Source organism: Erinaceus europaeus, chromosome 12, assembly GCF_950295315.1.
Source record: "Erinaceus europaeus chromosome 12, mEriEur2.1, whole genome shotgun sequence".
Classification (NCBI taxonomy): domain Eukaryota; kingdom Metazoa; phylum Chordata; class Mammalia; order Eulipotyphla; family Erinaceidae; genus Erinaceus; species Erinaceus europaeus.
In genome coordinates this window covers 101200574-101269327 of record NC_080173.1, presented here as the reverse complement: position 1 = coordinate 101269327, position 68754 = coordinate 101200574, and the positions used below count along the sequence as shown (strand labels likewise).

Here is a 68754-nt window from a genome sequence, read left to right as displayed (position 1 = left end):
CGGCCCTCACAACAGTCGTCTTGGAAGAGCAAAGTCTGTAAGGGCCAGGGGCCTCAACACTCCGCTCCCGCCTGACTTACAGACGGTGCCAGGCTGCATAAGCAGAGCACTAAGGAGTCAGTCGGTCTGCCACAGCACCGGCAGAGAGGACACGACTAGCTCCTTTCCAATGGGCCTCCCGGTCGCCCATGCTGTCACTTCTCTGCACTGACTTTCTAGGAAGACCTGCGCAAAGGCAACAGGACATGGCTGGTCTCGTCAGCCCGCTCGGCAGTGAGCGGTGTGATCTCTCGACACCAGCCTGCCTTCTGCCCCGTGCCGGGCTGGGTCCCCAGACGGGCAGGCATCCTGTGCGGCTGTTGCCAGAGCGCGGGGCCCAGCCCCTTCCTCCTCCAGCAACTTCCACCACGTTGCCAGGCACTGGGCTGTGTGCGGACACACCTCCTGCTCTTGGCCCTCACATCTCCTGTCCCGTGGCGCTGTCGACACCCAGCTTAGCTTCTCAGCCCCGGGTAGGGAAGGAAACTGAGCCATGGAGAGCTGCAGTTCACACTTCTAGGAAACTGGAGAGGGGAGACAATGCCAAGCCCTCTCTGCCTCCAAAGGTACGTCCAAGTACTCACTCTGACCGTGACTTCTGCCCAACAATCAGCAGACACGGGGCGCCAGGGGACTGTGGTTCCCACCCTCGGCCTCGACCTCGCTTAACTTACCGCTGGGCGCCGGCACGTGCATTGTTACGGACAGGCGGCAACGCTGGGAGGGCCGCACGCAGCGCTGTTCACGGGCCGGAACTTAAGCATCTGGACGCACAGGCGGCGCCCTGCCTGAGCTCCTGCCAGCACTCAGGCCAGTCCTGCCCTAACCTAGGAAGCGGGAGGGCTGAGCAGCAGCGGCCGGGTGAGTCACCCCAACACTGAGTCCCCCATCTGCTGAGGAGCGTTTCTGGTGGGGCCGACCTACGTCACTCTGCTTGTTTTCCCCTAAGAGCAAGCCCACCCATACTAGGCTGAGTCCAAGCAGCACAAGTTCCCACCCAGGGGTGTGGAGAAGACACCCGTCCCCACATTGTGCCATGTGCTGACAGGCAGCTACTGTGACATCACCCAAACTGGAGCACTGCTTTTTTTTTTTTTTGGGGGGGGGAGCAGGGGTGAGGGGTGAAGGGGAAGGCTAGAAGCAAAAATGCTGGCAGGGATCTGGAAGAACCGTGGGAGAGGAAGGCAGCAGCCGCTACTGCGACTGTGCCAGGCTTTATGGGGGGGGGGGGGGCACAGACCAGTCAGCTCTCGGGTCTGCGCTGGCCCCACTCGTGGGCGGCACTGTCTGGGGCCTGGACGAGCAGAGCCCGGAGGCAGCCGGGCCTGAGGAGACAGGCAGGAGCCTGCCCCCCCAAGACCACCACCAGCTATGGCATCTGTCTGGGGGCTGGAGACAGGCGAGAGGCTCCTTCCTACTAACTGAAGAAAAGGCTGGCCGTGCAGTCAGGAGGTCAGGATTCCATTCCGAGTGGTGGCCATGGCTTCCCCTCTCTCGCACTCAGTTTTCTCATCTGTGTGGCAGAGGGAGGGAAGACTGAGCTGCTTTACAACTCTTCAAGGAATGAAATCATGGCATCTGTCCTTAGGAACCAATTTGATTTGGTTGCTTAATTTCTTGGATTTTGGTTTCGTTCTTTTGTCAAATGAATGCCTAAGTTTCCTTTCTCCTTTTTAATATTCAAAAGGAAAGCCATCAATAGCTGTTAGCAATTTCCTGAGCAAAGTTATCAAGCGTGGCATATTATTACCATACTCCCTTTATTTTTTGTTTAGTTATCTTTATTGGATAGAGACAAGTCAGAAATTGAGAGGGAAGGAGGAGAGAGAGAGAGACACCTGCAGCTCTGCTTCACCACTTATGAAGCTTTCACCCTGCAGGTGGGGACCGGAGGCCTGAACCCGGGTCCTTGCGCACTGTAATGTGTGCGCTTAACCAGGTGCGCCACCACCCGGCCCTTCCCTTTTGTTCATTAATTTTTCTTCAGATGATCAAAATACATCAAATACTACAATGTAGTAAGAGAAAGGTTTTAAAATCCGAAGTCAAATATGACCATTTTTCCATGTTTAAATATGTGTATATCCAGGATGCCTTCTAAGTCTTACAACCTAGTAATATCTTACCCTCCAGGGTAAAATGAAGCCTACAGAGTTTAACTGAGGGGGGAGGGAGGAAAAATATTTTGAGAGAGAAAGAGTTTAATTGACTTGCTCAAAGTCACAAAACTAAGTTGGTGGCAAAGCCCAGTTTACTGGATTAGACACCTAGAAGCCTTACCACCAGAATCTTAACCTTCCTGCCCAACCTGCCTTCTCAGTCAGCTCTTCCTCCCTCCCTTCCTTCCTCCCTCTTCTTTTTCATCACCAGAGCTTTACTGCTCTGGGAATACTTTTTCAAATACAGACAGACAGACAGAGGGAGAGAAGAGTACCAGAGCACCAAAGCTTCCTGCCGTGTGCGGGAGTGGGGGGGGGGGGGTCCTGCTTTGAGCCTGGCTTGTGCTTGTGGCCAAGCATGCACCGTCCGGGCAAGCTATCCTGCCACCCCCTCCCCATTCTTCTTCTTAGTTCACAGACATCCATGCACACAGCAGCATCAAAACTTGTTGCAACATTACTACAGCCAGAACTATACCCGTCTCGGCCTCATTTTCCTGAGGTGAGAAATGGACCCACCCAGAGGCACTTCCTCACTGGGCCTGAAGAGCAGCAAAGCCAGAGTCAGCAGCAGCCAGCTCCCTACAGACCAGGATGCGCACCTGGGCGGGCTCTACAGGCGAACACGGTGCTCTGGTCTGCTTGAACAGCTGGACTCGACACGGCGTGAGGCCGTCTGCAGGCTTAGTTTCATCTCTGCAGCTGTGAACCGGGAATGACTTATCCATTTATCTCTGGAGATGTGCTTCCGGAGAGGAAGACAAATGACCGGGAAATGCAAAAACAGCAACGAAAGGCAGTAAAGCACTACTGCCTGAGGGTTAGGATTTTTACTCGGGATTCGGCCCGTTTCTGGGGCTGTCACGGTGTGCATATGCACACAGATGTCTCCAGATGGGCGAATCGGTCTACACGAGCCCGTCTGTCAACATGCCCTGATGCGACAGACACTGCAAGCTCCTTGACTCTTTCAAAGGTCACCCATGACGACCCTTACTGAGTGGGATTGCGTTTTACTCGTGTTTCCCATCAGACTAACCCTAAGTTATAATTTCCACTTAAAATGTTTTATGTATATTGAGGTAGAGACAGAGGGAGAGAGAAAGTGGGACACCTGCAGCCCTGTTTCATAGTTCGTGAAGCTTCTCTCCTGCGGGTGGGCACCGGAGGCTCCTTGCACGTGGAAGCGTGAATGCCCCCCAGGTGTGCCACTGCCCAGCCCCAGCCAAGTTGTAGCTTCTCTGCAGCACAGAGATCTGCAGGCCTGACTATAACAGTTTATTATTTTTTTTAGTTATCTTTATTTATTTACTGCATAGAGGCAGCCAGAAATCAAGGGAAGAGGGAGCTAGAGGAGAGAGACAGAGACACCTGCAGCCCTGCTTCACCACTCATGAAGCTTTCCTCCTGCAGGTGGGGACCAGGGGCTCGAACCCGGGTCCTTGCGCATTGTGACATGTGCGCTCAACCAGGTTTGCCACCACCTAGCCCCTGACAGTTTATTTTTTAAATTTTATTTTATTTTGAATTTTTAGATAGATAGAGGGAGGCTGAGAGGCAGTGAGTGAAAGAGACGACAGCACAGAGGTCCCTTCAATGTGGTGGGGCCCAGATTCACACCTGGGTGACAGGCCTGGCAAAGCAAACAGAGCACTCTCAAAAACTACTAGTGATTCACAACACCATAGAGCTCCACGCTGCGCCCACCACCACCGCTCTGTGATGCCATCTCCCCTCCACATAGAGGAGCTAGATGCAAAGTGTTTCTACAGAAAACAGAAGGGGGGGGGGCACACTCCGCTTTCCTGGGATGCTAGGTTAGTTGTGGACACTCAGAGGAAAAGTCTAAAGGCTGGGGCCCTTGGTTTAAGCCTGGCAGTGAAGTGTTTCCTGCCTAAGCTTTTTTTTTTTTTTAACTTTTTAAAAAATATTTATTTACTCCCTTTTGTTGCCCTTGTTGTTTTATTGCTGTAGTTATTATTGTTATTGATGTTGGCGTTCTTGGATAGGACAGAGAAATGGAGAGAGGAGGGGAAGACAGAGAGGAGGAGAGAAAGATAGACACCTGCAGACCTGCTTCACCGCCTGTGAAGCGACTCCCCTGCAGGTGGAGAGCCGGGGCTTGAACCGGGATCCTTACGCCGGTCCTTGCACTTTGCCCCACGTGCGCTTAACCCGCTGCGCTACCGTCCGGCTCCCCCTGCCTAAACTTTTAAGAGCTCGGGCAACCTGAGCACTGCCGGGACTGAATACTGCCCGCAGCACTAACACCTTTCACTGCTGTAATTAACCAGAGCCCGGCATTTGTTATTGTTCCACTTTCCCTCTGCCCTGGACAATTAGCACCTCACTGTGGGCTGCTCTTCTTTGATTTACCATGTCTCTCAATTGAGCATTTGACTTGATTGTCTTCTCCTACACTAGTTCAAGGGCCTGGGCTACCCCACTACAATAAAGCTGCTCAGCTTTTCGGTGACTCACAGGCACACAGAGGCACTTCCTGGCTGTTTAAGAGCGTGTAGGTGTTTACTCTGGCAGTCAGGCCCCTGGGCGGATCTTGGCTTCCACGACACGCCTGACTCAATCTGCGTATGGGACCTGTGGATCTTCTCTACTCTTGAAGGCTCAGCTACTCCTTGAGTTAAGGTCTACTTGGTCGGTGTCGTCACTTTCCCTCTTCTCTAAGAGGGTGGCCTGGATGGGAGGAAATTCCACCGTGTTTCTTATTCCTCCCGACTTTAGCTTGGACAAATTCCGGGCTTGGGAACCGAAACTTACAGGACGGTAATCCATTCCACCCACAGCAGACATGCCTCCTTCACTACTCTACAAACAGAACGGAGTGGCGTGTGTGCTTGTGTGCGCCTGAGATGACAGCAGCACAGAGAAGGGAAAGGGACTTAGTGCGCGTGGACTCAAAGTTTGGCTCTGTGACTTGCTAGTTCCATGGCCTTGCTCAAAGTCAAGTAGTCAGCCAATCCATACCTTAGTTTCCTAATCTGGAAAATACCTGTGTCAAAGGGCCTCTGTGAGGTTGGAGCCAACTCATCTTTGTAAAGTGCTTAGAACACACATTAAGCTGTGTGAATCAGTAGTAGGTGAAACTGATAGAGATCTGGAACAGACAGACCTACAGACAGTATGCCTGGGGCCTGGGAGGCGGCACCGTGAGCAGAGCACTGATGCTGGCAACACGAGGACCCAGGTTGGAACCCTGGCATCTCATGCACTAGAGTGGTATTCTGGTCCCCTTCTTCCTCTGACCCTTCCATCTTGTGTTAAACACACACACACACACACACACACACACACACACACACACACACACACCCCTTTCCCAGAGAATCTGTCCTGGATAAACAAGCTGGCTTCTAGAACAATATGGCATCCTGGGCCTGATCGTCTGGCTATCATAATTCTCCTAACTGCTTAAGTAGGCCAACAGCGTTGACTTCATGTTTCCACAACGTCTGAAGGAGTACACTTGGTGAAGGCATCGCTGCTTTTCTTCTGAACTCTTTCAGCACACACACCTCCATCTTACAGGTGCCGTTGCTTTAATAGGGACAGAAAATGAAGATGCTACTGTGAGCAGCTCACACTGAGCTATGCTAACAGGGTGGATGCTGCTCGAACTGTTTAGCAAATACGGCCAACTCTTCCAGCAAAGAAATTTTACCCAGCCGTGCCAGAGAATTAGCTCAAATACCTGTCCGAGGTGATTATTAGTGTTGCTGGGGTCTTGAGCTTGTGTGACTTCACCACTCCCACTGAGGAAGAGGCAGAGACACAGAGAGAGGGTCGCGGTGCTTCCATGTGATGTCAGGGCTTGGACTCAGGGCCTCAGGCAAGGTCGGGTACGTGCTTTACCTGCTGAGTGTCTCCTGGACCACACTCACAAAGGGCACACGGGAAGCCGTTTTAGTTTGCTTTCAGCATAAAGGTTTTTATATAAAGATGATTCTGTGATATCCAGAGTCGGACTTCTATTTCACGTAAGCAGCTCTGGCATGGGGATTGACCAGGCACGGTCCTGACTTGTACCAGCTGAACTCTTTCCCCACTACTCAGACTAGTCCTCCTGGGTCTTCTCTGGCCTGTCCATTTGTATCCACTTTCACTTTTGAAGCCAATTCCTCTAGACTCCACGGGCAGGATGGCTTCCTTCTGAGTAACCCCCAGCGCTTCCCTGGTGTCTCGGGCACACCGCACCCCGCCCGGACTCAGGGGCCTCATCCATGTGCCCCAACCGGGAACAGCACGAGTGCTTCCATGGAGGAAGAAGCCCTTCCGGCCTCACGTACCTCTCCCCGGCTTTTTTTTTTTTTTTTTTTTGGTGGGGCAAAGTCTAGCCCCACACGGTGTCTTCCTTGCAGCAGCACCTACAGAGAACTATGCCAAGACCCAAGAGACAACTAACCGCGCAGTCTACAACCGAAGTGACTAGCTCAGCAGTTTAAAGCGTAAGAACGAGAGTGGGGGAGGTAGGACAACGGTTCTGCAAATGACTTTCATGCCTGAGGCTCCCAAGTCCCGGGTTCAATTCCTTCCCCAACCCCCCTACCATAAGCCAGAGCTGAGCAGAGCTCAGGCCAAAACAAAACACGTGGGCAAGTACTTCTCTGCATCCTTTTTCTGATCCTCTTTCCACCCCAACGCGGCTAGTAGTGTCATTGTCATCAAAGTTTTAAAAATACTTATTTTTCCTGAGCGCGAGAGACCAGAGCGCGGCTCAGTCGCCGCACAGGCCTGCCCGAAGGCTGAGGGCTGAGGCCGTGAGCTCTGCGGTGCCAGACACCGAGGCCTTCAGGTTCCGTTTTCTCCCGGAGCCACCACCTCAGCTCCCAGCCGCCGCGCTGTGCGGTCAAGGCAGCCCCGGTGCCTTGCCTCTGCCCAAGGAGCGTCTGCGGGCAGAAGCCGTTTCACAGAACCCGTCTCAACACTTCAAAGTGGGCACAAAGGCCACTCGGGAAGCGCACTGGAGCTATGGTCTGCGGAAGGTCTGGGGCAGCAAACCGCCACGAGTTTGACTTGAGAGAACAGGAAGCGCCCCCGAAGGCGAGGCGTTAGGATGCCCTGCCCGGCGCGGCTGAACTTTGCTGTTTCTGCACATGGCCGCTTTACAGCTTTACCCTTTGCACCGGGCCCTTCGGTGACCGCCGTCCACCTTGCAGCTGACGGTCACACTCCTGTGACCCAGGGCGGCGGGCGAGAGGCAGAGGCCGCACCGGGTCCCCGGGCGCAGGGGGCGCTGGACACCGGGACCCCCGCGCTCTCCTCCTCGGGACGGAGTGTCTGCAGGCTCCCGGCTCCGCGACCCGCCAGCCCGGGCCGGATTCCGATGAGGCCGAGGGAGGGAGGGACCCGCGGACCCCCGAGGGGCACCTGCCTCGCCGCTTCTCCCCTGCAGCCAGCCCACCCAGGGGGCGGGGAGTCGGCGCCCCCACCCCGCCAGTCACGACGTCCAGCGCCTCCCGGCCGGCGTGTCTCCGTGTCTCTCGCGCGCCCCGCTACTCCGGCTCCGAGCCGCCTCCCACACAAGCCCCCGGCCCGGCGGCGGCCCCCGCGCCCCCCGCCCAGCCCTCAGGTTCCCTCTCCCAACTGACCGTGAAGCCGAGGCAGTTTCCCAGTCCCAGGCCCCCGGCGGGGCTCCCGTCAGCGCAGCCGGGGCCTCCCCCTGCAGTCCCCGACCTGGGGCCCGGCCTCGGGCTGCAGCGATGTCCCCCGGGCTCAGCCAGACACGCGGCGGCGCACAGGAGAAGCCCATGGAGCTCCCGGCACCTGCGGCGGCGGCGGCTGCAGGAGCGGCCACCGCGCGGGCTGATGACGCGCGGGCTGCTGACGCGCCGGCGGCTGACGCGCGGCGCCGGGGGGCGGAGCCTCTGGGGACGCCGGCGGATGACGTGTTGTGCGTGCGCGCGCGACGGCCGGGCGGCATGGCGTCCGTGGTGCTGAGCGAGGCGGAGAAGGTGTACATAGTGCACGGCGTCCAGGTAGCCAGAGCGGCCAGCTCGGCGGGCCTTTTCTGGGCCCCACGGGTCACGGCCGGTCTCCGGGGCGGGCCGGGGTGGGGCAGGGCTGCCACGGGGCACGGTGTCTCGTGGACTCCGCGGCCAACACCTGCGAGGGGCCGAGTGCGCTCGGTCACCCTTTGCTTCTAAGTTCTGCATCCGGGAAGGAGGCGACAGGCCTTTCCTTTTTCTTCCATCCATCCTTCCTCTCTCTCTCTCTCTCTCTCTCTCTCTTATTAATGATTTAATTCTTCTTCTAGCGTTTGTCCTTCTTCCGTAGCCAGTCAGCAGCATCAGGTTGAGCCTGATGTCAAGTTTCGAGACCTCCTTTGAATCTGGAGAGGTGGCAGTCGTTGACTATGTGGGTCATAGTCTGTCTGGAGCCGCAGGGGCAGTTCGGGTCGTCTCTGGCTCCCCAGCGATGGAACATAGCGGCGCACCGGCCATGGCCTGTTCGACAGCGATTGAGGAGGGCCCGATCATAAAGTGCCAGGTCAAAGCCGGGTTGACGCTCGCAGGGGTCTGTGATGAGGTGTTTGTTCTTGACCTCAGCTGACTGCCAACTCTGTTTCCAAGAGTCTGGAACAGAGAAGTTCAGTGTAGGCGTAGGGGACCAGATTGGGTGACGAGACATCAAGCGTTGGACAGGGTGGGCGAAGATATCCGCGTAGATTGGCAGGTCCGGTCGAGTGTAGACGTGGGAAATGAACTTAGATGATGCCGCATCCCGACGAGTATCTGGCGGGGCGATGTTGCTGAGAACTGGCAGCCATGGAACCGGGGTGGAACGGATGGTTCCAGAAATGATCCTCATGGAGGAATATAATTAGGAATCGACCAAGTGGACATGGGGGCTACGGAACCATCCTGGGGCACAGTATTCTGCAGTGGAATAGCATAATGCCAGAGAGGATGATCGCAGTGTGGAAGCGCTCGCGCCCCATGAGGAGCTGGCCAGTCTTGCAATGATGTGATTCACAAGACTGTAAAATAGCAGGGGGCACAGTTCCACACAGTTCCCACCACCAGAGTTCCCTGCCCCATCCCTTCCATTGGAAGCTTCCCTGTTCTTTATCCCTCTGGGACCCAGTATGGACCCAGGATCATTATGAGGTGCAGAAGGTGGGAGTTCTGGCTTCTGTCATTGCTTCTCCACTTGACATGGACATTAGCAGGTGGATCCACACCCCCAGCCTGTGTCTGTCTGTCCCTAGTGGGGCAGGGCTCTGGGGAGGGGAGGTTCCAGGACACATGGGTGAGGGCGTCTGCCCAGGGGAGTCAGGATGGTGTCATGGTAGCATCTGCAACTTGGTGTCTGAAAGGCGATAAGATATAAAGCAGGACAAATTGTTAATAAACAGGAGCCTAAAGGTAGGAGTAGAGCAGGTGAAACTAAGGGTCTTCATGTGGGAAGAAGCTAGGAAGTCTGTTTTAGGTATGTTCTAAGGGGCCCATGGCTTGACTAAATTTTTTTTTTTGTATGTGATAGCAGTTCATTATTATTATTGGTCACAAAATTCAAGCCTAGATACATAATTAGGAACACCTTTAGATGCCTCTCTTGAAAGAATGTTTTGGTCTTTTATAACTGAGTTTAAAAAAAACTGAGGGGGGCCAGGTGGCGCACCTGGTTGAGCACACGTTACAATGTGCAAGGACCTGGCTTCGAGCCCCCACTCCCTACCTGCAGGGGGAAGCTTTGCTAGTGTTGAAGCAAGGTTGCAGGTGTCTGTCTCTCTGCCTCCCTGTCTCCCCCTTCCCTCTTGATTTCTGGCTGTCTATATCCAATAAATAAAGTTTAAAATTATTTTTTAAAAGCTGCAGTTTTCCAACACTGCCTTGGCTGCCTTGAAAACTTAAAACTGCAGCAGTGTTCTTTGTCTCTCTCTCTCTCTCTCCTTTTTTTTTTTTTTTTTTTTTTTACAAACGGTGCAATTCCAATTTCAAACTAATGTGGTTACAATAAATTGAATCAAGTAAATGTACACATATGCCTGCACTACTTGATGCTATTGTTTACTTGTTAGTCTGCTTTTAAAATACAAGAGGGAATAGGAATCAGCACAGTAGAGGACTAGTTTAACCTCAGTGTACACAAAATTTGAAAGATGACTCTCAGTAAGTATGGAGAGTCCAGAAGAAATTAAATTGGAAGGGGTACAATTCACAGTATCAAGAAGATTTGGACTTTTAAGAGTTTCACTGAAGTTTGTGACCTTAATCACGTTGGCTGATAGTCCTCGTTTGTGAACACCATGCAGTTTCAAAAATTTAAGACTACAGTGTCTCCCATCCAAGTACTAACCAGGCCTGGCCCTGCTTAGCTTCCAGGATCAGACGAGATCGGGTGTGTTCAGCGTGGTGTGGCCGTAGACAGACTACAGTTTCTGAACAGGATGCAGCTACCATATAGGACGCTTTAACTCAAAAATTGACTTTACTAATTTTTGCCTGAGCCAGATAGCTAACATGCAGGTAGGTGGGCTAAAAGTATTTTCTGGGAAGATGGTGACAGAGTTGAGAATAGGCCTGGAAAGCTGGGTTAGGGCAGAGAGTAGCTCCCAAATATGAGGAAGGAATATAAATACCATTAACTGCTTACCCCATCGATTTGACCTAAGGCTCCTATCTATTCCTATTTAGCACAGGAGCCTGTGGGACCTCTGCGTCCCTGTCAGTCTGAGCTTGCAGTCCATGGTCACACATGGGATCCTTCTAGGCTGCGCTCATTTCAGGACCCACAGGCCTTTTCTTAGCTGAGAGCACCGCCCCCAGATGCCTTTCAGTCACCTTTGCTTCCTAGTGGGTGGCGCCGGCTTCTCACCTGGCAGTTGGGAGGAGGAGAGGGAAGGCGCCTTGCTGAAAATACAAGAGAGTCGGGGGCTTTGTGGCTTGGTAGAGAGCTGCCAAGAGAAGCTGACCAACTTCTCTAGACGAGACGTCTCTCCCAGACGTCGCTCCAGAGTCCCAGAGCCCTGTTCCTGTCCATACAAACCCAATGACCGTGTTTCACTTTTCACCTTGGGTTCCACAGGGCCAGTTTAGGTTTTCTGTAGTCCCTTTTTGTCAGTATTTGACTCCTGCATCTCAAAAGTGAATAAAGTAAAGGCATATAAAATATATTCTACGGGATGGGATACATCAAAGGAACTGAAGAAGACAGAAAGCTCTAGTGCTCTAAAACCAGAATTGTTCCCCTAAGTTCATGTTCAGTGTATCATAGGACTCAGTATTCATTCATCCACCCATTTGGAAACTAAAGGAAATGTCGGAGGCGGACATTTCTGATCTATTTGTGTGTTTGCATATAAATCTGTACTTACTGCTGTGACAGAGAAGTAAGGGACCTGAATTAGATTGGGAGGTGAGGAAATGGGGCTTGGGCTGAGCTCTCAGCCTGACCAGAAATTAAACAAGTTTAAGCTTCCCAGAAAGAAGGGATTGATAGTACTACAGACTCTCAAACGAAGGAGGCATGGAGCTGAAGAGGCGGTTGGGGGTAACAGTTGAAGATCAGATTGTAGAGGTGACCAGGACCTAATCCGCAGGGCCTTAGAGGCTCAGTCATTTCCTCCTCAAAGATGTTGAAGATAATCTAATAACTTGTCTGAGAAGTACATTAAGTACATTACGGTCTTGCCGATGGCCGGCACCTGTTAGTACCACCGAGTGAGTAAATTATGTATATTTCTAAAAAGGCTTTATTTATTTTTCATGAATGAGAGAGACCAGAGCACTGTTCAATTGGCCATAAGATAGTCTCAAGAATTGAATGTGGCCTTTGGGACCCCAGGCGTTCAAACTTTATGTCCTAATAGAGCTATCTCCCTGGTCAGTAAGTTAAGTATTTATTTATTTATTTAGTATAGTGACAGAAAAATTGAGAGGGAGGGAGAGATAGGGAGCGAGAGACACCTGCAGCAGTGAGTGCCTCACCACTTCACTTGTGAAGCTTTTCCCCTTCAGGCGGGGACCGCGGGCTTTGAGCTGGGTGGGTCCTTGTGCACTGTCCTGGGTGTCGTGTGTGTGTGTGTGTGTGTGTGTGTGTGTGTGTCCCACCAGGTGCACCCCCACGCGGTCCCTAATAAGTTATCTTAAAGGGGAGGTGACTGTCATTTAATTTCATTAGGCCTCTTTCAGTACCAATAATATCATAGCCACATTATTGGTACATACTCAGCTCTATCACATGGTATGGTGTGACTATTTATTTATTTATTTATATTTTGTAGAGATGGACAGAGAGAAATCTATAGGGGAGGGAGAGAAAGAACCTTGTCCAGGAGGTGGCTCAGTGGATAAAGCCTTGGACTCTCAAGCAGGAGGTCCTGAGTTCAGTCCCTGGCAGCACATATACCAGAGTGATGGCTGGTTATTGCTCTCTCTCCGCCCATGTTTCTCATTAATAAGTAAATAAAAATCTTTATAAAAGAGAGAGAGGAAGAACCTGCAGCACTGCTTCATCTTTCAAAGCTTCCTTCCTGCAGGTGGGGACCAGGGAATTGAACCTGGGTCCTTGCACACTGTAACGTGCCCTCTACCAGGTGTGCACCAGCTGGCCCTGGGGTAACTGAGCTTAAATCTCTTCATGTAACATTGGCCACAAGTAGGCTGCATTTATGGGGGAGTGAAATGCAAGCGTGTGTTTGTGGAGACGCCAGTTAGGAACTACAGCGACGGAATAAAGCAGAATGCAGGCGGGCGCCGTGCCCTGGGTCGCCTTTCTCGCCTGCAGCGTCCCCTGAACCGCGGGCCTCCTAGCACCAGCAGCGCCCCTGCAGAAGCTGCCAAGATCGCGCTCCTTCCCTTCCGGTGCGGCTCTTGTGCTTTGCTTCTCACTTTCGGTTTAGTGGGCCGTTGTCGCTTTCCGGCATCTCTTTCCTGCCGGCCTTGGTTTCTTTCCTGCTTTAGGCGCAGTTCACTTCACTGGTGGTAATCACAGTAGTTCAAATGACCTAAGTGATGTTTGTTAAGGACTCTACTGCTGGCTGTGGTAACTAACAAACTAAAGCAGAGGGGGAGGGGGAGAGGGGAGGGGGGGAGAGGGAGAGAAAAGTGTGTTTTATTGACAGGAGACTTTCAGGGTCTGTGAGCTGGCTTATTGGATAGATGCTGCTTTGCCATGTCTGACTCAGGCTTGGGCGTGGCCCCCACCTGCTCTCTGTCCCTGCCTTGGGGAGGAGAGGGGAGGGGAGGGGAGGGGAGGGCACACTTTGTGTTCCTCTAGAGGCTCAAGGACCCTTAGAGATCTTCAGAGCCCCCTTGCTTTTCTTGGAGGCTCTGTATGCTTTTGTTCTTTTCTTGTCTCTCTTCACAATGACTTGTTTCTGAGTCCATGTGGTAGAAAGAATGAGGTTACCTCCTGGCTTCTAGGGCTATAGCTCATGTTCTGGGGGGGAAAAAAAAAGTCTTGGGTTTACATCGGATTGGGTAAAGGACTGATAGAGATATTAGACTTGGGGGCCAGGCGGTGGCGCACCCACCTGGTTAAGCGCTCATGTTGCCCGGGTTCAAGCCCCCGGTCCCCACCTGCAGGGGGAAAGCTGACAAGTGGTGAAGCAGGGCTGCGGGTGTCTCTCTGTCTCTCTCTGTCTTCCCCTCCCTCTCAATGTCTTCCTTCTCTGTCCAATAATAAAAAGATTAAAAATTAACAAACAAACAAGAACATTATTTAAAAAAAAAAGAGATTAGGCTTAAGCACTGCCACTTGATGGTGAAGCACACTTGAAACAAGGAATTCGTGAAAAGGAAGATGGAGCCTTCTCGGGCCTGGCAGGAAATGCTTTAGGAGTCAAGAGGTTTCAGGACGGGCGTTGTTGCGGCAGGATGGGCGGCTTTCAGGGGCCATCAGGAAAGTGTGAGCAAGGTTGACGGAACGGCAGTTGAGCTGTGTGCTCAGCCCAGGCTTGACCTTGGCCCCTCACTGCACTGCAGGAAGTTTTTAATGATGTGGTGTTTTTTTCTCTGTATATGAAAAAGTTGGTCTGAAGCAGTGAAGTCCTGGCAGTGACAAAAAAGAATGAATGTGGGGGCTGGGTGGTAGCACAGCGGGTTAAGTGCACATGGTGCAAAGCGCACAGATTGGCATAAGGATCCCGGTTCGAGCCCTAGCTCCCCACCTGCAGTGGGGTCGCTTCACAAGCGGTGAAACAGGTCTGCAGGTGTCTTTCTCTCCCCCTGTGTCTTCTCCTCTATCAATTTCTCTTTGTCGTATCCAACAACAATGACAGTAACAACAACAACAATAATAATGATAACAAGGGCAACAAAAGGGAAGAAATAGCTTCCAGGAGTAGTGGACACCGAGCCCCAGTGATAACCCTGGAGGCAAAAAAAAAAAAAAAAGAAAAGAAAAAGAAAGAAAGAAAAAGGAAGAGTGGGGACTGGGTGACCCGGGAGGTGGTGCAGTGGGCAAAGCATTGAACTCACAAGCACAGAGTCCTTGAGTTCAGCCCTTAGTAGCGCATATGCCGGAGTGATGTCTGGCTCTCTCTCTCTCTCTCTCTCTCATCTCTCTAATCAATAACTAACATATTTAAAGGGAGAGGGAGAGAGAGACAGAGCGAATGGGGTCTGGAGTAGGGGAAATGAAAAGAACTTAGAATCCCAACTCCACCGCTCACAGATTGTGACAGGCGCTGTCTCCCCACCCCACCCTCCCCTGTAACCTGAGAGCTCGCGCATCTGGGGCAGACTGGCTCGTGGGAAATGGTGAGACAGGAGGAGGAGATGAGCCTTGGCACGTGGCCAGCCAGCAGAGAGGCGAGCTCCCTTTTCCCGCTTCTTTTTTCCCTGGGAAGTGTGCCTTTGTGGTGAGGGAGCTACAGTTTCCCGTCTTCATCTGACCCTGTCAGGAGTTTGGCCTGTGTCTGTGGCCTTCTAGCTCTTCTGGCTTGGAGAGCGGGCAAGGAGACACTGCACATCCCAAGCAGAAGCGGACGCCAGGCAGTCGCCAGGCAGTTCTGGGCTCTGCCAGTTGTGGTCACATGGTCTGTGCGATTGTGTGTTGGTCTTTATGTCTCTCTGCTGAAGTCTGTCCCCTCTCCACGGCCTATTTATTTATTTATTTTTACCAAAGCACTGCACGGTCCTGGCTTATGGTGGCGTGGGGGGCATTGAACCTGGGACTTCAGAGCCTCATTCCTGAATCTTTTGTAGAACCACTGTTCTCACCCCCCACCCCCCTCCACTTCCCCTTTACCTGAGTGGACTGGAACATGGCCTCTCCAGGGCCCTCCACCTCACGGCCTGCCAACTCCCTGCTAGTCCTTCAAGTATGTCCCAGCTCAGAGGCCGGATTCCAGTGAGAGAATCCATTTCATTACGAAAGAGCTGGTCACTCCCCGGACCGTGTCGGTCTGCCTTTGGGTTAGGTGCGAACCCTTGACCTGAGTGTGAGGTGAACGGTGGTGGCTCAGGTGACATCCTCCGTGGGTCGGCGGGCACAGTGACTTCTCAGCGCGCCCAGCCGCTGCGACGGCCCCGTAGGTTCAGCCGGGGCCCCGGCACTTAGCCCCACGGGAGGCCCCTGCGAGAGCCACGTCTGACTTCCTGCGTGCTGAAGATGCCGGCTGTTTCTTCTGTGTCTCTCACTTCCATCGGCAGCGTGGTCGGAGCGGGGCGGGAGAGAACAGGGCTGAGCCGGCCTCGCTGAAGGGCTGGTGCACAAGCCCCAGGTCGAGCCCTGCAGGGAGAAGCCCCATGAGCGGTGAAGCAGGGACTGCAGGTGTCTGTCTGTCTGTCTGTCTGTCTCCTCCTCCTCCTCCTGTCTCGGTTCTCTCTGTTCTATCAAATCAAGAGGAAAAGGAAAGGAAAGGATGGCTGCCAGAAGCGGTGGACGCGTCGTGCAGACAGCGAGCCCCAGTGGTCACCTGGCGGCAGTAACTCACGCAGGAGAGACATGCCGGTCCCGGCTCTCCTGTGGCCAGTTCTGAGGCGTAGACAGCCGAGAGCGATCCGTGGGGTGGCAGTGAGTCAAGCCTGCGCGGGTCTGGATCCTCTCAGCTGCAGCTTTCTGAGAGCGAGTGTGGCGCTGTGCTCCCACCTGCCGGGAGCGTCCTCACCCACGGCCGGCCCCCTCCTCCCTCCCCCAGGATTGTTCTGAGGACCCTGGACTGGGGGCGAGAGCGTGATCCCAGATGCGGGGGCTGTGCGGTGCTGGGGCTTCCCCTGAAGTGACTCTGGGCTTTTGAATTCTCCTGGAACGCTGCAGGTTTGGGGCTGTTCCTCTTTCCGGCTGAAGCAGGTTCAAGCACTGATCCCCACCTGCGGGGAGGAGGCTTCATGAGCGGTGAGGTAGTATTACAGGTCTCTCTCTTCCTTCCCTCCCCCTGTCAATTTCTCTGTCCTATCAAGTAAAAAGAAAGGAAAAAAGATTTCTAAAAAATCGGTATGTGAAAAAGACGGAGAAAGCAGAAGACCACTCAGCTCTGACTTAGAGCTAGGGCTGAGTCTTGGCCTCCACATAGGCAACTCCTCTGCTGTGCTGTTTCTGACTGGCCTCTCCCGCTGAGAAGCCCCTCGAGGCCGCTGACTATGCCACCAGCTCGGATGTGTGGGTTTTGAAACAGTTCTCCAATAGCACCCGGTAGTTCAAGAGTTTAGTTCGGTCCTGACAGCCTCACCCCAGAGAGGCTTTCCCAGGGGAGGGTTCCACATCAACTGACAGTTATACCAGTCAAGCCCAGCTTGTTACCTTGCTTCTGGCTATGAATCTGAGATTCCCACAGCTCCCTCCACCAGCTCACTCTCCGAGTCATACATATATTACACACAATAGTAAAGGATTTGAGTCAGCAGTGAGATGAGAGATGCGTGGGGAGACGTTCTGAGCAGAAACGCTCGTGCCCCTGTGGCACGTGGGCCTGGCACGGCGGGCGCCATCTGTTCCCTGCTTGGAAGGTGCTGGACTCCCAGGATTCTCTGGAGGCTCCTCCAGACGGATTGGGTCGTTAGCCATGGCCGTCGCTTCAGCCTCCAGCCCTCCTCTGAAGGCAGAGGAGGGGCTGAGGAATTGTAGCCGCTGCCCAGGACTGGCTTTCTGGCAGCTAGGTCCTCTTGTCCTTAAGGAATTTCATCTCAATGGTTTAAACACTGAGGCTGTTAAATGTGAATCATGAAGAAACAAGGTCTCCATTTCTCTGAAACAAGTGTTGTCCACACAGTTTTCCTATTGCTTTTTTTCAAGTTTCATTAATCAACGAGGTGGGCTTCAATCTCGGGACCTCCTGTTGAGAGCCTGGCACCTTACCCACTGCACCACCCACCTGGCTGCCCCTTTTCTCCTATCACTTGAGAAATTCTCGAGGTTTGGGGAGCCTTGAACCAAGAGCCATGGACTGAAAACCAGAGAAGATTACGATTATAGGGGGTAGCGCAGTGGGTTAAGCGCACCTGCATGTGGGGCTGCTTCACAGGCGGTGAAGCAGGTCTGCAGGTGTCTGTCTTTCTCTCCCCCTCTGCCTCCCCCTCCTCTCTCGATTTCTCTCTGTCCTATCCAACAACAACAACAACAATGGAGAAAATTGCCACCAGGAGCAGTGGATTTATAGTGCAGGCACTGAGCCCCAGCGATCACCCTGGAGGCAGGGGAAAAAAAAAAAGATTTTGATTCTAAACCATCTTATTCAATCTCTAGCTTTTACAAGTAGCCAGTAGTCTGCAGAGGGGAGGGGCTTGCTTGTCCTCAGCCAGGTGACTGGTTAGTGGCAGGATGAGGTCTAGACCTCACGCGGAATCCCTTGCAAGTGCTGCCTAGCCAGCCACACCTAGGAGATGAGGAGGAGATCAGAGCTACTTCGCCTGGGGGTCCTCTGGTGGAGGGCGCACTTAAAATATGTGGTTCTGCGGGGAACTCAATCCTCAGGCAAATTCCTTCTCTTAAGATACGTGTCTCCCACCTGTGCTGTCACCGCAGACTGCCTGTAATACGAGTCTCCCACCTGTGCTGTCACCGCAGACTGCCTGTAATACGTGTCTCCCACCTGTGCTGTCACCGCAGACTGCCTGTAATACGTGTCTCCCACCTGTGCTGTCGCCGCCGTCCCTGAGCTGCTGTGCTGCAGACTGCCTGTAATACGAGTCTCCCACCTGTGCTGTCACCGCAGACTGCCTGTAATACGTGTCTCCCACCTGTGCTGTCACCGCAGACTGCCTGTAATACGTGTCTCCCACCTGTGCTGTCGCCGCCGTCCCTGAGCTGCTGTGCTGCAGACTGCCTGTAATACGAGTCTCCCACCTGTGCTGTCACCGCAGACTGCCTGTAATACGTGTCTCCCACCTGTGCTGTCACCGCAGACTGCCTGTAATACGTGTCTCCCACCTGTGCTGTCGCCGCCGTCCCTGAGCTGCTGTGCTGCAGACTGCCTGTAATACGAGTCTCCCACCTGTGCTGTCACCGCAGACTGCCTGTAATACGTGTCTCCCACCTGTGCTGTCACCGCAGACTGCCTGTAATACGTGTCTCCCACCTGTGCTGTCACTGCAGACTGCCTGTAATACGTGTCTCCCACCTGTGCTGTCACCGCAGACTGCCTGTAATACGTGTCTCCCACCTGTGCTGTCACCGCAGACTGCCTGTAATACGTGTCTCCCACCTGTGCTGTCGCCGCCGTCCCTGAGCTGCTGTCCTGCAGACTGCCTTTATATACGTGTCTCCCACCTGTGCTGTCGCCGCCGTCCCTGAGCTGCTGTCCTGCAGACTGCCTTTATATATGTGTCTCCCACCTGTGCTGTCGCCGCAGTCTGCCTTTATATACGTGTCTCCCACCTGTGCTGTCGCCGCCGTCCCTGAGCTGCTGTCCTGCAGACTGCCTTTATATATGTGTCTCCCACCTGTGCTGTCGCCGCAGTCTGCCTTTATATACGTGTCTCCCACCTGTGCTGTCGCCGCCGTCCCTGAGCTGCTGTCCTGCAGACTGCCTTTATATATGTGTCTCCCACCTGTGCTGTCACCGCAGACTGCCTGTAATACGTGTCTCCCACCTGTGCTGTCGCCGCTGTTCCTGAGCGGCTGTGCTGCAGACTGCCTTTCCCACGTGGAGACAGCAGCAGAGGGAGAGCCCATAGCACCAGCGCTTCCGTCAGCGCAGTGCTAGACCTGGGGCCACATGCTTGTCAGAGCAGACGTGCTGTCCAGGTGAGCTGTCCTACAGCACAGCACCCCTCTGCCCCGTCTTAACTTGAGACAGAGTTAAGTGAGGTGAGCAGAAACAGAAGGACAAATACTGGGTGACCTCACTCAGGCGTGGAACTTAAGAAACAAGGGCAGAAAGACAGACACAGAGTGCCAGCCGCCCTGGGGTGGTGTCCTGCACCAAGGCAAAGGACTCTGGGGAAGGAGGGGAGAAGGGAGGGACTGGAGGGGGGTCCGGGTGCATGACGGTGAGAGTGGACCCGAGTTGGGGGCAAGAGTGTTTTGCAGACATCTGTCGTGGGGACTTGAGAGCCTGTACCCGTGTGCTGACAACTAAAATGTAAGCCGTTAAGCCTCAGTGGAATGATTAGAAAAAAGAAGAGGGACTGACTCTGAGGGGAATGAACTGCAAAAGGATATCCACCTGTGACACTTCTTTTTCCTTCCAGTTTATCTGATTATAATGTTAGTTTTCTCTCCTGTAAGCGCTGAAGTGGACCTGACACATGGCTGTTGGTAGTCAGTATCGTGCGGTGGAGTGTTTCCTTTCTTGTACTTGAATTTTTCAAAACAGTCAGTCAAGTATGCAGTTAACCTGGCAGTCTAAAGATACATCCCTGGCAGTTAAATGCTTCCCAACAGTGTTTAACGACATGCTGAACACGAAGCCCTTTAACAGTCTGACGAAACTGTCAAAACTTTTTACGGTTTTGCCCCTTTTTCTGAATAGACTAACGTGTCTCTGGGTTGTCATTTACAAAAGCAGGTGTCCCAGCAGGCCGGGTGTCGGCGGGCGCAGCTCGCGAGGGTCTGGGTGCCCACACTGTCGGGTGGGCCTCAGAGTCGCCCTGGGCTGGAGCCCTAGCTTGGCTCTCACTGGCTTGGGGGCCCTGACGCCACTTGACTTGCCGCCGTCCCCATGTCCCCATCTCCCCATGTCGTACTGAGTCATTTTACTTTGAGTTCCGAGGACAGAAGTTTTGATGGTTCACTAGGAGGAGGGGAGACGATGTCCTCCATGTTTCCTGTGAGAGGAAAGAAAGGACTGAGTGTATCTGAGAGCCTGCCGTCGGTGGGGGACCGGGACTCTAAGACTCGCCTGTCGCATTTAGGAAGACCTCCGCGTGGACGGCCGTGGCTGTGATGACTACCGGTGTGTGGAAGTCGAAACCGACGTTGTGTCCAACACCAGCGGCTCTGCCAGGGTCAAGCTGGTGAGTAGCGTGGCCGCAGCCCCGCTCAGGGAGAGGAACGGGCGGGTCCGAGGAGGCAGCACAGGCCCCTCCAGGCTCCTGGATGCAGGTCATTCCCCGCAAATGCCAGACCCGAGCCAGAGGCGGTGGGAGGCGGTCACTCGGGACCTCCAGGACGCCGTGCTTGCTTGGCGGGCGCTTTCCAGCCCTGCGCTTCTGGCAGTCTCCATGCGTGTCAGACAAGGAGGGTGGGTGGGTGCCTGGGTGCCGGCTCTGAGGGAAGCCTGCTGTCTGTCTCTAGGGCCACACCGACATCTTGGTGGGAGTGAAAGCAGAAGTGGGGACGCCGAAGCTGGAGAAGGCAGATGAAGGCTACTTGGAATTCTTTGTTGACTGGTCAGTACTGCGCACACACTTCAGAGGGGGACAGAGGGACAGAAAGACAGACACCGCAGCCTGCTTTACTCCTTGAGAAGCTTCCCCTGCAGGTGGGGGGCCTCGCTGTGTGTGCTGTGAAGGGGGTGTCCCACTGTCTCCCCGCACTGGCGTCCTCACACCTGGTGTGTGTGCTGTGGAGGGGGTGTCCCACTGTCTCCCCACATTAGGGTCCTCATACCCGGTGTGTGTGCTGTGGAGGGGGTGTCCCCACTGTCTCCCCGCATTGGGGTCCTCACACCTGGTGTCTGTGTGCTGTGGAGGGGGTGTCCCACTGTCTCCCCACATTGGGGTCCTCACACCTGGTGTGTGTGCTGTGGAGGGGGTGTCCACTGTCTCCTCACATTAGGGTCCTCACACCCAGTGTGTGTGCTGTGGAGGGGGTGTCCCCACTGTCTCCCCACATTGGGGTCCTCACAACTGGTGTGTGTGCTGTGGAGGGGGTGTCCCACTGTCTCCCCACATTGGGGTCCTCACACCCGGTGTGTGTGCTGTGGAGGGTTGTCCCACTGTCTCCCCACATTGGGGTCCTCACACCCGGTGTGTGTGCTGTGGAGGGGGTGTCCCACTGTCTCCCCACATTGGGGTCCTCACACCCGGTGTGTGTGCTGTGGAGGGTTGTCCCACTGTCTCCCCGCATTGGGGTCCTCACACCCGGTGTGTGTGCTGTGGAGGGGGTGTCCCACTGTCTCCCCGCATTGGGGTCCTCACACCCGGTGTGTGTGCTGTGGAGGGGGTGTCCCACTGTCTCCCCGCATTGGGGTCCTCACACCCGGTGTGTGTGCTGTGGAGGGTTGTCCCACTGTCTCCCCACATTGGGGTCCTCACACCTGGTGTGTGTGCTGTGAAGGGGGTGTCCCACTGTCTCCCCGCATTGGGGTCCTCACACCTGGTGTGTGTGCTGTGGAGGGGGTGTCCCACTGTCTCCCCACATTGGGGTCCTCACACCCGGTGTGTGTGCTGTGGAGGGTTGTCCCACTGTCTCCCCGCATTGGGGTCCTCACACCCGGTGTGTGTGCTGTGGAGGGGGTGTCCCACTGTCTCCCCGCATTGGGGTCCTCACACCTGGTGTGTGTGCTGTGGAGGGGGTGTCCCACTGTCTCCCCGCATTGGGGTCCTCACACCTGGTGTGTGTGCTGTGGAGGGGGTGTCCCACTGTCTCCCCGCATTGGGGTCCTCACACCCGGTGTGTGTCCTGTGGAGGGGGTGTCCCACTGTCTCCCCGCATTGGGGTCCTCACAACTGGTGTGTGTGCTGTGGAGGGGGTGTCCCACTGTCTCCCCGCATTGGGGTCCTCACACCTGGTGTGTGTGCTGTGGAGGGGGTGTCCTACTGTCTCCCCGCATTGGGGTCCTCACACCTGGTGTGTGTCCTGTGGAGGGGGTGTCCCACTGTCTCCCCGCATTGGGGTCCTCACACCTGGTGTGTGTCCTGTGGAGGGGGTGTCCCACTGTCTCCCCGCATTGGGGTCCATACACCTAGTGTGTGTGCTGTGGAGGGGGTGTCCCACTGTCTCCCCACATTGGTGTCCTCACACCTGGTGTGTGTGCTGTGGAGGGGGTGTCCCATCCCACTGTCTCCCCACATTGGTGTCCTCACACCAGGTGTGTGTGCTGTGGAGGGGGTGTCCCACTGTCTCCCTACATTGTTTTTTTAAATGTCTGTCTTATCTTGAACCTGGGTTGCACACACACTTAAGGAGTGTACTAGCCAATTGACGATATGCAGATTTGAAGAAAAAATTAGTGGAAGTCAAGTGGTAGCACAATAGGTTAAGCACATGTGGCGCAAAGCACATGGATCCTGGTTCGAGCCTCTGGCTCCCCATCTGCATGGGAGTCACTTCACAAGCGGTGAAGCAGGTCTGCAGGTGTCTGTCTTTCTCTCTCCCTCTCTGTCTTCCCCTCCTCTCTCCATTTCTCTCTGTCCTTCCCAACAACGATGACAACAACAACAGCAATAATAACTACAACAATAAAAAATAACAAGGTCAACAAAACGGAAAATAAATATAAAAGAAAAAAAAGATGAAGATTTAGAGAATGAATCTTGTCTACAGCCACACCACCCTGAACGCACCCCACCTCTGATCTCGGAGGCTAGGCGGGGTGGGGCCTGGTTAGTGCTTGGGTGGGAAGAAGCCCCCCGGGTCCCCGTTGTCCTGCTCTTGCTTTGAATTCGTTTGATCACTGCTCGTCCGGCGGGCAGGCAGACAGTCCCCGAGTTCCTCCTATGTACCAGAGCAAACATTTACTTACTTCTTATTTGTCTGTGGTAAATTGTATTATTTATTTTTTGGCTAGAGACAGGAATTGAGAGGGAAGGGAAAGGAAGGCAGTGAGACCCCTGCAGCCCTCTGCACCACTTGGGAAGCTTTCCCCCTGCAGGTGGGGACGGGGGCTTGAACCCGGGTGCTTGCGCAACTTAATACACCTGTGCGCTCAACCAGGTGCGCCACCGCCTGGCCCCTTGCCAGAGCAAATGTTTATGAGGGTCATTTGTTTGAGAATGCCTTTTTCTTTTTCTCCATTACCTCTGCAGCAAGCGTTTCTTGACCGGTTGGCAGAGGAGGGATCAGGGCCACCAAGTCTCCCGCCAGCCCCAGCGAGTAGCAGCCAGGTGCTGGGGGTGCGGCCGGCGCAGCCTCTGCGGACGGCCAGCCTGGCTCCCTTCCTTCTCTGGCCAGCTGTGCGGCCTCAGACTAGGTCCTTGGGCTCCGCGTCTGCATTTCTTTGTCTAAGAACTAAAGGCAGTCTAGCTGTGATGAGCAGGGGGGAAATAGTCAAGACGCCCACCCACAGCAGCTGCTCCCACGAGCTTTCTCTTTCTTCTTTTTTTATTTCTTTATTGGGGGATAAGTGGTTTACAGTTGATAGTAAAATGCAGTAGTTGGTCCATGTGTCACATTTCTCAGCTTTCCATGTAACAAAGCAACCCCCACTAGGTCCTCCTCTGCCATCATGTTCCAGGTCCTGAACCCCCCCCCCCCACACCCCAGAGTCTTTTACTTTGGTGGAATATACCAACTCCAGTCCAAGTTCTGCTGAGTGTTTTCTCTTCTGTTCTTGTTTTTCAACTTTTGTCTCAGTGGGATCATCCCATCATCATCCTTCTGTTTCTGGCTGATCTCACTTCACATGATTCATTCAAGCTCCATCCAAGGTGAGGTGAAGAAGGCGACTTCATCATTGTTCATAGCTAAGTAGTATTCCATTGTGTATCTAGGCCACAACTTGCTCAGCCACTCATCTGTTGTTGGACACCTGGGTGGCTTCCAGGTTTTGGCTATTACACTTTGTGCTGCTATGAACACAGGTGTACACAGATCTCTTTGGATGGGTGTGTTGGATTCCTTAGGATATATCCGTAGGAGAGGAATTGCAGGGTCACAGGGCAGGTCCACTTCTAGCCTTCTGACAGTTCTCCAGACTGTTCTCCACAGGGGCTGGACCCACTGACTTTCCCACCTGCACGGCAGGAGGGTTCCTTTGTTTCCACAGCCTCTCCAGCATTTGTTGTTGCCACAAGGTGTGTGTGTGTGTGTGTGTGTGTGTGTGTTTAAGGAACAAATGATTTATGAGGCAGTTGTCACATTGGATTTTCCTTAAATGATATTTCTTTCTCTCTAGTTACCTCCTTCTAGAGGTTTGTGGTTTGTCTGGTTTAGCGTTTTTATTTTTGCCACTAGGATTATTGCTGGGACTCAGTGTCTGCACATTGGATCCACTGTTCCTGGCCTCCATTTTTTCCTTTCTGTTTTATCTGATAGAACAAAGAAAAATTGAGAGGAGAGAGAAAGACACCTGCAGGCCTGTTTTACTGCTCTTGAAGCTTACACCAGCAAGTAGGGAGCAGGGGCCTTGAACCCTGGTCCTCGCACATGGTACTATGTGCTCAATGGGCTGCACCACCACCTGGCCCTGGAGTTGGTGCTTTTTGGTGGGTTGCTTGTCCAGACTTCTCTTTACACATCATTTCTTGCTGAGTGGTGACATCAGACTTTCAAGGTGTACAGGTCTCTGTGAGTTGTGGTAGGTTGCTGCTGTACTGAAGGCCCCGAGACTAACCCCCTACTTAAAGAGGGGCTGCGAGTTCTCACAGGACATGGCAGAGCTGGACTGCTGACCACGGTTATTACGGAAGCAGTGAATGTAGCAAAATGTTTGCGAATGTTCTGTCCTGGGAAACCCATTAGAGGGCTGACAAAATAGCTCACTTGGATAGAGCACTGCTTCGCCATGTGCGTGACCCAGGCGCAAACCTGGCCTCCACCACATTGAAGAAAGTTTTGATGCTGTGGTCTTTTTCACTCTGTCTCTCCGTTCTCTGTTCCTGTCTTAAAAAGAAAACTCACTGGAGATTCAACACCCAAGCATTCTTTGAGATTGATTATGTAGCCACCGTGTTTGGCACAAACTGCAATTCCAGACTCCTAGAAAGAGGACAGATGTCCAGCCCTAAGCTGTGTTGTTTGCAGGCACAGCAGACCACACTTCACAATTAACTGCCTGGAGACACTCGGCCAAGTGTCCGGATTGCAGCTGAGAGCTGTCCTCACAAGCAGGGAGCTGGTTTATGGCTGTGGGGTAGGACTGAACCTAGGACTTTGAAGCCTCAAGAATGAAAGTCTCTTTGCAGAACCATTAAGCTATCTTCCTGCCTACCTCGCCACTTGTTTTGCTGGACAAATTATATAACTTTCTGAAACTTGGTCTACTTGCCTCTGAAATGGGGCGAGTCCAGCACTAACTATGCCAGCATGGCGCTCTGATTCTCTCTGTCCTCTCTTGTATGTGTGTCATGGCTATGGCCAAGCCCTGCTTCTCTCTTTTATTTTACTTTATTGATTCCGTGAGAGAGATACGGGGACACACCCCAGCACCCTGCTCAGTTTTGGCTTATGATGGTGCTGGGGGTTCAAGCGAGAATCGCAGAGCCTCAGGCATGAAAGTTTCTTGCTAACCATTATGCTGGCCCCCCAGTCCCTGGCCCCCTGTTTCTTAGAGTTTGACTTGTTCACGATGAACTTTTTTCCACGCACATTTTGTAGTAGGAGTCCACAGGAGCAGTGGTCTAGGAAATGGCCCCGGAGGGGCAGAGTGGAGAAAGCACTGGACTCTCAGGCAGGGTCCTGAGTCCCATCCCTGGCGTGTGCTGGCCTTCTCCCTCTCTCCCTCCTCCCTCCCTGCTTCTCTCCTCCTAAGGTGGGGTGAGTACTAGCGCATTCTGGTAGCATTCTTGTGAGAACCGAGTCGGGGCATATAAAGTAGAAAGAGTGGCGTCTAACATGCAGCAAACATTCAAGAAGGTGCCTCACGTTTTCGGCCGTGTAAAGCCAGGGAGTATGGATGTGGACTCTGTGTCGCCCTGCAGGTCAGAGCCCAAGGTGAGGTGGTTGTCGCTGTCACAGAGTTTGTGTTTGTGCCTCCCCCCCACACACACACTTCATAGATCCCAGTGAGGAGCCTCTGGCTTGCTCCTAATTGGTGTTATCTCTTCAACACTGCAAAGTTTAGTCAACAGAAGGCAGGGGGGTAGGGGGCAGCCTGACACCCTTTGTAAAATCAAATTGCACACTCCTGGAGCAAAGCAGGCTTGTGTTACTCCGAGCTGCAAGGATCTCAAGTCATCTCTTGTGTTCTCCATTCAGTCTTAGGGGCCACAGTCAGAATGCAGAGGAAGGGGGAGGTTGTCTCACACTGGGTAGATTTCCATTTAAATCATCCAGTATCTAGACCATAATGAGGCATGGTTTTGTAGGTCTATTAACTTAATCACTTGCACCTATAAAGTGTGGTAAACCATTCCCCAGGGCTGTGGGCGAGTTCACGTGTCGATCCAGCAGGGTGACCTGCCTGCTCCCCTCGGAAAAGGGAACCGTTGTCAGCACCAGTGTGTCTGACTGGATCGTCTACACGGAGATCTCTAGAGACGGGTTTTGAGATACTTAAAAGATGAGACTTAATATTGATCGCTCAGTGGTTAAAGTAAAAACAGCTTGCGTTCTGCTGCCTGGGCAGAACAAGCTTGACCCTGGTGGGTGCCTGTCACTGAGCGAGCTGCCCGTGAGTCCCGGCCGAGCAGACAGGCTGCAGTAGAGGACGCTCCTCTTGGGCATTCAGAGCCGGCTTCTGCAGGCTCAGTGTTGAGGGGAGGCTGTGAGGAGAGGAGAGCAGTGAAGTTAGTCTGATTACTTTAGGATTCATTCTTGGAGCTGTATTAAAATGGGCTAGAGCAAAGGGCTGAGATTTCTCTGGGGACACGAGGGACTGAGCTCAGCCCCCCGGCCCTTAAGGGCCTTCGCGCTGCCCGGAGCCGCTCTGCGGTCTCTGTCAGCACCCGCCACCCTCCCTCCTTTGCTTCCCGGTGACCGCGCTCCCCCACGGCACTGGAATTGCCTGCGGTGCTTCTTGTGGGACTGGGCACTCCAGGTGGGGAGAGTGGGCAGCTGGGCTGAGGACCGGCTGCCTCACTGTTGTAGCGACCGCGCCGAGACAGCTGGCTCTCATCTTTCTGGGGCCTGCTGGAATGTTCCCCCAGCTCATAGGCTCATTAAGGGGCTGTTTGCATCAAGCCGGAACCCTTGGCAGTTTCCTGTTAAACACTTGAGCAGAGCCCTCGGGTGGCAGATGGTGGAGCCGGCTCATGTGTTGCTAAGAGTTTGCACCGAGGAACGCCCTTCCTGAAAGGCAGCTAGCACCCTAAGAGGGCGCCCTCGTGTTAGCCAGCCAGCCAGCAGTCTGCTCACTTCATTGTCTTGCTTTTCAGCACACTGGCTGTTTTTTTCTTTTCACCAAAGCATTGCTCAGAATCTGGGACCTCAGGGCCTCGGGCATGAGAGTCTTTTTTTTGGAGGAGAAAGGAGTTTTATTCGTGTGGACGGAGAGTCCCGATCAGGAGACTCACAGCCCCCGAACAAAGGGACAGTACGAGCTTCCACAGGGGCTGCAGGCTGAGAGCAGAGAGTGTCTTCACAGAAGCAGAGGCTGCAGGGTTAAGGGGGTGGGACTCGGGCCCATTGCTCAGGGTCTGGTTGTCCTGTAGATGCAGTTAGGCAAATTTTATTCTCCATGCTTACCTGGATTTCTTTTGTTTCCTCCAGGGTTATTGCTGGGGCACTGCTCCTGGAGGCTATTTGTTCCCTTTTGTTGTTGTTGGATAGGACAGAGAGAAATGGAGAGAGGAGGGGAAGACGGGGAGAGAAAGACACCTGCAGACCTGCTTCACCACCTGTGAAGTGACCCCCTGCAGGTGGGGAGCCGGGAGCCTTACGCCGGTCCTTGCACTTTGCGGGCATGAGAGTCTTTAGCCCATTGCTATCTGCCGCCCTAGGACAGTCAGTGTAATCTTTTTTAAAAAATATTTATTTGGGAGCCGGGCGGTAGCGCAGCAGGTTAAGTGCAGGTGACGCTAAGCTCAAGGACCGGCATGAGGATCCCGGTTCGAGCTCCCGGCTCCCCACCTGCAGGGGAGTCGCTTCACAGGCGGTGAAGTAGATATGCAGGTGTCTATCTTTCTCTCCTCCTCTCTGTCTTCCCCTCCTCTCTCCATTTCTCTATGTCCTGTCCAACAACGACGACATCAACTACAACAACAACAACAACAAAAAAGACAACAAGGGCAATAAAAGGGAAGATAAATAAATAAAATTACAAAAAAAATGTATTTATTCCCTTTTGTTACCCTTGTTTTATTGCTGTTATTGATGTTGTCGTTGTTGGATAGGGCAGAGAGAAATGGAGAGAGGAGGGGCAGACAGAGAATGGGAGAGAAAGACAGACACCTGCAGACCTGCTTCACCGCCTGTGAAGCGACCTCCCTTGAAGGTGGGGCAGCTAGTGTAGTCCAAAGCTCTTGATATAAGCCACAAATACCTTACACATCTTCTAGCTCCTCCTAGCAAGATCATTGTTCCGACATTCTAGTTTCTGCTTTGAACATATCATAGCGCATTCTAAAACTGCGAAAATGGGGAATGTAATCCCTTTGTAAGACAGACTGATTTGCTAAGCCTCCCAGCTTCCTGGGCCTGTCAGAAAAGAGTATTATGCTTTCGGGATAAGAGGTTTAATTACTCAATCACCAGGTTCCAGATGCCACCAGGATGCTGGCCAGGCTTCCCTGGATTGAAGACCCCACCAAGGTGTCCTGGAGCTCAGCTTCCCCAGAGACCCACCCTACTAGGGAAAGAGAGAGGCAGACTGGGAGTATGGACCGACCAGTCAACGTCCATGTTCAGCGGGGAAGCAATGACAGAAGCCAGACCTTCCACCTTCTGCAACCCACAATGACCCTGGGTCCATGCTCCCAGAGGGATAGAGAATAGGGAAGCTATCAGGGGAGGGGGTGGGTTATGGAGATTGGGTGGTGGGAATTGTGTAGAGTTGTACCCCTCCTACCTTATGGTTTTGTTAATTAATCCTTTCTTAAATTTAAAAAAAAAAAGAGGTTTAATTATAATTGACCAGGGTTCACAAAAATGAACCGTTGCTGTCCTGTTTCTCTTTGGATGAAGATGACTTCTACTTGAAGTCAGTGGGAATTCCCACCACACGCAGGGACATATTCAAGCTGTGGTGCTAGTCTGGCTCAGTGTGTGTGTGTGTGTGTGTGTGTGTGTGTGTGTGTGTGTGTGTGTGTGTGTTAGCAGGGGGGAGGGAGAGAGAGAGAGAGAGGGAGAATGAACGCAGCAGATGCCATTCTGTTCTTTTAATGGCTTTCCTGACAATGAGAGACTCTTCCACGGTTCACAGAGAGGCTGTAATAAAGCTTTGCCCTTTGCCTCTGAGAAGCTTGACCCAGCTTTTCTGTTGTCCTTCCATAGCTCAGCCAACGCCACTCCTGAATTTGAGGGCCGGGGAGGTGACGACCTTGGCACAGAGATCGCTAACACCCTCTACCGCATATTCAACAAGAGCAGCGTCGACCTGAAGGCCCTGTGCATCAGTCCCCGGGAGCACTGCTGGGTTCTCTACGTGGACGTGCTGGTGAGTCCTGGTCGTGCGTCGCCGCCGCTGCTGCCGCAAAGCCATCAGCCTTCTGCCCACATGCACCTTTTCTTTTTCAACTTCCAAGGTGGGGCTCGGTGGGGGAAATGCTCTCTTGTGATGATTCTAAGTCAAACGACAGCATATAGGGATATCTGCAGAAGGCTTCCTACAAAGCAGCTACGGGCAGCCGTGTTGGGGGGCGTCTGAAAGTACCGCAAAGGTTGTCAGAGGAGCAGACAGGAGCACTGGACACTGCACAGTGGCTGCGGAGGCTGGCGGGCAGGATTTAGACAAGCGGGCGCAGTTCTGTGCGTGACGGACTCAGTGTAGTTTCACGTCACCCTGACAAGTGTTTGTGGCTGGACACTGTTATTCTCCCTCTTTGTACGGGGATTGTAAGACAGAGAGGCAGTCTCGGCGAGTGTGAAGAGCAGGGAGGTCTGAGGACAACAGCGGGAGCATGAAAGAGCACAGTTAGTATTTCCTGGAAAGCAGCTGACGCTTTCTGTGCTAGACACGCTTTCAAGGCTTTCCAAGTACCAACTCCTCAGACTTAGGACACCTCTGTGTGAGAGCTCCGAGTTTCACCCTCTGTGAGGCAGAGACAGGGCGCGTACAGGGTCCTGCTGCTAACTGCTAAGAGCGGTCAAACCAGGCAGCCTGGCCAGGCAAGTAGCTCAACTCCGAGAGTGGGGAGTTGCATGCCTGAGGCTCCTCGTTCAACCCCCAGCACCTCTGGCTTCTCTGTCTTTCTTTCCCTCTCACATGCCACTATCTCCTATGAAAAGAATAGAAGATGAATCTTTAAGCAAAACAAACCAGACAGCCAGACTCAGTAGTCCAACCGGAGCTCTGACTGCATCAGTCTGTCTGAACCGAGTTGAGAAGAGCTGGCCCAGGTGCCAGGCGCTGAGCAGGCACAGCTAGGTAGGCCTGTCTTCTTTAAATAGTCACCAGGCTCCTCCTCCTTAATGGCAGCCCACGCACTGGGCTCCGAGGTAAAGAAATGAATAAACCGGACAGGGCCCTGGCCTGGGCCCAGGGGATTGAACCTGGGACTTTAGAGCCTCAGGCACGAAAGCCGTTTGCGTAACCATTATGCCGTCTCCCCTCTCCTCCCTCCTCAAGTCTGCACAGTTGCCTTTCATTCATAATGTCAAGGCTTCACCCGAATGAGGAAGGATCTGTCATGATTCTCCTACTTACTGAGGTGCTGGGGGCACGGCCGTAAGCCAAGCTGAGCAGTGCTCTGGCTGTAAGCCATCAACTACAGTGCTGGGAACTTCTCTGCTGGCGAACACGCCAAGTGCAGTCAGCATTTTGCTTCTGGACAGAAACTTGCATGAGACCCTTTGGTTTTTGTTTTGTTTAATGTGGAACCTGCTTTGCATGCTTGAGGTCTATATCTGGGCCTGAGGTTTGAGCTGCACAGCAGGTACATGCTCGAGCCTGTCCGTCCTGTGCTCACCACACTAACGAATGCAAAGCTGCTAGCAGCTCCTCATCAGACACCACCGGTTCCTCCCTGTCGGCAGACGGGGAGTGTGTGGCAGCAAGGGGGGAACCACAGTGATCAGAGCTGAGTGCCCGCAGGCCCAGCGGACTATAGCCCTGCTCGAGGAGATCTGCCCCAAGTGGATGCCACCTTCGTGACACCACAGCCAGCCAGAGAGCTCTCACGTGCGTGACGAGCCAACGCTGACTCGGGACGAGCAGAACCCTCCATGAGCCCGAGCGGCCACGGTCACCTCTGCACCTGGCAGCTCCCGTCACTGCTCTCGGAGAGCCGGGGCCTTCACTGGGGTAGTGCGGAGTAACTACATGCGTGTTCTCTCTTCGCCCCTGTCTCTGTAGCTTCTGGAATGTGGTGGAAACCTCTTTGACTCCATCTCCATTGCAGTAAAGGCTGCTCTCTTCAATACAAGGTAAGTCTTAGAGAAAACGGGATTTTGCATTGAAAATGCAGCATTGGGGGCCGGGGAGATGGCAGTGGCCGAGGGCCAGACTTGAATGCTAGAGGGCAGAGGCCCAGCCCCCAGCCTGCCACCTGCTAGAATTGAGTGATAGTCTGGTGAAAAAAGAGATAGTATTTATCTGAAACTTCAGAAAAAACAAATTTCTTAAAAGTGTGTGTGTGTGTGTGTGTGTGTGTGTGTGTGTACGTACTATGTATAAAAATATTAGAGAACCACAGATACATGGAAGTGTGGTGACCAGAAAAGAGTCAGATGCATGAGTGCTGTTGCTGGGCACAGCTGAGCGAGGGCGGGGCTAACTGGGCGCAGCTGAGCGAGGGCGGGGCTAACTGGGCGCGGCTGAGCGAGGGCGGGGCTAACTGGGCACAGCTGAGCGAGGGCGGGGCTAACTGGGCGCGGCTGAGCGAGGGCGGGGCTAACTGGGCGCGGCTGAGCGAGGGCGGGGCTAACTGGGCGCGGCTGAGCGAGGGCGGGGCTAACTGGGCGCGGCTGAGCGAGGGCGGGGCTAACTGGGCGCGGCTGAGCGAGGGCGGGGCTAACTGGGCGCGGCTGAGCGAGGGCGGGGCTAACTGGGCGCGGCTGAGCGAGGGCGGGGCTAACTGGGCGCGGCTGAGCGAGGGCGGGGCTAACTGGGCGCGGCTGAGCGAGGGCGGGGCTAACTGGGCGCGGCTGAGCGAGGGCGGGGCTAACTGGGCGCGGCTGAGCGAGGGCGGGGCTAACTGGGCGCGGCTGAGCGAGGGCGGGGCTAACTGGGCGCGGCTGAGCGAGGGCGGGGCTAACTGGGCGCGGCTGAGCGAGGGCGGGGCTAACTGGGCGCGGCTGAGCGAGGGCGGGGTTAACTGGGCGCGGCTGAGCGAGGGCGGGGCTAACTGGGCGCGGCTGAGCGAGGGCGGGGCTAACTGGGCGCGGCTGAGCGAGGGCGGGGCTAACTGGGCGCGGCTGAGCGAGGGCGGGGCTAACTGGGCGCGGCTGAGCGAGGGCGGGGCTAACTGGGCGCGGCTGAGCGAGGGCGGGGTTAACTGGGCGCGGCTGAGCGAGGGCGGGGCTAACTGGGCGCAGCTGAGCGAGGGCGGGGTTAACTGGGCGCAGCTGAGCGAGGGCGGGGTTACCGGCCCAGCTGTGCTAGGAGAGCTTTGCCATGTGTGTTCTGGCAGTTCTTTGGCATAACACTGTTGGGCACACACAAGAGAGCTCTTTGTAAGTTTCTTGGATGTGTTTTAGGGGCAGAACTGCTGCCTGCTCTTTTTTTGAATTAGGAGCAGGAAACTGACACCACTATGGTTCAGATGCACAGACAAGCAGTGTGGCGGGGGACATCGCACTAAAAATTTTTGAATTTTTTAAAAAATATTTATTATTCCCTTTTGTTGCCCTTGCTTTTTATTGTTATTGATGTCGTCGTTGTTGGATAGGACAGAGAGAAATGGAGAGAGGAGGGGAAGACAGAGGGGGAGAGAAAGACAGGCACCTGCAGACCTGCTTCTCCGCCTGTGTAACGACTCTCCTGTAGGTGGGGAGCCGGGGGCTCGAACCAGGATCCTTACGCCGGACCTTGTGCTTTGCGCCACCTGCGCTTAACACCTGCACTACTGCCCGACTCCCGAAGTTGACATTTTTTGACTGTTTGATTGTATAGCCTTCCCACTCTTGGTGCACCAAGTTTTTTAAAGCAGAGTTTGCAGGTGCTGGGTGGTGGTACATCCGATGGAATCTGTGCACCACCGTGTGCAGGGACCCAGGTTTAAGCCCCCACTCTTCATCTGGGGGGGGGGGGGCTTCACGATTGGTGAAGCAGGTTTCTCTCCCTCTCTACCTCCTCTCCCCCTTTCAATTTCTCTTTGTCTTATCAAATGGGGGGGGGGAGAAATAGAAAAGAAAGAATGGCCACCAGGAACAGTGGATCTGTAGTGCTGGCGCCAAGTCCCAGGGAGAACTCTGGCAGCAACAAAATGAACAGTGTGTGAGTTGAGATGGTCACCACATGACAGCTTCCTTTTCTTTCTCTCCTCTTCTTCCCCTCCTTTCCTTTTTTTTTTTTTTTTTTTTTGTTATTGTTTTTTTGTGCTTGCTAGAGCTTCACTGCTCCAGGATGACTTTTTCAGGGAGGGAGGGAGGGGAGAGAGATACAGATGGAGTGGTATCACTCCCAGTTGGTGTACTGGGGGCTCAGGGCAAGGCAGGGCTCTCCTGGGAGAGATCTTGAAGGCGACCTCGCGAGAGAGCTTAGACGACAGGCAAGGAAGACCTGGGGGTCTTGCCGAGTGTTGTGGGTGTGGCCTGGTGAGTGATGAGCAAGTGCGCAAAGTGAAACGTGTTGCGGGGGAGCCCTGGACGCCAGCTGGGCTGAAGCGGATGCGGCAGCCGCGTGGACGTTGCTGCTGTGGAGGCCGGTCGCGGAGTCTGCTCGTTTGCTTCTGGTCGACTCTGCTGCACTTCACTTCCCACAGTTCTTACATTTGAGACATGAGCTCCCCGTGCTCAGATCGTGCACGGTTTAACATTTATCTGTTTATCTGTAGATCTTTTTTTTTTTTTAATTTTGTAACTTAGACTGCTGTCGTGTAAAACAAAAACAAAGTTGAATTTACATCATATTTGTTGTTTACGGTGATATTTGTTGGCCACGGGAGCTTAGAGGCCTCGCTGCTCCCTTAGCTTTGCCGTGACACCCTGGCTGGGACTGGGTGAGGGCGGGCTTGGCACCGTGGTCACTGTGGGGCCGCCAGTTGCCAGCAGCAGCCTGGGCTTGGCTGCATTGGAGAGAAAAGGCTGTTGTCATCTGCTGTCCCTCGGTCCTCGGAAATGGGTCCGTCAGCTAGCTGGTTTCCATGGGCACCAGGACAGAAAGAGAGAGCGGCCCAGATGAGGCGGTCTGGCTGTGGGAGAGGTGTCGAGCAGACCGTGCGTCGGGCTGGCCAAGCACCCTGCCCAACCGGGAAGGACTGTTAGCCCCAGAATAAGAGCATCCCTGCGGGGAGCCAGGGACGGGCTCTGGATCATGGGCTGGATCCCCCTGTACCCAGGGCCTTTGGAAGGTCACTCTCTAGCCATTCTGCCCGAGCCAGGTGGTGGCCAGAGGTGGCTGCTTTTAACATACTTACTAAATCCAGACTTACCTAGGATGTATGTAGGATGTGACTCAGTACTTAACCCCTGGAGACCCTTGGCATGCAGAGCTTAGCAGGACTCCCTGGTCCTTGTGGAGGAGAGCTGACTGGAGAAAGCGCGTCTTCCCGTACGTGGCGTTTCCTCGTGAGGGACAGCTGGCCGGGCGAGGACAAGGTGCGGGGCGGGGCGGGCGGAGGGACAGCAGCACTGCGTTGCGGCAGCTGAGTCTGCGTCTCCAGGCTGGAGCGCGCCGACCAAGCTCGTGTTTTCCAGCACCCAGCTCAAGAGACAACATTGCCAGGGCCCCAGAATGCCACACCCTGCGGCCTCTGCAGTCGCTGCCACTGAGGATAGCCGCCGTCTCATCCTCCCCTCCCAGTTTCTGTGCTAGCAAATCAAATAGATGGAAGAGAGGGCCGGGGGAATGAGCGCCAGCACAGATAACTCTGATGGCAGTAAAAAGAAGAAGAAAGTGCATTTTTACTTCTGTTTTCAGACTCGAGAGAGAAGCTGCCATTCTTCCTCTGGGACTTCATTGTGTTTCTGTTTCCAGAATCCCGAGAGTCCGCGTTCTGGAGGATGAGGAAGGATCGAAGGACATAGAGCTGTCGGATGACCCTTATGACTGCATCCGGCTCAGTGTGGAGAACGTTCCCTGCACTGTCACCCTGTGCAAGGTGTGAGTTTGGCCCCGTGAGCATGTCCTCCCTGTGGGTCTTCTCAGCGGCGACTTACTCAGGCAGCTCCATAGACTGAAGTTAGGAGTTTCACAAGTGGCACAGGAGTCACTGTTGACTGAAACCTGACCACGGTTATATATGGAATTACTGTCGTAATTCTTCCCTTTCAGTTGGGGCAGATGAGGGGTCTGCCCACATAGTAGGCCAGTGGCCACAACTGGAGTTTAGTTCCTTCTGCGCCAGGCTTTTAGCTGAAACGCCTGGTCTGCCTGTCACCTCTAATGGCCTTGAACCTACAGGGTGGGCTTGACAGTTCGAGTGGTAGTACTGGGTGAAACTCTAGAATTCTGTAGTTCATTATCAGACAAGACAAGGGAGGTCAGGTGCATTCCACTGAAGTCACCTCCTAGCCTGGGTGTGCTGAAGCATTCAGGCGGGAATGTCAGGACTGCCCAGAGCCACTTGGACCTGCTGTGTCCTTCAGCTCACCCCTTAGCACGAGCTCTCCAGTTCTCCTTTCACCACCACCAACCCCCCACGCCCTCTGGGGAAGCCCTGGTGTCTTCTGACATGTCTGGCCTCAGAATTCCAGTTCTGCACGCCCCCCCATTCCGTTCCTGGTCCCAGAATTCCAGTTCTGCACGCCCCCCCCATTCCGTTCCTGGTCCCAGAATTCCAGTTCTGGATAACCCTCCCCCATTCCGTTCCTGGTCCCAGAATTCCAGTTCTGCACGCGCCCCCCCCCCAATTCCGTTCCTGGTCCCAGAATTCCAGTTCTGGATAACCCTCCCCCATTCCGTTCCTGGTCTCAGAATTCCAGTTTTGCATGCCCCCCAAATTCCGTTCCTGGTCCCAGAATTCCAGTTCTGCACGCCCCCCCCATTCCGTTCCTGGTCCCAGAATTCCAGTTCTGCACGCCCCCCCCATTCCGTTCCTGGTCCCAGAATTCCAGTTCTGCACGCCCCCCCATTCCGTTCCTGGTCCCAGAATTCCAGTTCTGCACGCCCCCCCATTCCGTTCCTGGTCCCAGAATTCCAGTTCTGGATAACCCTCCCCCATTCCGTTCCTGGTCCCAGAATTCCAGTTCTGGACAACCCTCCCCCATTCCGTTCCTGGTCCCAGAATTCCAGTTCTGCACGCCCCCCCATTCCATTCCTGGTCCCAGAATTCCAGTTCTGCACGCCCCCCCCCCCCCCCATTCCGTTCCTGGTCTCAGAATTCCAGTTCTGGATAACCCTCCCCCATTCCGTTCCTGGTCCCAGAATTCCAGTTCTGCACGCCCCCCATTCCATTTCTGGTCCCAGAATTCCAGTTCTGCACGCCCCCCCCCCCATTCCGTTCCTGGTCCCAGAATTCCAGTTCTGCACGCCCCCCATTCCGTTCCTGGTCTCAGAATTCCAGTTCTGTACGCCCCCCATTCCGTTCCTGGTCTCAGAATTCCAGTTCTGCACGCCCCCCATTCCGTTCCTGGTCTCAGAATTCCAGTTCTGCACGCCCCCCATTCCGTTCCTGGTCCCAGAATTCCAGTTCTGCATGCCCCCCATTCCGTTCCTGGTCTCAGAATTCCAGTTCTGCACGCCCCCCCCATTCCGTTCCTGGTCCCAGAATTCCAGTTCTGGATAACCCTCCCCCATTCCGTTCCTGGTCCCAGAATTCCAGTTCTGGACAACCCTCCCCCATTCCGTTCCTGGTCCCAGAATTCCAGTTCTGCACGCTCCCCCATTCCATTCCTGGTCCCAGAATTCCAGTTCTGGATAACCCCCCCCCATTCCGTTCCTGGTCTCAGAATTCCAGTTCTGGATAACCCTCCCCCATTCCGTTCCTGGTCCCAGAATTCCAGTTCTGCACGCCCCCCATTCCGTTCCTGGTCTCAGAATTCCAGTTCTGTACGCCCCCCATTCCGTTCCTGGTCTCAGAATTCCAGTTCTGCACGCCCCCCATTCCGTTCCTGGTCTCAGAATTCCAGTTCTGCACGCCCCCCATTCCGTTCCTGGTCCCAGAATTCCAGTTCTGCATGCCCCCCATTCCGTTCCTGGTCTCAGAATTCCAGTTCTGCACGCCCCCCCCATTCCGTTCCTGGTCCCAGAATTCCAGTTCTGGATAACCCTCCCCCATTCCGTTCCTGGTCCCAGAATTCCAGTTCTGGACAACCCTCCCCCATTCCGTTCCTGGTCCCAGAATTCCAGTTCTGCACGCCCCCCCCATTCCATTCCTGGTCCCAGAATTCCAGTTCTGCACGCCCCCCCCCCCATTCCATTCCTGGTCCCATTCTGCTTCAGCTACTACCCCTGCTCACACGTGGCCTGCAGGGACTTCACTTGGTTTTCTGTGTGAGAAGCAGGCTGGTGACAAGCCCGGGCGGGCTGGGCAGGCAGCTACTCCGGTGACACAGCCGGGGGTGGGGGCTGGGACGAGGTCACTCAGGCTTTGTTGCTCTCCGTCTACAGATTGGCTGTCGACACGTGGTGGACGCCACTCTCCAGGAGGAAGCCTGCTCCTTGGCCAGCTTGCTGGTGTCTGTGACCAGCAAGGGAGTGGTGACGTGCATGAGGAAAGTGGGGAAGGGCAGCCTGGATCCAGAGAGCATCTTTGAGATGATGGAGGTCAGCCCTGCTTCACGCCCACTGCACACACCCTGGGAACTCTCCCATGCTGAGTCTCAGGCTCGAAAGCCTGTTACCCTTCACCCTAAACTTGGAGGCTGGGTCTGTACAGGGTGCCTGCTGACCCGGCCAGGGGTGGTCACAATGGGGACTCTGCCCTGAGCATTGTGGACCCTGCCAGTAAGTTATTTCCCCCTTCTCTGATCCAAGTTTCTTGATTTCTGCATGAGTGTGGTGCCCTCCGAGAACATAGAGGCAGAGCCAAATGCCAGACTTCTGTCGTTTGACGAGGACACTGGACTCCTGGCAGACTGCTTCCTGCTCCTGGAAGGAATTGGGTAGAGATGGGGCCAGAGGCTGAAGGGTGTCTGTCTCCCCCATTTTAAATGAGTCTATAAGGGTCTGAGTGGGCACAGCTCAGGATTGTGGGATACCTTCCCAGATGCCTCACGGATAGGTGGCCCCTGCGGGACGCTCAGCCCCCCTCGGCTCTTCTCCAGTGGCATCACTGGTGGACTTCTTGGCCCTTCACTGGCCTCAGAGTCTCTGGCCGGGACCAGTCCTGCTCACCTGTATCTTCCCAGGCCTGCCTTCCCCTGTGTCCATCTTAACGTTCCCAGACGTTTCTGATTTTGATTTTTTTTTTCATTATCTTTACTGGTTAGAGACAGCTAGAAATAGAGAGGGAGAGAGAAAGAGAGACACCTGCAGCCCTGCTTCACCACTTGCAGAGCTTTCTCCCTGCAGGTGGGGACTGGGGCCTTGAACCCACGTCCTTGTACATTGCAACGTGTGCGTTCAACCAGGTGCACCACTACCTGGTCCCTCCAGGTGTTCTTGAGACATGACTGGCTGGCTGGCTGGCTGGCTGGCTGGCTGGCACTGTTTGCTGTCGCAGTGACTGTACTGTCCTGACACATGCCCAGAAGGCACCGCTCAGCAGCTAGCGAGGTTGGCACCTTTGCTCTCAGAAACTGGGACTTGCCCTGAAAACTGCTGAGCACTTGAACCTGCTTACTCTGCCGTCTTATCTGAAAGCAGAGGTGGGGGTGATGCAGGACCCACACATGCGCTTTGAAAGCCAGCCCCCGCCCCCGCAGTGCTTGCGAGCGAGGTGGCAGGTGAACTGGACACTGCTCGCTGAGGCGCGTTGTCATCAGCACCTGTTCGTAGATGGACTCTGGACTCTGTTTCCCTGGGTGCTCTCTGCGGGGCAGTGACCATGACCAAACTCAGAGTTGGCTGGCGGTTTGCTGCTGTGACGGCAGCAGGAATGCCAGCGGTGAGCTGCGTCTACAGCATCCGTTGCTGCGTCTACAGCTGCCTGCCTGCGGATGGCCTTTTTTTTTTTTTCCTTTTTAGTTTGAAGGTTTTTTTTTTTTTTTTTAAGATCAATGTTTTATATCCTACTGGCAAATATATCTGGTTTTGTTTTTCTTTTTTTTAATATACTCATTAGAACAGGACTGTCACTCTGGCATATGTGATGCTGGGGATCAAACTCAGGACCAATACTTGCAGGTCAAATTTCCTACTGTACGATCTGCTGGGCTGCTGAAGATTGAGCGATTTTAGTGGGAGAGGGGGAGACTGTCCAGGGCACTATGCACTCTGTCTGATGGTGATCCCAGGGATTGAATGTAGAACTGGGGCCTTAGGTGTGAAAGTCTGTATAACTTCCTGGTCCTGAGGATATAACCTTTTTTTTAAATTTATTTATTTTTAATGAAAGAGAGATGTGGAGAGGAGAGAGAGAGACAGAGAAAGACAGGGAGACACTCCAGAGTACTGCTCAGCTCTGGCTGACATTGGTGCTAGGAATTGAACCTGGGAGCTCAGAGCCTCAGGCAGGAGACTCGCATAACCACGATGCTGTCTCCCCTGCCCAGCCAGGATGTAACAGTTCCTGAGGACGGCCCTGCCGCGCAGATGCACAGTGCACGGTGTGTCATGTCTAGAGGCCCCAAGGGGGAGCTGTACCTCTCACAGTGTATGTTCTCTCCCACCCTCCCGTGTCCTGCAGACCGGAAAGCGAGTGGGCAAGGTGCTGCACAGCTCCCTGCAGAAGATTCTACTCAAGGAAGAAAGCCTGGGCCCCAAGAGACAGAAAGTCGGATTCCTGGGCTGACTGGCACGTCAGCCCCAGATGCAGAATTCACTGCTCACTCTCCTTTTTCAACTGAAGTTTGTATATATTTTTCTTAATTGTTACAAATGCTAGGCAGCATATGTATCTGTAAAATTAAAGTCTATTTTCTGGTCTAGTGGGATATGGCTTGAGTTCCTCTAAACAAGAGCGTCATTCTGTGGCCTCAGGGAATTTGACCCGTGTCTGGTGAGTTGCACCAAGGCTGAGCCTGCTTCTCGGGAGAGAGCCCTAGTCCAGGGCTTTCCTGGGGAGACATATTTGCCTCCTGAAGCAGGAGTTCAAATCAAGAGTAAACAGACTGGAATAAATGTCTGGCAGAAAACCAGGAAAACACAGTGCTGTTTAGAAATGGTTCAAGCAAGTACTCCTGACAGTGTATTTTGTGAGTCCTCTCTGCCTGCCCCTCAACTTGGCTCCAGGGTTAGAAAGCTCTTCATCTGGGCAGGCTGACTGAAGTTACAATGAAAATGAAGGAAGGAGAGGACTAAGTCAGCATCTGTCATTTGTCTTGCCTTCCGCCCCGACTTTCAAAAATAAGAATCACGCCTCCAATGTGCTCCCTAGCCGTGTGTCTTCGGAGCCTCGGGAGGGAGGGAGGAGGAGGCTCTGCCAGGCGCTCGCCCTGCACCTGGCTGGGGAGCCCCGGGTCTCCGCGAAGCCCAGTGCTTGTCCCTTCCCTCCGAGAGGCCCAGGCAGAGCTCCCTCGGGTCTGGGACGTCACAGCTGTTTGGTCCTGAGCCACCTTTATTAGTCTTGTTTTGAAATTGCTTTGTGTTGTATAACTACTCCCTGGTGTTTCGCAAGATTTTCTCGTTTTATCAGCACTAAGCAGAGTGCTTTAGAGATGCTGTCATGTGGTGACTCACCCTGCCTGTATGCTCAAGGACAGACAGGAAGGCCATTCTTGATGGCTCCAGAAGGTACTTTGAAACTGCAGTGTGCTGGAATTAAGTCTGTTCATGAGCTGAACAGTCTTCGGTCTTTGCCTCTTTCTCTCTCTTTTGCTCTCCCTCTCCCTCTCTCACACACTCTTTGGTCTGTTTCCAGGGGAACTGAAACTTCTAGTTAATCTTTGGGGCCCCAGGGAAGGAGCTGATTCATGGAGGAGTGTCTCCACTGTGGCATTTGCTGTCTGCACTTTAGTTAGAGTAAGAAGTTAGGAATTTACTGCCCCTGGAAAGAACACGGTGTGAGCTCAAGTCTTTGCAGACTGGTTCCTGAGACCCTGGCTGGGGCGGGCGACCCTTTCTGCCATGGCTGTGTCTGTCCCTGTGGAGAGAAGCAGCTACCTCTCCTTGGAGCTGCTGCACTGTTGAGAACCAGGCTATTTTGTTTTCTTGTTCCTAATATAGATATGTGACATTTTAATTTATTTATCAATGAGAAAGATAGGAGAGAGAGAGAGAGAGAGAAAGAACCAGATATCACTCTGGTACATTTGCTGCTGGGGATTGAACTTGGGACCTCATGCTTGAGAATCCAATGCTTTATCCACTGCACCACCTCCCAGACCACTATATATATATTCTTATATATATCCAAAGAAGGCAGAGAGACCACAGATCAAAGCTTTCTCCAATGCATCGGAGCCCTGGCTCAAACCTGGTTTGTGCACATGGCAAAGCAGTGCACTCTCCAGGTGAACTGCCTGCTTCCTCCTCCCCCTCCCTCCCTCCCTCCCTCCCTCCCTCCCTCCCTCCCTCCCTTCCTTCCTTCCTTCCTTCCTTCCTTCCTTCCTTCCTTCCTTCCTTCCCTCTCTCCCTGTTTCCCCTGGTTTTCCTAACAGATACCATGGCTATCTGCAGGCAAGCATGCTGCTTCTCCTGTCCTGCGCTGGTTGGCTGCCAGGATGGGATGTGAGCTATGTAGCTAGAATCGGAATGGCCTAGAAGCCTGAGGCTTCCTAGTGAAAGACACTGCACAGACATGAGACTGCCGGACTCCTGCACGCCAGCTTTCCACGTGCAGAGACCGGCAAAGCAGCTTCAGTGAAGATGGAGGAGAGGGGGCCGGGTGGGGGCGCACCTGGTTCAGCGCACATGTTACAGTGCACAAGTACCCGGGTTCAAGCCCCTGGTCCCCACCTGCAGGGGGAAAGCTTCATGAGTGGTGAAGCAGGGCTGCAGGTGTCTCTCTGTCTCTCTCCCTTTCTCCCTCTCCGTTCTTCTCAATTTCTGCCTGTCTCTAGCCAATAAATAATAAAGATAATAAAAATATTTAAAAAAAATAGGAAATGTAGAAGAGGAGTGTGTCTGTGCCTGCCCCTCTCACCCCACACCCGTCCTTGGAAGTCTCGCCACTTTGAGAGGTGTGAGCTAGGAGAAGTATTTATCGGCATGTCTGATGATGATGCCTGAGAATAAGGAAGAAGGCACTGGAGAGAGAGAGAGAGAGAGAGAGAGAGAGAGAGAGAGAGGGGCTGCCAAAGGCTTGTCTCAACGAAACCCGCCGCTTCATTCTGCAGAGAGCGCCCTCTAGTGGCCAGTCAGTGAACATTAAGCAGAACACTGAAGTCATCAAGAGGCAACGCAAAGCTTGGGGCGGGGCAGGAGCAGAAGGAATTCATTCAGTGTTACAGAATGTTTGGGTGGGCTTTATTGTTTATGTGATATTTTGATCATCAAAGCACTGCTCAACTCTGGTTTATGGTGGTGTAAGGGATTGAACCTGGGATTTTGGAGCCTCAGGTGGGAGCAAAAGTCTTGCATAACCATTATGCCATTCCCCTCTTTCTGTGATTCCTTAGTCTCCTGAATGCTAAGAATTCAAGTCTACCAAAAAAAGCCCCCTCTCCATAAATTCAGACTACTAACAGCTCTGTTTTGCTCTGTGTGGCAGTGGTCTCACATACAGACTTCTAGTAGACCATAAATCAGTACTGTCCCTAACTGTAGCGTGTTCATGGCTGCTGACCCAGTAATCTTACTTCTGGGAGTGTAACCAAAATAATTCAAGATAAATAAGAGTAAAAGCAGGAAATATGAAGCTCATCCCATGGTTAACATCTGGGTAGTGGTCCCAGAGTAGGTGCCAGTCCTTGGGGAAGTAGATTAAATGTTGAAATCTAAGGTCTGAAACCCTGCACCTGTAGGGGAATTGATAGGAGCCATTCTCTTTGGCACGAGTCTTGGTAATAACGGTTTAGATGCGACACCTAGAGCACTGATAACAAAAGCCACTGGGACACATGAAAACAAGATTCTGCACATCCACAGAAACAATGGACCGTGTCAGAAGAGAAGCTGTGAAGTGAGAAGACATATCTGCAAGCTGGATGTCCACTAAGGGGCCACTGTCCGGGATGCACAAAGAACTCCAAGAGCTCGAAGCCAAGAAACAACTGGCCAGTTACAAGACGGCCAAGAACCTGAGTGGGCGTTTCCCCAAGGAGTCCTACAAGGTCCCAGGAACACGAGAAGCTGCTCAGCTCCACTCATTCTTAGACACAAGAAAGCTGCCACGAGGTCGTGTCTCCCGCCTCCCGGTTAAAAAAAATAAAAGCCCAGAATCAAAGACTGGACGAGGACCCGTGGGAAAGCCTGTGCTTTCGTCTGTGCGTGAAGCCCTGGTTCAGTGCCCAGCACCACGTACACCAAGGACAGAGGGAGTGAAACGCCATAAATGGTGGAGTGCTGTTTGGTGTCTTCTCTCCCTCTAAAACAAAACAAAACGAATGAGAAGCTGGACTGGGGAGGTTGTTCAGTGGTAGAATATTTGCACTGAGCCTCAAGTTCACCCCGGCACCATATCAAAAGATGGGGATGTGTGTAGTAATAAAAGGGGTGGTGGTGGCGTACGCGGTTAAGTGCACATGGTACTAAGCACAAGGATCCGGGTCTGAACCCCCACTTCCCACCTGCAGCGGTGAAGCAGCTCTGCAGGTGTATGTCTCTCCCCCTCTCTGTTGCTCCTTCCTCTCAATTTCTGTCGAATCCAATAAAATGGAAGAAAAAAAAAATGGCTGCCAAGAGCAGTGGATTTGTAGTGCAGGCACTGAGCCCCAGAGCTAACCCTGGAGGCAAAATAAAATAAAAGGGTATGGGGTAAGGAACTTAATTCTGCTGGGTGCAGAGAGAGCACTTTGGTGGAAGGTGCACTCACATATCTGGGGAGATGTTTAGCTGTGCCCTGAAACAACAGTCCTGCACGCCACTTCCTCAGCAAAGAAGGAGCCCTTCTAGCGAGGCTTTGGTAGAGGCTCACTGGCACATTGGGCTTTGACAGAGGACAGAGCTGCTCCTGGGACGGGCTCGCCTTTAAAGACGGCGTGCAAAGCCCTCTGCCTCCACAGGCCGGCCCCGTTCTGCTGACCCAGGGCCAAGGGGCTAAAAGGAAACATCTGTGCAGGGTGATAGTCGGGTGGAGGGCGGCTCGTCTTGGGCCAGAAGTTTTCTTGTTACTTAAGCTGACATGGGTGGGGTGGCCAGGGCTCCGTGTTTTTTGCTTGTTTTTTAAAACTTGGACTTCCAACAACTTTGGAGGGGTCAAGGGAAGAAAAAGAAAGAGAAAGGCTTGGCAACTAAAGCGTGCCCTTCAGAGCTTTCTGCCTCTGGCATTATTAGTCAAGAGAAGACGGGCCCTGTGTGTGATGTCATGAGCAGCACTGCAGTGCCTGTGGACGCCCCACTGTTGTCCCCCCAGCAAATGAGGCCTCAGGGGTCGGCCACAGGGGAACGGTCTTACTAGGGGTGCAACCCACGGCTCCCTGGAGCTGCTCGTGGCCACCGTGGCTTTCGCCCCCCGCCAGAGGATTCCTTCTACCTTTCTCTGTCTCTCGTGTCTGGAACCCCCTTCCCTGACAGCGGGAAGCCTGACTCACACTGTTTGGAATGGAATTCTTTATTTGGTAGGTGTCTCCGTAGGTCACTGACCTCACCTGTCATCACCTCTTCCCCAGGTGGGTCCCTTTGCTTGGGTCCCAGTCCTCCACGCACGGCCATCCGCATGGCCGTCACTCCCCTCAGGGTCTCCCTCTCCACCCTGCTGAGCCCTGACACCCCCCCGCCAGGCCACCCCTCTGGGGACATTCCTTCCTTTGCCACTCCACCTGTGACATTGCACGGGGCATCGTGACCTGCCCTCTGTCACGTGGTCATCTACATTTCAGGACAGGATGGCTGAGCAAAGGAAGGTTAAGGAAGGGAAGCTTCCCTGAGTTACTAACCTTAGATGCAGCCGGTGCGCAGAGACGGGGCTGCAGAAGAGTCACAGCAAATACCCTAGACGACCAGGCAGTTGGCCCCGGTCACCCGGTCAAGGGGCCCAGAGTGTGGCTGTTCTGTAGTTGCCCTGCTCGAGTTCAAAGACTGGCCCTGCTCCTGGCAGCCGGGTAGCTGAGGTAAGTCGCTCTACCTCACGAAACTTCAGTTGCCTCAATGAGAAAACGGCATGACACGATTCCCCTCAGGTTGCTGGGACGAGGCCACCACGAGCTGATGACAGTGACGGGCATGACCCTGCACCTGCCTGAGGTGCAACAGATGTTTGCTGCTGTGACAACTACAGTGGGTTTTTCCGAACCCCAGAGAATATGCAGATAGAAACTTATTAGACTCAACAACAACACATAAACAACCCGTCGAAACCATGAAACCGAGCAGACAGTTTGAACAGACGCTTCTCTGAAGAGGACATGCAGGGGCCCACCAGGCAGGATGCTCCTCAGCACCGAGTGCCAGGGAAATAGATGCACGTCAAAACCACAGAGCGACCGCCTCTCACCTGTGAGGAGCCTTTACAGGAGGCCGTCAGTACCAGACTAAGCACAGCCCTCAGGCGTGCCCGGTGGGAACGTGAACAGGCACAACCATTCTGGGCAAGAACATGGAGTCTCCTGGAGATGCTGGAACTAGAATTACCACAGGCTCTGATAATCCTACTTCTAGATATTTATCTGAAGAATGTAGGCCAGGTGGTAGTGCAGCGGGTTAAGCGCACATGGTGTGAAGTGCTAGGACTGGTGCAAGGACCCTGGTTCGAACCCCCGGTTCCCCTGCAGCCCACCTGCAGGGGAGTCGCTTCACAAGCGGTGAAGCAGGTCTGCAGGTGTCTGTCTTCCTCTCCCCCTTTCCCCCTTTCTGTCTTCCCCTCCTCTCTGTCCTATCCAGCAACAACAGTAACAACAAGGGCAAAAAAAAAAGGGGGGGGAATGGCCTCCAGGAGCAGTGGATTCATAGTGCAGGCACCGAGCCCCAGCCCCAGCAATAACCCTGGAGGCAGAAAAAAAAAATAATAATGTAGGAAAACCAAGAAATACCAAACCAGCTTGAAAAGCTATATCCCCCCCAGTGTTGACTGGAGCATTATTTCCAGTAGCCACTATCTGGAAACAACAGAAGTGCCCTGCCATAGATGGTTGGATAAAGACGAGATGTTGCCGTTGGCGGCCAAATTGGAGCATGCTCAAGCAGACTGAGGTGAAAGCACTTAGAAGGAGAAAGACAGATACCCGGAGATTTCAGCCATGCGTACTATGGAAGGTGATCAAACTGATGAAAGGTCAAAAGCAAAATAAAATGAACCAGTAGACACTGACTTCAGAACGGAGGTTTCCCCGACAGGAAGAAGGTGGAGGGGAAGAAAAGATGGAGAGGATCAAGGGAGAGGGTGGCTGTTGCGTGTTGTTGAAGGTTTTTGGAACACAAAGAGAATGGAATTTACAAAGAGTCCTCGGAAACAATGGCTTCATTTTTCAAGGCAGGGCCGGGAAGCTGGCGGGTGATCCCTGCTGCCTGAGCTCTGTGACTTTCAGACCTTCCTCCTTTTGCAGGCCCCCCCCCCCCCCGCAGCCAAGTCTGGGAGGGTTTCCTCACAGCCACTGCCTTAAGATGTGCAGCCCAAGCCACAGCTGCCATAGCTTTCTGGCCAGCCCGTCAGAGCAGCAGCATGGAGCTTGGGGGGGCCTATCTGCTCCTCTGTCTCTTCTCCCTCCTGACCCTTGTCACCACTGAGTCGCCAACCCCCAAGGTCAAGAAGGTTGCAAATGCCAAGAAAGGTAAGGCCTCCCCGCATTTCCCTGGGTTGCCTTCCTCCCTCTTCACTGGGCCTCAGCTCTTTCCTCTCCCCCTGGGTAAGTCCAGGGCCTTCCAGCCTAGACTGGGGTGTTGGGGAGCAGGGGGAGCTGGACAGGGGACTCTCCCCAGTAGGTGTCAGAACTCTAAGGGTCCCTGATTTAGAATCAGATGAACCTTCCATCTGAAGTGACATCTGAAGTGACAGCAGCCCCCTCACCTGCTCCAATATACATTATTAATTTCTTTATGGGGAATTAATGGTTTACAGTCAACAGTAAAATAAAATACATTTGTCTGTACATGCATAACATTTCTCAGTTTTCCATATAACAATTCAACCCCCACTAGGTCCTCCTCTGTCTTCCAGGACCTGAAACCCCCCCACCCCCAGTCTTTTACTTTAGTGCAGTACACCAAACCCAGTCCAAGTTCTGCTGAGTGTTTTCCCTTCTGTTTTTATTTTTCAACCAATATTTTGAAGAAATGGGAACTGGGTTTGTTAGGTTCTCATGGGGGAGAGCTGAGAGGCTCTGCTTTATCATCTGAACTTGGCTTCTCACTGGGAAGTGGGGACAGCAGGGTTTGCTCGAAAGCTTGTCATTCAGGGTGAAGGAACACAATTTCTTTCTTTTCATTTTTTGAATTTGTGATTAGAAGTAAGGCTTACAAGATTGCAAGATTACACTGTAGACTACCACCACACCCACCACCAGAGTTCTGTGTCCCACCCGCCCACCTCCCAGAGAGAACCACCAGGGTTCTCACAAGTCTTACAGTTTGCTTGCTTCTGTTTTGTTTTATTTCATTTTCTTTCAAGTTCTTACGATGATAAACAATTTCAGTGTGAAGTTTCCTGCCCTGTCATCCCCCACTCAAAGGATATATGTGATGCATGTGAAAAAATGAAAGAGAGGGCAGAGAGCATCATGGTTCTGCAAAGAGGCTCTCATGCCTGAGGCTCCGAAGTCCCAGGTTCAGTCCCCCGCACCACCATAAGCCAGAGCTGAGCAGTGCTCTTTTAAGAAAAAGAAAGAAAGAAAGAAAAAATGAAAGAGAGGCATACTCCCTGTTCTATCATGTATCACAGCTTTGAGACAATGAAAACATTCAAACTAGAGTAGAGGAGACAGTATAATGGTTCTCTTTTCTTTTCCTTCTCTTTTCTTTTTTTTCTAACCAGAGCACTGTTCAGCTCTGGCTTATGGTGGTGCAGGGGATTGAACTTGAGGGTTTGGAGCCTCAGGAATGAGAGTCTGTTTGCATAACCATTATGATATCTACCCTCTGCTCCAGTATAATGATTCTGCAAAAGACTTTCGTGCCTGAGGCTCCTAGTTCCCAGGTTCAATACCAGCGCCACCATAAACCAGAGCTGAGGAGGGCTCTGGCCTCACACTCTCTCTCTCTCCCAATGTGTACGTCCCTCTCTTTTGTTAGAATAAAGCAAAATTAAAAAGTATATATTCAAACTGAACAGGATCAGTCTTGCTCTCCTGCTGCCTCTGAGGTTTGGGGTGTCCATGGGTTGCTTTGACTACAACGAGGCCTGCCCTTGGAGCCCTGCCTGCTGTGAGGTCACCCCAGGCTGTGTTGAGACAACATTAGCAAAATGTCATGGTAATGAACCGGGCTGCACCCTAACAGGGCCCAGAGGTTCCAGATGAGAATGTGAGTTCAGGCCAAGGAATGGGCACTGGAGGGGTAGCGCCCAGAGAGGGCAAGGCTGGGAGGGTGTGGGGTGTGAGCTGCCCGCAGGCCCCTCTCTGGGCCTCCTCGGTGCACAGGTAGTTAGGTGAGTGTGGCCAAGTGAAGTTTAAGAAGGCTCACCAGCAGCCTGGGGCCACACAGAGGCACAATAAAGAGCTGGACAAGTCTGGTGCAGAGACAGTTAAAAAAATCCCCAAGGCTCAGTCTAGAAAGTGAGCCAGCAAAAGCGTAAGCTAAACCCGCACTGTGAAGATGCTTGCGTTGCAAGGGGGGATTTGTAGCAAACGCATGTTTACTTAATGCATATAAAGTGCCAGCCTTTCCCAAAAGCCTCCAGTAACCCTTGTTTGCAGGCGGGATTGAGAATTGCAGGGGCGCATGTGCGGTGTGGAGGCTCAGAGCTCAGAGCAGGGATTTCTCTCACCTGAGGAGAGACCAGTTAGTGCTCGTGGAGTGGTGCGGAGTAAGTCGCGGTGGCCCAGGAAGAAAGGCCAGCATGTGTCCAGTTCTCCAAGTCCGGCCCCAAGAGCCGGAGGGGAGGAGAGACAGCCCGGGTGCCTCTGAGAGCTCATCTGAGCAAGGCAGGTGTGGCCCCCGCTGGCCCCAGGGGCGAAAGCCAGAGGTGAGGCTTGCAGAAGGGCTCTGGAGGTTGGGACTCTAGGGGCAACGTGGCCCCACCTGGGAGAGGCATTCCCTGGGGCGGGGGCATCACAAGTTCTTTGGACAGGGATCAGGGGTCTAAGGGACACTGAATGAAATAACACACCTGGAGCCTGAAGTTGTCTCCTTGCCCCCCAGTCTCTGGAGGGCCCCTTGCACACACAGGCACCTCTATGGAAATTCTAGACTGTCCCCCACCCAGCTGACAAACTACAGCAGGACTCGCCTCTCTCTGGTCCCCAGTACGGCCAGGGCAAGACTTGGGAGCTAGATAGGGGCTGGCATCTGCTGCCTCAGCTGAGTGCTGAACTGGCACAGCCTCCCGTGGTGCCTTGTGAGCTGTGACTGGGCACAGCTATGACCGGCCAAGGCAAGAGGCCCAGAGCAAGGCAAGGATAGCTGGACCAGGCTTTCACCAGATGGTCATTCTTTGGCCTTGTTCATCTGGGTGCTGATTTCCGCACATCTGATAGGTTAAGTGTCCTCTCACCTTCCAGCCCAAGATGAACTCAGGCTTTCCCCAATCCTTGGGGGTTTGGAGGTTCTAGGTCTACCCACAGGACGCTCGGCTGACACACAGGGAAAGACATTCCCTACCTGCCAGAATCCAATGGAGCCAGTGCTCGGCAGGGCTCCATAGAGTCTGTGCGCCACCCATAGGGGCTGTGGGCACGTCTGGAGCCCTGTGGGCCAGGGCCAGCCAGCTCCCTCTGTTAGCTTGGTGAAGCTGCTTCAGTCTGGCCTCAGCCCCCAGCCTGTGGAGTGGTGATGTTATGTACAGGAAAGGCCCACTACTGGGGCCCAGTGGTTGATTACAGGCCAGGCTCTGGTCCCCCATGGCGTTTCTCCTAGTCTCTTCTCCAGAGTCCGCTGGGGTGGGGCTGTTGCCAAGCCCTTTTTACTGAGGAGGAAACTGGACCCAGAAGTGAGCAGCTTGCCCAGGTCACCACAGCAGCGTGCCTGCCGGGTCCATACACGCCTGCCCGTGACGCCAGGCTGGCTGGGGCACAGCTGAGCTGTGCATATTCCTTCAGCCAGGGGTGGGGACCAGGGCACTCCACGAGGGCTAGGCCTGCATCTGCTGCCCCACTCTTCTCTGGAGGGAAGGGTGGCTGGGTGACTAGAGGCTTGGCCTGTCTGCCTCCCCCCAGCTCACCACAGCCTCCCTGATTCCTAGCAACAACCCTGGCGGAGCAATCCAGGCTCACTTTAGTAGCAGCATGTGGTGGAAGAGGAAGAGGCTCCGGGCAGAAGGACAACTGTCAGTGGGGCCTTGGGTGGCTCTCTCAGTAGAGAACAGTTCCGTGGGCGAGGACACAGGCAACGACAGGGAGTGTAGGGTCTCCCCTTCTCTCCATCTCTCTATCTCTCTCCTATCTAGAGAGCACAGGGTTCCGTGGGCGAGGACACAGGCAACGGCGGGGAGTGTAGGGTCTCTCCTTCTCCCCGTCTATTTCTCTTATCTAGAGGAAAGAAAAATAATGGTTATTGGGAACAGTGGAATTGTGCAGGCAAAAAAGAAGAAAAAGAAAATTTCCTACCAAGAGAGAAAACTTAGATATCAAAGTCTAGGGTAGTGACTCCCCTTGTCCCTCCCCCTTTCTGTCTTAGTGACAGAGAGAGGAAGAGAGAGAGGGAGAGGGAGAGAAAGAAAGAGAGAGGTGGAGAAAGGCCACAGCACTAAAAGGTTCCTTCAGTGTGTTGGGGCCTGGCTCGAAGCTGGCAGCGTACTACCCAAGTGAGCCATTTCTTCACCCTCCCGCCTTGTGGTAGACAGAGCCCCACTCCCCACCCCCAAGCCTCTGCTCAGCTTCAGGTGACGTCTCCTTCCTTCTGTCCTCACCGTAGAAGCCGTGAGCCCCAAGATGTTTGAGGAGCTCAAGAGTCAGCTGGACAGCCTGGCGCAGGAGGTGGCTCTGCTGAAGGAGCGGCAGGCCCTGCAGACGGGTGAGCGCAGAGCCCGGGCAGGAGGCGCAGGGGCAGCAGGGCAGGGGCTCCGTCCGCACTTGGCCCCACCACGGCCCCAGTGGGCTCTGAAGGCCAGCTCAGACTCCTGGCACCTGCAGGCCTGAGAAACCATGCCTGTCTGTGGCCTGTGGGCTCGTCTGGCTGGGACTCCTGCTGTCTCAGAGCTCAGTCTCGGAGCACTGTCCCTGGTGGAGGCCCGGACAGGTGTTGGGCACTTGCTTGGCCTCGGTGGGCAGGTGGGCTGGAGCCCTGGGTCCCTGCAGGTGCACCAAACTCTGGGCAGGAAGGTCTCCAGGGCCTGTGAGCGAGCATGGCTGAAGGCACACCTGAGCAGGTGGACTCGGAGATGGAGTGAATTTGTTAGGGAGAAGCCTGGAAGCCACAGAGGGGAAGCAGGGAAAGGAGCTGAAGAGGTGGCCTGCGGGATAGCTCACTGGGTCAGTGCGCTGCTTTGTCGCGTGAGCACCCAGGTTCCAGCCAGGGCCCCACCGCTGGAAGGAAAATTTGGCACTGTTGTGCTGAATGTTCTCTCTCTCTCTCTTTCTCTTATGCTCTCTCTCTCTCGTTTATTTGTTTATTTATTAATGAGAAAGATAGGAGGAGACAGAAAGAACCAGACATCACTCTGGTACATGTGTTGCCAGGGCTTGAACCTAGGACCTCATGGTTGAGAGTCCAATGCTTTATTCACTGCACCACCTTTTAGGGCATGAATCTCCTCTCTCTCTCTCTCTCTCTTTAAAATAATTTTAAATTAAATTTATTTATAAATGGATAGAGACAGAGAGAAATTGAGAGGCGAGGGGAAGATAGGAAGGAGAGAGACAGAGACACCTGCAGCCCTGCTTCACCACTTGTGAAGCTTCTCCTCTGCAGGTGGGGACTGGGGGCTTGAACCTGGGTCCCCTGTGAGTGGTTAACCAGGTGTGCTAGCACCTAGCCATGTCTTTTCTTTATTAAAAAAAAAAAGGCTGCAGGAGCAGAAGACTGTGTGTGTGTGTGTGAGTGTTGTGTGTGTGAGTGTGTGTGTGAGTGTGTGTTGTGTGTGTGAGTGTGTGTGTGTGTGAGTGTGTGTGTGTGTTGTGTGTGTGAGTGAGTGTGTGTGTATGTGAGTGAGTGTGTGTGTGTGTGAGTGTGTGTGTCAGTGTGTGTGAATGTGTGTGTGAGTGTGTGTGTGAGAGTGTGTGTGTGTTAGTGTGTGTTGTGTGTATGTGAGTGTGTGTTGTGTGTGTGAGTGTGTGTGAGAGTGTGTGTGTGTTAGTGTGTGTTGTGTGTATGTGTGTGTTGTGTGTGTGAGTGTGTGTGTGTGAGTGTGTGTGAGTGTGTATGTGAGCATTTGAGTGTGAGTGTGTGTGTGTGTATGTGAGCGTGTGTGAGTGTGTGTGTGAGTGTGTGTGTGAGTGTGTATGTGTGTGCGAGTGTGTGTGCGTTGTGTGTGTATGAGTGAGTGTGTGTTGTGTGTGTGAGTGTGAGTGTGTGTGTGAGTGAGACACCTTAGGGGTGTTAAGGCCATTGCAGCCTCACCCAGGAGCCCCCACCTGAGAGGACTCTGTGGACTCCTCTTAGCTGCCTCACCCGGAAGACCCAGGAAGGGGTGTGTGGCCACCCTTGTGTCTGTGTGGGTTTGCATGCCAGGTGGGAATGGGGCTGCGTGTTGGGGGCTCCCACTGGCCAGCGCTTGGAAGGTGGTGGGGTGGTTTGGTCTTGCCAGCCCCCCCATGACTGTCCCCGTCCCCAGTCTGTCTGCAGGGCACCAAGGTGCACTGGCTGCCCCCTGACCAGCCCCTGTCCGCCCGTCTGTCCCGTCCCCAGTCTGTCTGCAGGGCACCAAGGTGCACTGGCTGCCCCCTGACCTGCCCCTGTCCGCCCGTCTGTCCCCCCCGTCCCCAGTCTGTCTGCAGGGCACCAAGGTGCACTGGCTGCCCCCTGACCTGCCCCTGTCCGCCCGTCTGTCCCCCCCGTCCCCAGTCTGTCTGCAGGGCACCAAGGTGCACTGGCTGCCCCCTGACCTGCCCCTGTCCGCCCGTCTGTCCCCCCCGTCCCCAGTCTGTCTGCAGGGCACCAAGGTGCACTGGCTGCCCCCTGACCTGCCCCTGTCCGCCCGTCTGTCCCCCCGTCCCCAGTCTGTCTGCAGGGCACCAAGGTGCACTGGCTGCCCCCTGACGTGCCCCTGTCCGCCCGTCTGTCCCCCCCGTCCCCAGTCTGTCTGCAGGGCACCAAGGTGCACTGGCTGCCCCCTGACCAGCCCCTGTCCGCCCGTCTGTCCCGTCCTCAGTCTGTCTGCAGGGCACCAAGGTGCACTGGCTGCCCCCTGACCTGCCCCTGTCCGCCCGTCTGTCCCCCTGTCCCCAGTCTGTCTGCAGGGCACCAAGGTGCACTGGCTGCCCCCTGACCTGCCCCTGTCCGCCCGTCTGTCCCCCCCGTCCCCAGTCTGTCTGCAGGGCACCAAGGTGCACTGGCTGCCCCCTGACCTGCCCCTGTCCGCCCGTCTGTCCCCCCCGTCCCCAGTCTGTCTGCAGGGCACCAAGGTGCACTGGCTGCCCCCTGACCTGCCCCTGTCCGCCCGTCTGTCCCCCCCGTCCCCAGTCTGTCTGCAGGGCACCAAGGTGCACTGGCTGCCCCCTGACCTGCCCCTGTCCGCCCGTCTGTCCCCCCCGTCCCCAGTCTGTCTGCAGGGCACCAAGGTGCACTGGCTGCCCCCTGACCTGCCCCTGTCCGCCCGTCTGTCCCCCCCGTCCCCAGTCTGTCTGCAGGGCACCAAGGTGCACTGGCTGCCCCCTGACCTGCCCCTGTCCGCCCGTCTGTCCCCCCCGTCCCCAGTCTGTCTGCAGGGCACCAAGGTGCACTGGCTGCCCCCTGACCTGCCCCTGTCCGCCCGTCTGTCCCCCCCGTCCCCAGTCTGTCTGCAGGGCACCAAGGTGCACTGGCTGCCCCCTGACCTGCCCCTGTCCACCCGTCTGTCCCCCCCGTCCCCAGTCTGTCTGCAGGGCACCAAGGTGCACTGGCTGCCCCCTGACCTGCCCCTGTCCGCCCGTCTGTCCCCCTGTCCCCAGTCTGTCTGCAGGGCACCAAGGTGCACTGGCTGCCCCCTGACCTGCCCCTGTCCGGCCGTCTGTCCCCCCGTCCCCAGTCTGTCTGCAGGGCACCAAGGTGCACTGGCTGCCCCCTGACCTGCCCCTGTCCGCCCGTCTGTCCCCCCCGTCCCCAGTCTGTCTGCAGGGCACCAAGGTGCACTGGCTGCCCCCTGACCTGCCCCTGTCCGCCCGTCTGTCCCCCCCGTCCCCAGTCTGTCTGCAGGGCACCAAGGTGCACTGGCTGCCCCCTGACCTGCCCCTGTCCGCCCGTCTGTCCCCCCCGTCCCCAGTCTGTCTGCAGGGCACCAAGGTGCACTGGCTGCCCCCTGACCTGCCCCTGTCCGCCCGTCTGTCCCCCCCGTCCCCAGTCTGTCTGCAGGGCACCAAGGTGCACTGGCTGCCCCCTGACCTGCCCCTGTCCGCCCGTCTGTCCCCCCCGTCCCCAGTCTGTCTGCAGGGCACCAAGGTGCACTGGCTGCCCCCTGACCTGCCCCTGTCCGCCCGTCTGTCCCCCCCGTCCCCAGTCTGTCTGCAGGGCACCAAGGTGCACTGGCTGCCCCCTGACCTGCCCCTGTCCGCCCGTCTGTCCCCCTGTCCCCAGTCTGTCTGCAGGGCACCAAGGTGCACTGGCTGCCCCCTGACGTGCCCCTGTCCGCCCGTCTGTCCCCCCGTCCCCAGTCTGTCTGCAGGGCACCAAGGTGCACTGGCTGCCCCCTGACCTGCCCCTGTCCGCCCGTCTGTCCCCCCCGTCCCCAGTCTGTCTGCAGGGCACCAAGGTGCACTGGCTGCCCCCTGACCTGCCCCTGTCCGCCCGTCTGTCCCCCTGTCCCCAGTCTGTCTGCAGGGCACCAAGGTGCACTGGCTGCCCCCTGACCTGCCCCTGTCCGGCCGTCTGTCCCCCCGTCCCCAGTCTGTCTGCAGGGCACCAAGGTGCACTGGCTGCCCCCTGACCTGCCCCTGTCCGCCCGTCTGTCCCCCCCGTCCCCAGTCTGTCTGCAGGGCACCAAGGTGCACTGGCTGCCCCCTGACCTGCCCCTGTCCGCCCGTCTGTCCCCCCCGTCCCCAGTCTGTCTGCAGGGCACCAAGGTGCACTGGCTGCCCCCTGACCTGCCCCTGTCCGCCCGTCTGTCCCCCCCGTCCCCAGTCTGTCTGCAGGGCACCAAGGTGCACTGGCTGCCCCCTGACCTGCCCCTGTCCGCCCGTCTGTCCCCCCCGTCCCCAGTCTGTCTGCAGGGCACCAAGGTGCACTGGCTGCCCCCTGACCTGCCCCTGTCCGCCCGTCTGTCCCCCCCGTCCCCAGTCTGTCTGCAGGGCACCAAGGTGCACTGGCTGCCCCCTGACCTGCCCCTGTCCGCCCGTCTGTCCCCCCCGTCCCCAGTCTGTCTGCAGGGCACCAAGGTGCACTGGCTGCCCCCTGACCTGCCCCTGTCCGCCCGTCTGTCCCCCTGTCCCCAGTCTGTCTGCAGGGCACCAAGGTGCACTGGCTGCCCCCTGACGTGCCCCTGTCCGCCCGTCTGTCCCCCCGTCCCCAGTCTGTCTGCAGGGCACCAAGGTGCACTGGCTGCCCCCTGACCTGCCCCTGTCCGCCCGTCTGTCCCCCCCGTCCCCAGTCTGTCTGCAGGGCACCAAGGTGCACTGGCTGCCCCCTGACCTGCCCCTGTCCGCCCGTCTGTCCCCCTGTCCCCAGTCTGTCTGCAGGGCACCAAGGTGCACTGGCTGCCCCCTGACCTGCCCCTGTCCGGCCGTCTGTCCCCCCGTCCCCAGTCTGTCTGCAGGGCACCAAGGTGCACTGGCTGCCCCCTGACCTGCCCCTGTCCGCCCGTCTGTCCCCCCCGTCCCCAGTCTGTCTGCAGGGCACCAAGGTGCACTGGCTGCCCCCTGACCTGCCCCTGTCCGCCCGTCTGTCCCCCCCGTCCCCAGTCTGTCTGCAGGGCACCAAGGTGCACTGGCTGCCCCCTGACCTGCCCCTGTCCGCCCGTCTGTCCCCCCCGTCCCCAGTCTGTCTGCAGGGCACCAAGGTGCACTGGCTGCCCCCTGACCTGCCCCTGTCCACCCGTCTGTCCCCCCCGTCCCCAGTCTGTCTGCAGGGCACCAAGGTGCACTGGCTGCCCCCTGACCTGCCCCTGTCCGCCCGTCTGTCCCCCCCGTCCCCAGTCTGTCTGCAGGGCACCAAGGTGCACTGGCTGCCCCCTGACCTGCCCCTGTCCGCCCGTCTGTCCCCCCCGTCCCCAGTCTGTCTGCAGGGCACCAAGGTGCACTGGCTGCCCCCTGACCTGCCCCTGTCCGCCCGTCTGTCCCCCACGTCCCCAGTCTGTCTGCAGGGCACCAAGGTGCACTGGCTGCCCCCTGACCTGCCCCTGTCCGCCCGTCTGTCCCCCCCGTCCCCAGTCTGTCTGCAGGGCACCAAGGTGCACTGGCTGCCCCCTGACCTGCCCCTGTCCGCCCGTCTGTCCCCCCCGTCCCCAGTCTGTCTGCAGGGCACCAAGGTGCACTGGCTGCCCCCTGACCTGCCCCTGTCCGCCCGTCTGTCCCCCCCGTCCCCAGTCTGTCTGCAGGGCACCAAGGTGCACTGGCTGCCCCCTGACCTGCCCCTGTCCGCCCGTCTGTCCCCCTGTCCCCAGTCTGTCTGCAGGGCACCAAGGTGCACTGGCTGCCCCCTGACGTGCCCCTGTCCGCCCGTCTGTCCCCCCGTCCCCAGTCTGTCTGCAGGGCACCAAGGTGCACTGGCTGCCCCCTGACGTGCCCCTGTCCGCCCGTCTGTCCCCCCCGTCCCCAGTCTGTCTGCAGGGCACCAAGGTGCACCTCAAGTGCTTCCTGGCGGTGGCGCAGGCGCGGCCGTTCCACGAGGCGAGCGAGGACTGCATCTCGCGGGGCGGCACCCTGGGCACCCCGGGCTCGGCGGCCGACAACGAGGCGCTGCTGGACTACGTGCGCCGCAGCCTGCGCGCCGACGCCGAGGTGTGGCTGGGGCTCAGCGACCTGGCGGCCGAGGGCGCCTGGGTGGACCCCGCGGGGGGCGCCGCCACCTTCCGCAACTGGGAGACGGAGCTCACGGCGCAGCCCGACGGCGGCCCCGCGGAGAACTGCGCCGCCCTGGCAGCCGCGTCCGGGGGTCGCTGGTTCGACCGGCGCTGCCGGGACCCGCTGCCCTACACCTGCCAGTTCGCCATCGTGTAGGGGCAGGGGGCGGGTGCAGGGGCGGGTGCAGGGGTGCAGGGGAACGGGCTGCCCTACACCTGCCAGTTCGCCATCGTGTAGGGGCGGGTGCAGGGGTGCAGGGGTGCAGGGGAACGGGCTGCCCTACACCTGCCAGTTCGCCATCGTGTAGGGGCGGGTGCAGGGGTGCAGGGGTGCAGGGGAACGGGCTGCCCTACACCTGCCAGTTCGCCATCGTGTAGGGGCGGGTGCAGGGGTGCAGGGGTGCAGGGGTGCAGGGGAACGGGCTGCCCTACACCTGCCAGTTCGCCATCGTGTAGGGGCAGGGTGCGGGGGCGGGGTGCGGGTGCGGGGTGCGGGGTTGCAGGGGGACGGGCTGCCCTACACTTGCCAGTTCGCCATCGTGTAGGGGGCGGGGTGCAGGGGCGGGGATGCAGCAGTGCAGGGGTGCAGGTGTAAGGGCGCAGGGGTGCAAGGGGAGGGGCTACCCTAAACCTGCCAGTTCGCCATCGTGTAGGGGTGGGGCTGCAGGGGTGAGGGTGCAGGGGGAGCCTCTGCCCTCGGCCTGCCGGTTCGCCATCGCGTAGGGGAGGAGCGGGGGCGTGTCCAGCCCGGGGCGGGGGCGGGGGCGGGGACCGCGGTATCCCCTGCACGCAGAGATTATTTTGCAAATAAAGTCATTGCAGTTTGGCCGAGCCTCTGGCGCAGGGCGGGGAGGGCGGAGGGCCTGCTGGGGCACCCTCTCCACCAGGGCCGGGAAGTGGGGACGAGGGCGGGCCCCGACCCCTGCTGCCCCTCCCTCTCCGACCTAGGCCTTCTCATCCAAGTGTGTCCTTCATCCAGCTCCCACCCGCCCCCACAAACGCTTTCCAGTATCTGCTTTTTGTCCTTGCATGTTTTTAAATTTCTTTTTTTTCTTAATTTTAAAAATTTATTTATTCCCTTTTGTGCCCTTGTTGTTTTATTGTTGTAGTTATTATTATTGTTGGATAGGACAGAGAAATGGAGAGAGGAGGGGAAGACAGAGAGGAGGAGAGACAGACACCTGCAGACCTGCTTCACCGCCTGTGAAGCGACTCCCCTGCAGGTGGGGAGCCGGGGTTGGAACCGGGATCCTTGTGCCGGTCCTTGTGCTTTGCGCCACCTGCGCTTAACCCGCTGCGCTACTGCCCGACTCCCGTGTTTTTACATTTCTTTTCTGTGCCGTTTGACATTGCAGGCGCGATATCCCTTTGCTCCCAGATATTTCATTACTGGGCAGAGACAGAGTAGTCGAGAGAGAAGGGGGCAGAGGAAGAGGGAGAGAGATACCTGTAGCGCTGCTTGGGAAGCTCCCCCGCTCCCGAGCCCGCAGGTGGGCACCAGGGGCTTGAACCCGGGTCCCAGAGCACTGGAACTTGTGCGCAGTGAGGTTCACCCCTGGCGCCAGGTGCAGGGACTTTCGTGTGCCTCTCCGCAAGCAAACATGGGCTTCCACCAGCTCTGTGCTGGCGCCAGGAACTGTCCCTGAACTTTGGGACAATATTATCGTTTAAGTCACGGTTTCTAATCAGACTCCGGCTGCCGTTTGGAGGTTTTGCAGCGGACCTGCTGTTCTGTCCAATTCCGGAGGAGTCTGGGGGTCCACTCCATCCATCCCGATAGGTCTCTTTCTGTGGAGAACTGCCTGGGGGTCATGACGGATGCCTGTGAGAACAGAGGTTGCCCAGGGAGTGTGGGGTGGGTGTTTGCTTCCTCATCCAACACTCTCTGGGGGCTGTTTGGAGTCAGGCGCGACCCTCGCCCGCACCTGAGGGAGTGTGCCCTCCTCCCGCTGCCCTCTGAAAGCTCCTGTAGCAGCTCTCGTAGTCACTGACCCAGCCCTCCGTGTCCCAGAGCCTGAAGCATGCTGTCTTATTCATTCTTTGAGTGCACTGTCTTACTAAAGGCAGGACAGAAATCTGGCACTGAGGCCAGGGGGCCAGGTCAGTGCTACAAGCGATGCTTTCAAGAGGCCAGGGTTCAATCCCTGGCACCCAGTCCATCTGAATGAAGCAGACCAAGGCACAAAAGACCATTACAAATGGGAGACTGGAGCACTGGCCTCTCTCCCCTCCCCACACAGACACCCCAGACAAAACAACGCAGAGATATACACTTATAATGACAAGAATAACTCAAACCCCATCCAAACATGGGGAGAGGAGCTGCGTGGACACTGCTCCAAAGAAGAGGTGCAGGTCACCAGCAGGCACGTGAGAAGACGCTCCACACCACTCGCTGCCAGGAGTGTACATCAAGATGAATGAGACCTCACCTCACATCTGCAAGAGTGGCCTAGATACAAAAGTCCAGAAACAGCAAGTGTTGGTTGAGGGTATGGAGGAAAAAAAGAACTGTCACACCATGCTGGTGAAAAGGTAAATTGTGGGGCCGGGCACTGGCGCACCTGGCTGAGTGCATACACTACAGTGCACAAGGACCCCACCTGCAGGGGGAAAGCTTCGTGAGTGGTGAAGCAGGGCTGCAGGTGTCTCTCTGTCTCTCTCCCTCTCTATCTCCCCCTTTCCTCTCAGTTTCTTGCTGTCTCTATCCAATAAATAAAGATACTACACAAAAATTAAATATACATATATATTAAAAAAAGATCAAGAAGGTAAATTGTTCCAGCCCCTATGGGACACATTGTGGAAGTTTCTCAAAAAGTTCTACATACGGATAAGGCACTGGCATCCTAAGCCAGGGGTTGTGGGTTCAGGTCCCACCTGGGATACAAAAAAAAAGTTCAACATAGAGCTGCCACGTGATCCAGCAATTCAGTCCCAGCTGTCTATCCAAAGAACACAAGGACAGTGGTCCAAGGGCTAGGGAGAGAGTGAAGAGGTAGTGGCTCAGATCTGCATGCTTGAAGACACAGTTTAACCCACAGCACCACCATTTGCCAGAACTGACAGTGGTCTGGACTCTCATGAAAATAAATCTTCAAAAACAGAACCATGGGTGTGGGAGACAGCATAATAGTTATGCACAGAGACTCTCACACCTGAGTCTCAAAAGTCCCAGGTTCAATCTCCCTCCCACCACCATAAGCCAGAGATGATTAGTGCTCTGGTAAGAACAAAACAAAATGAAAACAACAAAAAACCAAAACAAAACCACTAATTTGAAAAGACAGGTCACTGATGTTCATCGCTGAGCTTTTTATAATGTTCAAGATAAGCAAACAACTCAAACAAACACCTCATGACAGATTAGTGGATAAAATGATGTGTCTAGTCACAACGGACTACTACTTGGCTACGAGAAAGGATGAAATACTGCTTTTGGGGGTCGGGCACACATGGTGCGAAGTGCAAGGACCAGCTTAAGGTTTGAGCCCCCGGCTCCCCACCTGCAGGGGGGTCGTTTCACAGGCGGTGAAGCAGGTCTGCAGGTGTCTGTCTTTCTCTCCCCCTCTGTCTTCCCCTCCGCTCTCCATTTCTCTCTGTCCTATCCAATGACGATGACATCATCATCAACAACAACAATAATGACTACAACAATAAAAGACAAGGGCAATAAAAGGGAAAATAAAAATAATTAATTAGAAAAACACTGCCTTTTGTGGGCTGGCCAAATAGCTCACCTGAAAAGTGTGTCTGCTATGCTTCGAGTGACCCCAGAGTGACCCCAGGTCTAGCCCGGCCTCCACCACACTGGAGGAAGCTTCGGTGCTGTGTTGTCTCTCCCTCTCTCGCTTCTTTTCTATTTTTCTCCATCTGAAAAACTTGGCCCAGAGTGGTGAAGCCCCTGTGAAAACTTTCTCTGTGTGTGTTGCTTTTTGCTACAACTGGAGAGGATCCTGCAGAGTGAGACAGGTGAGAATATGGGTGACCATGTTCATACGTGGGGTGCAGAGGAACAAAGCAGGGGGCAAAGTCAGATGAGAAGAAGCCCTTCCACTCTGGCTGCAGATGTGCGGTCACCGTGGGGGTGGGGTGGGGGGAGAGGGCTGAAAGGGTGGCAGGGGTCCGGTGGACTTGAGTGGGGAGATGTGAGTACTTTGGTGGTGGGCTTGGTGCTACAACAGACATCAGGAAGAAGGGTGAAATTGTAGCCCCCCAAACACAGTCTTTTAATAATAAATTTCTTTATTGGGGGATTAATGTTTTACATTCCACAGTAAATGCAATGGTTTGTACATGCATAACATTTCTCAGTTTTCCACATAACAATACAACCCCCACTAGGTCCTCTGTCATCCTTTTTGGACCTGCACTCTCCCCTCCACCCACCCCAGAGTCTTTTACTCTGCTGCAATACACCAGTTCTTTTTTTTTTAATTAGTGATTTGATACTGATTTATAAAATTACAAGATAACAGGAGCACAACTCCACACCATTTCCACCACCAGAGTTCTGGATCCCCAGTCCCTCCAGTGGAAGACACAGCAGTTCTTCTCACGCTGCAGATATGGGTTCACTATGATTTCTACCACTCCCTGTCCATATTTGTATCTTTGTCCATTTTTTTCCAAAGTCCCATCCGGTCTTCCTTTCCAAGTAACACCTACACCTGTTACTAGGTTCACATGCCCTCACTTTTTCCTCGTCTCTCTGGTTCCTGATAGAATTGGAATTCTGAGCTCTTTGATCACCTTCCCCCTATCATTTCTCCCCCTCTGGGAGTATGGACCAAAATTCTTTATTTTTGGTCTCCGGGGTTGTTGCTGGGGCTCGGTGCCTGCACTATGAATCCATTGCTCCTGGAGGCCATTTTTTCCCTTGTGTTGTCCTTATTATTTATCAATGTTGTTGGATCAGAATTCTTTATGGGGAGCAGAAGGTGGGAGTTCTGGCTTCTGTAATTGCTTCTCTGCTGGATATGGGTGTTGGCAGGAGAAACCAGACCCCCCAGCCTGTTTCTGTCTTTTTCTAGTGGGGCAGGGCTCTGGAGAAACACAGTCTTGATAACTAGTGTTTCTTCAAATAATAATAATTTAAAAAGCATAGTTATTAAGAGCTCTAAAAAAGATGCACTAATGGAGACCAGGTGGTGGTAACACACATGTTGTTTTGTGAAAGGACCCAGGTTTGAGCCCCCGCTCCCCACCTGCAGGGAGAAGGCTTTATGAGTGGTGGGCGAGTACTGCAGGTGTCTCTTCCTCTCCACCCCTCCCCTCTCCTCTCTCCATCTTATCAAATGGGGGGGGGGTGGCTGTCAGGAGAGGTGGATTCGTTGTGAAGGCACTGAGCCCCAGCAATAACTCCTGTGGAAAAAAAAATCTTATTATCTCCATTTTGTAGAAAAGGAAGCTGGGGTTCAGGAAATCTAGTGACTTCTCTTGGTTACATTACTGTAAATAGCAAAGCCAGAACTTAACCTGGAAAGCTCTCCAAAAAAGCCTTGCTTTTTCTAACACCTCTCTGATACTTGCGTCTTGTCATTAGCATGGAACAAGACAGCAGAGAAGCGGCTCTGTGGTCCCCAGAGTCTGCTGACCAGCTCCTGGCAGGACCTGGCTCCGCCAGCCCTGTGGGCTCAGGTGCAGGGGCAGCTCCTCCAGGAAGCCTCCCTCCCCCAGCACAGCTCACTTCACGTCTGGAATTCCACAGACCTTCCCTTTCTTCCCGGTCTGCTGGGACTTGCTGGCACTCCTGGCAGACTCTTTCAATTTCACTTAGAGAGAAGGGGAGTCACCACAGTGCTGCTCCCCAACTGAAGCTCTCCTGGGGCCGATGCTTCCATGGAGCCCCGGGGGCTTGAACCCGAGTCCCTAAGCAAAGTGAAGTGTGTTTGTTAGCGGGTGAGCCATCTTCCAGCCCCCCCTTTCTTCTCTCTCTCTCTCTTTTTTTTTTTTAAAAAAGGTGTATTTTAATTATTTATCTATTATTGGACAGAGAGAGAAATTGGGAGCGGGAGGAGGAGATAGAGAGGAAAAGGGACAGACAGACCCCCGCAGCCCTGCGTCGCCACTCGTGAAGCTGTCCCCCTGCAGGTGGGGACAAAGGTCTTGAACTTGGATCCTTGCGCACTGTAATGTTAGTGCTTAACCAGGTGCGCCACTGCCTGGTCCTCTTTTTTTCTTTTTAGTCATGTTTTGTTTGAGAGAGAGAGAGAGAGACAGAGACAGAGAGAGAAATCAGAGCACCACTCAGCTTTGGCCTTGTGCTAGCATTGGGCCTGGTGCTTCTGAGCCTCAGGTGTAATATGTCTTTTACACTGTTTTACTTGCCTTTTTTCTTTTTTAAACAATAGATTTATTTCACACTAAATAGAACTTCACAATGAGAAAGGAAGAGGAGGGGTGGAGAGGAGAGGAGAGGAGAGAGGAGAGAGAGGGAGAGGGAGAGGGAGAGAAACAGTGGCACCACTCTGATCCATGTGATCCAGGCCTTGAACTGGGAGCCTCAGGCATGAGAGTCTCACACTCTACCAACTGAGCTACCTCCCTGGTGGTTCTCATTTCTTCCTCCTCCATACTTTTTTTTATTTGTTACTGATAGCTTGACTCTTAATTTCCTCTGAGAGAGAGAGAGAGACCAACACCAAACACCACTCACCATTCATGGAGTCCCACCTGTGCTGTCCTTGGTGTCATTTGTGGTGCTGGGGATCAAATCTAGGGCACCCCATGAAAAGCCTACTCCAGAGTCCTACGGCCCCTTTTTCCTGGCTGTCTGCTTTGTGCTCTCTAAGAAGCTGATGTGGGAGTTGGGTGGTAGCGCAGCGGGTTAAGTGCATGTGACACAAAACGCAAGGACTGGCCTAAGGATCCCGGTTCGAGCCCCCGGCTCCCCACCTGCAGGGGAGTCACCTCACAGGTGGTGAAGCAGGTCTGCAGGTGTCTGTCTTTCTCTCCCCCTCTCTGTCTTCCCCTCCTCTCTCCATTTCTCTCTGTCCTATCCAACAATGATGACATCAATAACTACAACAATAAAAACAAGGGTAACAAAAGGGAATGAATAAATAAATATTTAAAAAAAGAAGCTGATGCAAGTTTTCCCAGTGGGGGTGCAGGGCCTGGGGGAGGCAGTGAGCTGTGCATACTCCACGCAGATGGTCTTGCTCAGCACTGTGACAAAACCTCCCATATTCCAACACAGGAAGAGGTAATGAGATCTACTTAGAAGTGAAAACCTGGCTGAGCAAGTTGTGGTCTATATACACAATGGAATACTACTCAGCTGTAAAAAATGGTGACTTCACCATTTTCAGCCGATCTTGGATGGACCTTGAAAAAATCATGTTGACTGAAATAAGTCAGAAACAGAAGGATGAATATGGGATGATCTCACTCTCAGGCAGAAGTTGAAAAACAAGATTAGAAAAGAAAACACAAGTAGAACCTGAAATGGAACTGGAGTATTACACCAAAGTAAAAGACTCTGGGGTGGGTGGGTGGGGAGAATACAGGTCCATGAAAGATGATGAATGAAATAGTGGGGGTTGTATTGTTAAATGGGAATCTGGAGAATGTTATGCATGTACAAACTATTGTATTTACTGTTGAATGTAAAACATTAATTCCCCAATAAAGAAATAAATTATAAAAAAAAAATAAGTGAAAACAAGGCTCAGAGAGCAGTGTTGACTTTTTCAAGATGAACTAGCAATCAAGAAACAAAACTGCAGCTAAGGTATTAAGGTCAGCTCATGCTAAGTTTCCCTATTCCTATAAAACAGAGGGGTCTTTTTTCTTGGTGTTTATGTCAATCTGTGTTGAAATAGGTCTGTAACTAGTAGGTTGAAGTAATGCTTCAAAGTTAGGTTAAAAAAAAAAAAAGGCTATCATCAGTGTGAGGTGCCTAACAGAGCTGCATGCTCAACCACCAAAGGGCAAAGCAGACACCAGCACAAAGATTTTTTTTTTTTTTCCAGACTCAGGTCATGCAGGCAGGAATATCCAGACATGTTTGGATATTGCCACCTGTCTCGGGACTCCACTATCTGGCAACTAGCTGGCAGATATTAAGCTCTCTCCAGCAGGAAGTCAAGCGGTCAGGGTCTTTGCCAAGTTTCTGAAGTTGGGTGGTTGTGAGAAGGGGTCCAGGTCAAGCGCTGTGGCAGGCAGGGCGAGTTGCTGGCTTCCAACAGCAGGTGGCAGTGTGTGCAAGAAACCTTTTTCTTTCAGTTGGGGCAAGAGAATCTTACCTGGCTGCAAATAGGACTCTGAAAATAGGATTTTTTTAAAAAAGATGTTATTTATTTATGAGAAAGATAGGAGGAGAGAGAGGAAGAACCAGACATCACTCTGGTACATGTGCTGCCGGGGATTGAACTCAGGACCTCAGGACTGAGATTCCAATGTCTTATCTGCTGCACCACCTCCCGGACCACTGAAAATATGATTTTTAAAACAAGATTTTATTTAATGAGAGAGAACACACAGAGAATGATCAGAGCACAGCTGAGCTCTGGCTGATGGTGGTGCTGGGGATTGAACCTGGGCGCTCAGAGCCTCAGTCACGAAAGACCTTTTGCAGAACCATTGTGTTGTCTCCTCCGCCTTCGAAACCTATGAATTCTTAAGTGGGAGTTAACCAGTCATAGAAAAAATATATATATAGAAAAATATATATATATATACACATATATTTGGCTACTGCTAGTGCTTCACTGCCCTGGGTTGACTTTTTCCAGAAAGAGAGTGAGACAGAGGGGGAGAGGGAGCGACACCACAGAACTAAGACTCCTTGGCGGAGGGAGGAGGGTGAGGCACAGCTTGTTCCCAGATGAATTATCTTGCCAGCTCACATTAATTCTGTAAGCAGACTTTTAATTTTTAAAAAAATTTTTTTTTTAGCTTAATCACTCACAGGTGACCAAGAGATAATTTAGGGCAGAGAACAGATAGCACAGTGGTTCTTCTTCTTCTAGCGTTTGCCCTTCTTCCGTAGCCAGTCAACAGCGTCAGGTTGAGCCTGATGTCAAGTCTCGAGACCTCCTTTGAATCTGGAGAGGTGGCAGTCGTTGACTATGTGGGTCATAGTCTGTCTGGAGCCGCAGGGGCAGTTCGGGTCGTCTCTGGCTCCCCAGCGATGGAACATAGCGGCGCACCGGCCATGGCCTGTTCGATAGCGATTGAGGAGGGCCCGATCATAACGTGCCAGGTCAAAGCCGGGTTGACGCTCGCAGGGGTCTGTGATGAGGTGTTTGTTCTTGACCTCAGCTGACTGCCAACTCTGTTTCCAAGAGACTGGAACAGAGAAGTTCAGTGTAGGCGTAGGGGACCAGATTGGGTGAGGAGACGTCAAGCGTTGGACAGGGTGGGCGAAGATCTCCGCGTATATTGGCAGGTCCGGTCGAGCGTAGACGTGGGAAATGAACTTAGATGATGCCGCATCCTGACGAATATCTGGCGGGGCGATGTTGCTAAGAACTGGCAGCCATGGGACCGGGGTGGAACGGATGGTTCCAGAAATGATCCTCATGGAGGAATATAATTTGGAATCGACCAAGTGGACATGGGGGCTACGGAACCATCCTGGGGCACAGTATTCTGCAGTGGAATAGCATAATGCCAGAGAGGATGATCGTAGTGTGGAAGCGCTCGCGCCCCATGAGGAGCTGGCCAGTCATGCAATGATGTGATTCCTCGCGCCCACCTTTGCTGCAGTTTTTATGAGATGTTCGTGAAATGACAGGGTGCGATCGAGAGTAACGCCAAGATACACTGGCTGGGCTTCATGCCGGATTCTCGTATCGCCAAGCGGCACATTAAGCTCATGCGAGGCCGAGGCATGGTGTAGATGGAAAACAGATGATACCGTTTTTGCAGTGCTAGGGATTAGCCGCCATTTTTTACAGTCATCAGATATCAGAGACATGTCTTTCGTGAGTGTTTCCTCGAGGATGGCGAACTTGGATGCCTGAGTTGCACAGCAGATGTCATCGGTGTAGATGAACTTCCTTGAAGAAGTTTCTGGGAGGTCATTGATGTAAATATTAAATAGCGTAGGAGCCAGAACAGAGCCCTGGGGGAGGCCACTTGAGACAAGTCTCCATCTGCTAGACTTGTCACCCAGATGCACCCGGAATCTTCTGTTTTGGAGAAGAAACGATATAGTGTTGGCCACCCATGGAGGCAGGCATCTTGAGATCTTGACTAGGAGACCACGGTGCCAGACCGTGTCACAGGCTGCTGTGAGATCAACAAAGACAGCACCCGTCTTTAAATTCTTCTGGAATCCATTTTCAATGTAAGTTGAGAGGGCCAGGGCTTGTTCGCAGGTAGATCTTCCTGGGCGGAAACCAGCTTGGGCGGGTGATAGGAATTTCTCTGTAAGATGAGAAATTCGTGACAGAAGCAGCCTCTCAAGGAGTTTGTAACACACGGAGAGGAGAGAAATTGGTCTATAGCTGGCGGCCAGTGTTGGGTCTTTCTTTGGTTTCAAAACTGCTATTATCTTCGCTCGACGCCAAATTTTGGGCATAGATTCAGATTCCAAGATGTGGGACAGGAATGTAGCGAGCCACTTCTTTGCCGCGGGACCCAGGTTAAGAATGAGTTCTGGGGTGATGTTATCATAGCCAGCAGCCGTTCCCGGTTTAACCCTCTTCAAAGCGTCTTCCAGTTCAGACAGTGTAAAGGGAGAGAGTGGTTATGAAAAGAGAATCCCAGGCCTGAGGGTCTAAAGTCCCAGGTTTGATCCCCCCTCCACTGCCAACCACAGCCAGAGCCGAGCAGTCCCGTGTGGCCTGAGGGGTCCCGGAAGAAACCCCGGTTGCGTCTGGTGA

At 54.3% G+C, this 68754-nt stretch overlaps 2 protein-coding genes across 2 annotated transcripts; both read left to right on the top strand.

Moving 5' to 3' along the window:
• Nucleotides 1–8071: 8071 nt before the first annotated feature.
• On the top strand, nt 8072–40590 carry EXOSC7 (exosome component 7). The gene is made up of 8 exons (XM_007531439.3): nt 8072–8191; nt 20456–20557; nt 20838–20932; nt 29796–29958; nt 31816–31886; nt 35599–35722; nt 38173–38328; nt 40352–40590. The coding sequence occupies exons 1-8, from the start codon at nt 8135–8137 to the stop codon at nt 40454–40456; spliced, it is 873 nt and encodes a 290-aa protein (XP_007531501.1). The 5' UTR covers nt 8072–8134; the 3' UTR covers nt 40457–40590.
• A 6717-nt stretch (nt 40591–47307) lies between these two features.
• Nucleotides 47308–58141, top strand: CLEC3B (C-type lectin domain family 3 member B). Its single transcript, XM_007531438.3, has 3 exons — nt 47308–47471; nt 51706–51804; nt 57676–58141. Exons 1-3 carry the CDS (start codon nt 47363–47365, stop codon nt 58074–58076), a joined length of 609 nt encoding a protein of 202 aa, XP_007531500.1. The 5' UTR covers nt 47308–47362; the 3' UTR covers nt 58077–58141.
• Nucleotides 58142–68754: the final 10613 nt, after the last annotated feature.

Bases quoted from the DNA above. Each gene is read 5' to 3' on its own strand.
- CLEC3B (XM_007531438.3), top strand. From the start codon at position 47,363: ATGGAGCTTGGGGGGGCCTATCTGCTCCTCTGTCTCTTCTCCCTCCTG. The intron at 47,472-51,705 runs GTAAGGCCTCCC...TCCTCACCGTAG, and splicing joins GGTTGCAAATGCCAAGAAAG to AAGCCGTGAGCCCCAAGATG. The intron at 51,805-57,675 runs GTGAGCGCAGAG...CCCCGTCCCCAG, and splicing joins GCGGCAGGCCCTGCAGACGG to TCTGTCTGCAGGGCACCAAG.
- EXOSC7 (XM_007531439.3), top strand. From the start codon at position 8,135: ATGGCGTCCGTGGTGCTGAGCGAGGCGGAGAAGGTGTACATAGTGCAC. The intron at 8,192-20,455 runs GTAGCCAGAGCG...TGTCGCATTTAG, and splicing joins ACATAGTGCACGGCGTCCAG to GAAGACCTCCGCGTGGACGG. The intron at 20,933-29,795 runs GTCAGTACTGCG...GTCCTTCCATAG, and splicing joins TTGGAATTCTTTGTTGACTG to CTCAGCCAACGCCACTCCTG.